Source organism: Brienomyrus brachyistius, chromosome 22 (genome assembly GCF_023856365.1).
Source record: "Brienomyrus brachyistius isolate T26 chromosome 22, BBRACH_0.4, whole genome shotgun sequence".
NCBI lineage: Eukaryota > Metazoa > Chordata > Actinopteri > Osteoglossiformes > Mormyridae > Brienomyrus > Brienomyrus brachyistius.
In genome coordinates this window covers 9934358-10005526 of record NC_064554.1, presented here as the reverse complement: position 1 = coordinate 10005526, position 71169 = coordinate 9934358, and the positions used below count along the sequence as shown (strand labels likewise).

The following is a 71169-nucleotide window of genomic DNA, read 5'->3' as shown; positions in this document are numbered from 1 at the left end:
AGTATTGTACAAGAAAAACATTTTACTTTTTGTTTGGTCCCCAGCAACACTTCTGCTTGGAATTTAATTTTAAAATGTAGGTATGCCAGTGGGTGTCCTGTGTAACGGTATGACTGCTTGTGGACGTCCTATAATGTTCCAGAATTATCTTGGCTTTTTATGCTTCCAGAAAGATCCCATTTGGATAACAAGTTATTGAAAATTGGTGGATGTAAAATAATCTGAGTTTGGCTCCCTGTCTATCGCCCGTTCAGCTCGCTGTTTCCGGCAGCATGGCGGCTCAGTGGGGAGTTCTGCCGACCCGCTCCTCCTCTGCTCCGGGCGTCTGCGTTTATTCCCTGTGCGTCATGCCTGTTTCCTCTGCATACTCTGCTTTCTGCCTGAACACATACTGGGGGCTAATCTGTGTCTCTCAAATGCCCCAGCGCTGATATCATCTGATGGTTCTATTGGGCAACTGCATATGTCTGTATATGCATCAGCTTGTATGTGTGTTTATTCACGATAAATGTATAGCCAGAAAATATGTAGGCATGTATAGAATGAGGTGGGAATCTGCGTGCAAATGGTGTTTGTGTGTCAGTGCTCTGGGATCCTACTGTGCCTACCAATCACCTTCAGGCCATGGGCAACCTTGCATAGGAGAAGTGGGTATAGAAAATGGATGGACAGATGGATGGGTGGATGGATGGATGGGTGGATGGATGGATGGATGGATGGATGGATGGATGGATGGATGGATGGATGCGTGGATGGATGTATGGATGGATGGGTGGATGGATGGATGGAATGAGGGTGGCATTCATATATTTTGAAAGGTCATGGCATTAGTTGTAGAAACTGGTTTACAAGGGTCATCACAATGGCAGCTTCGGATGGATTTTTTATTATAATTTTTTTTACTGTGCACATGGTATTTAAAAACGCAGCCTAAATACTTTATTTCTCAATCAAAACATTTTACCATGGACACAGACGGGTCTTGCCACGAGCAGGTTAATGATCCTTGTTGGTTTACATGAATCCCACATTTACTAAGCTGATGCTTTGGTCCAAAGGGGCATCAGAGAGGCAGGTGAAATACTACAAGCATACAGCTGTCATGGAGCCGAATTAGGAGCCGCTCAGCTGGCCCTGCCGTTTGCAGCACAGATTCCCATCCCAGCATCACCGTGCAGTCAGCAGCTCACCACAGGCAGGCCTGAGTACTCAGACACATTCTGTCCTGCAGGCAGAAGACCTACAGCTGAGTGTGTGAATTTCAGAAAGTACCCACTTACCAGAAACTTGTTCCATGTTTTGGTTGTGATAATAACTGTTTTGATCGGTTTTTCATTCTGTGAAAATTGTCAGATAGTTCACAGGGCCAAAGGGATTCCTTTCATGCAGCTATATTTAAGGCAGCAACAAAAGGTGAATATTTTCCAGGAAGGGCTGTGTGTTTGAGGGGTGCTGCCTTGATATTCAACTGATTCAGATGCAAATTTCGGGTCATTTTTCTATTCTGAAAAGGATGCTGTGAAAATTATAGGGAGCACTGGGGTATTTTCCTTCATCTTCTTTGTCGCATATTTTTTATATCGCTGTCTGTTATGTGTCCCAGCTTCTATTCTTAACTGGGACTTAATCAAGCTGGAAAGCTGACAATTATTTACAGCTGTTGTATGGGTAGGTATGGCTACTTCCGTTGAGACTGCAATTATCAGCATATGGCCTGCAGTGAGCCACCGGGACACAGAGGCAGCAGTAAGGCGACAGATAGGTGATGTTTATGGGTCGGGAGTGACTGGGCTGCAGGACGATCAAAGGCTCATCACTCTGTAGGAGATGGAAGGCCCAGGCTGGTCCACAGTGTGGATGTGCTCGCCTGACCAGCGCCGAATCTGAGAAAGCCCACTCTCTTCTGCAAGGGTTTAAGGAGCACGGAGTGGGTGCAGCTGTAACGATCCTGCTCGTCCAATGCCGTCTGTCTTCAGTGCTGAATGTGCGTTAGGCTGGACCATCTCTCCATCACTCTCTCTAGTGTAGAGCCTTGCAGTTCGCACAGAGACACTGGAATACATACGGCGGGGGGGGGGGGGGGGGGGGGGGGAGCCGCAAAGATCTGTCCCCGTATGAATGAATCAGAGATTGTATCAGGCCCCCTTTGAGAGTCTACACCCGTTTATCCTCCCTGCAATCCCTACAGGTGCCCAAAACATGCAGATGCCATGATTTGGGATTCTCTAGTACGGTGTTTCCCAACCCAGTCCTCGGGGGAACCACAGACAGTCCACGTGGACTGTCCGGGGTTCCCCCGAGGACTGGGTTGGGAAATACTGCTCTAGTACATTCATCACCTGCGCTTTACCAATAACGGAAATTAAATTAGGTACCAAATACACACTTTTGACATGCATTTTGTATTCTAAAGCTATTTCATGAAACAATGATGCTACAGATACAGATACTAACTAATTAAAAAATAAAAAAATAAAAATAAAAACTAATTAAAATAAAAAATTTAAAAAATCATATAACGTATTGTTTGTAATAGAATAGTGATACTTTATTGATTCCCCTGAGGAAATCCCCTTTATTGCTTTGCCCCATCTTGCTCTCCATGACGTTTGGGGGGGTGGGTGTCACAGTGAAGGGCAGCCACCTTGCAGCACCCGGGGACCGGGGGGGTTAGGGGCCTTGCTGAAGGACCCATGACGGTTGGCCTGCTGAGCCACATGCCACAGTGTCTCAAAACCAAATGAGAATTGATGAGGAAATGTCAGAAAATTGATGATGGATGTTACTAATTCAATCTTCTATCAAGGCTCTTTCAACATCGGCGCTAAAGACAGAACCTAGAATTTCCAACTGACATTAACTGCGGCATAATGCTTCATAATTGCTTAGCGTATGATTGCGTATGACGGACCAGCATTTTATGTTTCCTGAGGTAACTTCAAGGGTCACTGTGATGCTCTGCTGAATAAACACTTGGAAGACGGATGGACGTTAATTAACATTCAATAGTTCACCTAGGGTTGAATATTAAAGTGTGTCTGTGTTGTTTTTGCAGGTTTTTTTTCTTTAATGCTTCAACAGCCCTCAAGTTATCATGAACTACAGGCCTTCAGTGTCCCATCAATCTGAAGAATACCTTCCTTCCCCTGTAAAATAAAGGACGCCTTTTCAATCGGCCATGCTCGATGCACCCCAGGTGCTGTAATACATGCAAGTTTCGCTGCTTTATCAACTTTTTTTTTTTTGCAAAGTTGTCTTATTTGTGTGGGTTTAAAAACTTCCCCCAGAAATTTTACTTCTAGAACGGTGCTTAATTAACATTTGCACTGAGGTAAAATGCTAAATAATGCAGCATAAAACTGCTTACTGGACAGATACTGGTATGTGTGTCAAGATACAGGTACTATAAGTTTAAAATTGACTTCTGGGTAAGTGGCTGGCATATGGATGGAAGTTTCTTATCAAATGGTAATGATTCCTTGGTCCCTAGGTTTTGTAAGAACTAGTTTAGTTCTCACTACTACAAATAAAAAAGAAAATGAATAAAATAAAGGAGGCAGAAAAAGGTGCTCCGAGACACAAAACAACAAAAGACACAGTGAGGAAAACCACAAAAAAAAAGACCACAAGCAGAAGCTACACTATGAACCAGGCAAAGTAACATTGGCACAGCAGCATGGAAACACAAGCCCAATAACCACAAAACAGAGCAGCGCAGGCAATTAAATACATACGTCATACTGTAAGACAATTATCCAATCGCTGAGGGCACAGGACAATGAGCAACAATTCACAGGCACAGAAGTGGGAACTCTGAGAAACACTGAAACCAGGAGACCCAAATGACAAGCCAGGATAACTACACACAGATAATGAGAAGGAATTAAAAAATACAAACAAGACTAGAAATAAACTAGACCTAAAACTGGGGCATAGAAAATAAACACCAGGGAAGCAGAAAAATCAATAAATACAGAAAGATACAGCATCTGTGTTATATACTCAACCCACTGAGCCTTACAACAACCTTACACCAACTCACAAGGGTCTAGTACGAAGCCATAAGAGGGAACAAGCTGGCCAACACCACCTGCTGGCCAAGCAGCGAAGACGCATGAAGGGCAGGGACGACACAAACCGTTATCTTACAGAATATGGCAATCGAATCTCAGTAGTTATCAAAACCGAGATGCAGTAATATAACATAAGCAGGATTTTATCTCCGGAAAGCATTTCAGGCACGCCACACTGCAGCGTTATTCACACCGCTGTGACACCACAGGAAGGAGGCCTCCCAGCCACACATAGCCCCCTCACCCCTACCTTTTCCAATTCTTCTGCAATCTTTTCATATGATGAAAGTTATCATGGTGATATGATAGACTATTGAAAAACATGCTTCAGCAGTCATCCCCAGGAGCAATGAATGAATGCTGAATATTGTTCTCCTGTAATATATCAGTATGAGTCTATTAGTTTTTAATGGCATGTAACATGTGACCATGTGGCTTTCATGCATGTTGCACAGTCAGCAGTTGTAATAACGTACCCTGATGATGGCCACAGTTCCTGGCTACCAGCAATAAGAGACATTCTTATTTGTGCAATTTTGCAATGCAGTGATTGACTCTATTCTGGATATATGTTGAAAAAAATCTCGTCCCTTAATTTTTTGAATACTGGATTCGCCACATAAATTGCCGTTTCGGAAAGCTGCAAAGTCACAGCTATTGATGTTGTTCATGTTAGACACGTTAGAAGAGACAAGTGAGAAATTAGTGGCATTAAGCCAGCGGCCAAAGCTGCCCTTGTCAGCTAAACCACAGCAGCCTGCTTACAAAACGGCATCTCCTTCTTAGTTTAACGATAAATGGGAGACAAAAGCTGCCCCGTTGCCATGAAATTTGGAATGGAAGGAGAAAATCATGGGTAAAGTAGCGTTTACGGCATGATGAGGATAGGCTACATAGTTGATGTTGGTTATCGGTACATTATTCCCCCAACAACACAGATTTCTCTGCACGCCTTCGCCGGCCTTGTACCCTTCGTGGCAGCTGACATTTTGAATTTCCCAGTGATCCGATTTGCTCCCCCATTCTGTCTCCTTTTTTCTCCCACTGGTCACCTGGGCCTCACCTCACTCCAGCAATTCTTTACTATTAATAATACATGCGGCCGTAATATAGCGATACTAAACAGAGGCCAGACCCCTTGACAGCTTCTGAAGTAAGGTGTGAAAAGAAAAATGACTCCCTCCAGTGCTGCTTCCAGGAGACTATATAGCAGAAATAAATCGCGTGTTAACATTTCCAGAATTAAAATAAAATAAAATAAAAAAACTCATGACTCGATATTAAAAACAAAAGCAGTGGAGAATCCCGCACTGCAATGATAACTGAAATAAACTGTGAATATGAATGTGACATTTCCTTTTAAAAGCGTACGTGGATCCCCGTAAGTCGCACATGTAAATCTTTCAGTTTTTAAGGTTGATTTGTCACATTTCCTGCCACTTAGACCCAAGCCATGCAGCGAAGCCGAGGGCATGCAGCTCCTACAGAGTTCTGTGCCCCCCACTTCAGGAAAGGAGCCAGACACGCCCCTGACTATGCACGTTACACGCTCGGCCTTTCAGGGTGATGAGCTGGGGGGCACAAAGACCGATTGTTCGAGCCCCAGCTGCAACACACCTCCCACAGTGTCCTTCCCAGTGGTGCGGAGCCAGGGGCGTGGAAACACCCTCATCCACCTTGCCTGTCCTCCTCCGTGGTGCCTCACTCGTGCTGGTAAGCTGATGCTGAGCGGATGAGACGGAGCACTCTCAGGACACTAAATTAAACCTGAGTGTCTGCATGGTGACGGCACTCCATCAGTGCTGCCTGCAGCCTGAGATGATCTGATGTTACTTTTAAAAAGTTCACTTTTTAGAGAAGAGGTTCTTGAAACTTAAGCAGTCGTCGCATGTGCGGCTGAAACGGACACTGCTCCGGATTTTAAGGGAGATCACACAGGATGCCCCGTTGCCTCATGTTCGAGGGGATTGTGGTCTGAATCTTGTCTCCACCTATTCAAAGACATGGGGTAAGGCGGACTGGCATCCATAACGAGCCAGGACTGTGGGATGGCAGTTAATCCTATTGATAAGTCCTTCTTAGTAAATTTTGCCGGCCAAAAGACAGGAACAAGTTTCGTAGGGGAGGGCGCAAAATCATGGCTTTACTACGTGGCTATGTGCCTCATGTGCGCCTGTGATTGGCTGGTGTCCCGGCGTCTCAGCCCAATGCCCTCACAGCGTGGCACAGAATCCCAGCCCCCTGTGACCCCGACCAGGGTAAGGAAATCATCCAGTGCTCACTACAACTGTCTGACCTGAAACCATAACTGCGAGGTTTTGCAGTAAGATACACTGCAGTTCAGATCTCAGCCACCTGTCACCAGCAGTAAGGAGATGAGGAATGACCGACAAAGCTTTCGTGAAATGGGCCATCGGATCCAATACCAGGCGTCCAGCTACAGAATGGCTTGCTAGTAATTTGTAATTTACAATCAAAGTTATTTTTTAAAGTACTTACAATTTTGAAATGTTTAATCAAGGGGAAAAAAAACGTTTGTAATTTCAGTTTATCGATATTCTGAATTTTGAACTAAATGAACTATTATTAAATAGCTAATACGTCTAAGAACCTTTGTATTTATGTTTTGTTATTAAATATATACTAATAGCAGTATTATTGTTATTATTTTGTTCTATTAGTGGGGGTAGTTGGAAAAACAAGAAGACAATATAATACCCATATAACTCCTAATTACTACGAACTAATCATAATATCAAGTCACATTCAGTAAATTCTATAACTGGAGAAAATCAACATCTATGACACATTTTAACAATATATTTTTTCCATATCATGCTAAAGAATACAGTAAAGGCTAAAAGCCTGGGGTATACTGCAGTATGGGTGTCAGTAATAATCAAGTGTTAAACTTATCATAAAAGAACTTAACTAACCGTAAAAACCTTATCCTGAACAGGATAAGTGGTTGGAAGATGGATGGACTGATACGGAAAAGGCGAATTTAAAAAAAGGAGAGCTGGAACTCCAGGAAAAGATTTTTCATTTTTGCTTTTTATATTTATATATAACAGATAGGAGACATTTATTTGTATTTCTATTTTATTTCCAGCAGTCTATTTGTTTTCATTTTCAGACAAACATAAGACTTTTAAATTTCACCGAATGATTTAATGTATGAATGTCCATGCCTGCTGTACAGACCAATGACCTGTAGCTAATCATTGCTGAGCTGCATATTCCAGCATTTTTACATAATTGCAGTATAGGAATGAAAGTTCATTATATTTGTCTTGCCATGCTTGTGTGATCATTGGTAAAACTATTAGTATACTTAGCAACTGCAGACAAAAATCTTTTGAGCACCTGTATATCTGTGTGTGTGAGTGTGTGTGTGTGTGTGTGTCAGAGAGAGAGAGAGAGATTAAAGGTATATTAAAGGTAGATTACTATTTTTTACTGACTAATAGCCACACAAAACTGGTGCTGTCCTCTTTAGCATTTACGTAGCCTGCTTTGTCGGTGTTTGTCTAACAGCAGTGATTAACTGCTCAGCTGGCTCTCCAGGGCTGCGTGTGCACAAAATTTACAGATTAAAGATGCAAATGAGAGGCTTTTTGTGGGAAACACAGGGGCCCTTTTCTCTGTGCAACGGTGGAAAAGCAAGTCAACACCAATATTCACACTGTGTTAAATCAAGCTCTTAGTCCAGCTGGAGGGTGCTTCCTACCCTTTCACTGTAAAAACTGCATTGTATATGGTATAACCCAGAGCTGGCTAAGAAATGCAGTCCTTCTTTCATATTATTATCATGCATACTGATTTTTTCATAATAAGTGGTATTTTCATAGTGGTTCCTTTACTATTATTTGTGAAGTGATGTTTTTTTTTTTGTTTCCATTAGCCTCTTAGAAATCCATGAGGCAGGGAACAACCCAGGATGGGGGGCCAGCCCATTGCAGGGCACACTCATACACCATTCACCCACGCATGCACACCTACAGGCAATTTAGCAACTACAATTAGCCTCAGCATGTTTTTAGACTGTGGGGGGAAACTGGAGTACCCAGAGGAAACCCCACAACGACATGGGGAAAACATGCAAACTCCACACATGTGACCCAGGCGGAGACTCGAACCCGGGTCCCAGAGGTGTGAGGCAACAGTGCTAACCACTGCGCCACCATGCCGCCCCCCTCTTAGAAATTTCATGGAAAATATTAATGATGAGTACCCTACTTATAAGTGGTTTATGCTAAATAAATGTAACTTTATATAACATTAGGATTTTTTTCCTTGGTATTAATTCATAACAGGTTTTTCATGCTGGTCTGGATCCTGGGTAGGAGACAGGATACAGTATGTAATATGCTTTGTAACTTTAATATGTAATGTGGACTGTCCTCCCATCCTTTGTTAGCCCAGCCTTGTGCCCTGTTCTGCCTGGATTTGGATGCAGGTCTCATACCTCCTGTCCGGGAAGGATATGAGGTTCAAATTGTGCAATAAGGATAAGAGCATTGTATCCTATTTGGCTGTCCAGATGTGAATAAATGACCGAATGCAGACTAACAATGGGGGCAACAGCTGTTCATCAGCTACCACAGAAAGTAATCCCTCTTTATGTTTACTGTGGCATTTCATAAACACAAAAATTCCTTCTGAAGGTCACAAAACCTGCCACAGTTACTTCTTGCCCAGTGTCAGCTAGCATTGCACAGAATTGCATGATTCATTGTGTTCCAGCAAGCATAATCTGATGATTACTATAAGTGTGGCCTAGTCGTTGGCTTGACATACAAAACTGACAGGTAATACAAGGTTTTTTTCTCCTGCTCTCATTGTTTCCCTCAGCAGAATCAAGTATTGCAGTTAAAAACCCAATCTCATGCAGCTTGCCTCTCTGTCAGTGTATTCACCACTTTAAACTCAAAAGGTTTCTTCTGCAGATCATTGCTGTTTATGTATTGGTATGAAATGGTTTTATAATTGATCATTTTCATAGTTGTAACATAAAGCCAATGCTCAGACTATATATATGACCATTACAAAAAAAGCTATGTAATATTTGCAATGTCAGTGCATACCCACTATTTTCTGTTGGAAGTCATGCTTTATATTTGTAAAATATCCCCTGCAGCCCTGAGCAGGATACGCAGTTGGAATTTGGATGGATTTTTCCATTTTATGACAGTTAAAGAACTATACATTAACCCTCTAAATCTACTCTGTGCTATCATTTCCCGCCAATACATAGTAAATAGAAAGGAAGTAGAAATGTTTTGGCCACCAGACAGGCAGAACATGCGGAGAGATCCATGTGTGTATGACATCACTTCTGCCCTCTGCAGGATCCATGTGTGTGTATGACATCACTTCTGCTCGCTGCAGGATCCATGTGTATATGACATCACTTCTGCCCTCTGCAGGATCTGTGTGTGTATGACATCACATCTACCCACTGCAGGATCTGTGTGTGTTTGACATCACTTCTGCCCACTGCAGGATCTGTGTGTGTATGACATCACTTCTGCCCACTGCAGGATCTGTGTGTGTATGACATCACATCTACCCACTGCAGGATCTGTGTGTGTTTGACATCACTTCTGCCCACTGCAGGATCTGTGTGTGTATGACATCACTTCTGCCCACTGCAGGATCTGTGTGTGTATGACATCACTTCCGCCTGCTGCCCCCATGGTTTCTAATTAGCTGAATGAAGTCAGGTCATGTGAGCTCAATGCCTCACACTCTTTCCGCTCCCTATCCAGATATTTTCTCTATTAGTGTTATGAGATCTGCCATTTCCTCTCTCACCCATTCCAGCTATGTATTTAGATCACCCCCCCAATGTCCTCCCTAATTCTAGACAGCCCACCCCAGTGTGGATGAAGGAGTTTTCATTAATATTACAATAGAGGCAATCTTCTAGCCCAATTACATGAGTTATGCTCCCAGCATATTTCTGTGCATAGGCACTGTGAGGGAATACAAAGCATCCTGAACACGCCTGCCTCAGCTGCCCTATCTCTCACCATCTCGCCCACACCCTAAACAGGCCTGCCTCAGCTGCCCTATCTCCCACCGTCTCACCCGCACCCTAAACAGGCCTACCTCAGCTGCCCTATCTCCCATCGTCTCACCCGCACGCTAAACACGCCTGCCTCAGCTGCCCTATCTCCCACCGTCTCACCCGCACCCTGAACAGGCCTGCCTCAGCTGCCCTATCTCCCACCATCTCACTCGCATCCCTGCTATCTCTTACCCACCCCCTATCCCTGCTCCTTACAGCCTGTCAGCTGGGCCAGGATTTTAGCATCACACAACAACGCTTTTGTTTCATGATGCTGTCATTAATGAACCATGCTCAATGAATATTTTACTGCGTTACACAACCGTCCAAGCTCACCACATGGAGGGGAATGACACGAGATTTGGGGAAAAACCATCAAGACGGTCACATGGTGTTTCCTGATAGAGAATATGAGCTCTTCCTGCACTTACTGCTTAGCAGAAGTACATTATAAAATACTTAGCTGCACTCTTAAAACACTAAAATAGTTTGTTTCTCACTGTTAAAGCACTGACATATTTCAGCACATTAGCTAAATATCCATAGACATCAAAGATTCAGTGCTGAATCAGTGCAGAAATGCACACCAAACAGTGCGACAAATGTTACTTTTTCTCCGAAAAGATGAAGAATCCATTTTTTTGCATTCTGTCTGAGTCAAGAAAAAACCTCTTTGGTACAGACAGGGTCTATAGTGGGGAAGAGGGGAGCTTCACATCAACACTGCACACCTCAAGGCCGGTGCACTGCAGCCACTGGTCGTCATGGCATCCATGGAAAAAGCCAAAAACATCACAGATATATCTGTTCCGGATCACTGCATCTGCCAGGATCTGCTCTCTTACACAGTAGCTTCTCCTTAGTACCAGGTGTTTGGTTTATAAATTATCCCAGCAGCGGCACAACTGCGGTCTTCACATCTCTATCCGGGTAGGCATATTTTTTGCAGTGGCTATTGAGCCAGGAGGAGAAATGCGGAGCGACATTTGCTGTCAAATTCTTGAGAAACCGGCTTACACTTTAAAAATGGCCGCTGTTTAAATTATACATTCGGCCGACAGAGCATCCGTTGAGTCAAAAGAGCTTAAGGATGCTTCTCTTTTATTTTTTTTTGCCTGGGTTCCTATAAAACACATTCATACAGTGTTTAATAATTATGTTGAGTCTAATCATACACATTATCAGAACTGATTTATATCTTCAGTCATTACCAAGTAAATAGTGTCCTAACTGTTATTGGAGCTGAATGCAGAAAGTACCTTTAAAACATTGCATGCCAAAGGCACATTTTAGCAGGCTAATTGTGAACAATAACTGAGTGAGATTCTGCCTGAGTCCTTCTAGAATTTGTGTATTATTTCCTTACATGGCAACGTTCACTCCAGAAAAAGAAGCAGTGTGTTCAGAGATGCTTTGTTTGGTTTCTATGGGGTGGAGGGGCGGGGGGTGGGGGGAGTTATGATGTGGACAGAAGCCAGAGGTGCTTTTAGCGGACGTCTCTGAACGAATCACACACGGTCCAGCACGGTCACTATGGCGCAGCTCTGAGTTCGAAAACAAAAAATCTCGGCGATAATACAGCATCAGTCAAACAGATTGTTTGCCACAGTCTGATCCTGCCACAATGCAGAGAGTCTGACTGATGGGATGGCTGACAGGAGGGTCTCAGTGTGATGTGGCTCAGGGTGAACCTTCCACCACCTCCAGTCATGAGTTAACTCCCCAACAAAGCATGTCCAATTGAAAAAGGCAGAGAATGTGATTCATTTCCTAGGAGCTTTTTAATGCCGATGTAGCCATTACTGTGCATTTACATTTTTTCCAGTTGAGAAGACTGGGATCCGGTTATTATACAGACTAACTTAACTTCTGTGAGGAAGGCAGAGACCCGCTGACTTCACTCTGCTCTTTCTTATATGGAGTGTCAGTCTACTGTTGAGCAAAAGGCTTGTCGTACATCTTACGGTGAAATCAGATTATTCATGCTTATTTAAACCAACAGGAATGGCAGAGAGTGGACTTTTTCAAAGGGTAATGAAATATACCACAGTGCACACCGGATATGTGAGCCTCTAAAACCAGATAATAAAATTACGCCTCGTTTTTGAAAGGAAACATGTTATATCCTCCAATTCAATTGATCTTAAACTCTGCTGGCCATTCATTGCGAGAGCTTTTTATACTTCTGTGTGATGTTGGCTTTCATAAAACTGCCTTTTTATGCATTGATTTTATGCCTGATTATGCAAAAGAAAAACTGTATAGTATTGCAGTGACTTTCTAAATTCCCATTTCCCACTGACCTTCCCAGAGCCTTCAAACAAGAGCTGCTGGTTAAGGAGGAGAAGCCGGCACACTGACTCAGGCAGTCAGGCAGTTGTTTACATAGCCGTGATAACGGACAGCCAGCAGGCAGCCATTACAGGGATCCTGCAGCGAGGACTCAAAGCCGCGCATGTGCTAGTTAATAAGTCTACAGTAACAGCTGACAGCCTGCCAGGGTTTTAACTACGAACAGGTAAGCTGCGGAGCTAGTCTTTGGCAGGTCAGGCACCAGGGACACAACCAATTATAGCGAAGCTCTTGTCTTGAGCTTTCATGCTAGAGCGAGCTGACAGCACCCCTGTCCAATCAGCTCTCCATCTGAACATACAGACATCCTTTCCACAGCATAAACCACTGGCTCTGCAGCAATAGGGTGTCTACAGCTTACAGTCTATTACTCTGAATTATGGGTAAATCGCTTCTTCAATTGGTTCTTTGCACATTCACATAGACTAAATGTACCAGTGTCTTAGAGGTGAGTCCCCGTTACATTACATTTCAAACACTGGAAGGAAAAATAATCAATAAAAATTTTCCTGTTGGAATTTTGCAGACCGGAGAACACTAGTCTATAGACAGAACTAATCTTTATAATGGGAACCCTGTCTCCTATACTTCTTGGATAGTAATGCAGTGAATACCTTGTATGATCTCCCCATCTGCTATAAAAGCTTATCTAATACAGGGTTATAGTGGGTCAAGGACTAAGGTGAGGGAGGCGAGGAAATTACTGGCACCTATTCACCTAAACACATGATTTGGGACATTAACACTAGAGCACCTGGAGAAAAGCTATTACGGACATGGGGCATAGTGTAGGCAGGAAATGAGGGTGACGATCGACTTGGGGACAAAGGGGTTTATTAAAACAGAACACCAAGGGGGTAAACCACAAAATAAAAGGACCACGTGGGGTCAAAAGCAAATGGAAGAAACAAAAACCAACTATAAAAATATCAGAAGGTAACAACTACAGAAAAGAGCAACACAGGGAACAGAACAAAAGGACCCAAAAGGACCAAAAAGGACCAAAAAGGACCCAAAAAGGACCAAAAAGGACCAAAAAGGACCAAAAAGGACCAAAAAGGACCAAAAAGGACCAAAAAGGACCAAAAAGGACCAAAAAGGACCAAAAACAGAGAGTAACTCGAAGACAATGGCTGACTGAGGAGCAGGGCAAAAGCAGGCACCTAAATACACTGAAAGCAATGACTAACAAGGGGCAGGTGTGGCTATAGAGGACTGGGATAACGAGGAGCAGGTGAGGACAATCAATCAATTAATAAATTAGGGCACAAGACAACAGGTGGGATAAATTAGAAATACAGCAAGCAGGGAGCATAGACAAACACTGAGGGCTAACACTAGGAAGGGCTAGGGACACAAACACAAGCAGAACAGAATTAAACCTGACACAAGTTGGATAAACCAAAACAGGGAAGCAAAGGACTAATAAACACTAAGGAAACAGAAAACCAATAAACAAACAAAACTGGTGAGGCTGACCTCAAATCCACAACTGCAGGGTTACCGCCTCAGTGCAGCACAATCAGCCCGTTGAGCTATGAGGCAGCCTAGGAAGTAGGGAAACACACAAGGGTCTAGTACAAGGACAGGAGGGAACAGGATGGCCTGCAACACCTGCAGGTCAAGCAAGGAAGTGACATGAAGGGCAGGGACGAATGGCTGGTGATCCTGAGAAAAAAAACTACATAGCCAAAGGAAGAACAGGTCATCTCCACTTACACATGCATGAGGGGATCGAATCTACAGCCCATACAACCTAGTATCAGCTGAGATTTATTATCAGAGAAGTTTCCCCAAAACCACAGATACTGAGAATTCAGTTCTCACTCCATCACACATTGTTGCATTTAGACTGAAAATTTGAGAAAAGATTCTACTAGTTATAACACACAAAATCATACACGTTCTTAAATTTAAGCCACAAAATTCAAGATGAGATTTCATAGCACCTACCCTTGTTTAGCCTTCACAGGATCACAGTGTATATCAGGAAAGTCTTTAGAACAGCAACCTTAACACCTACAACAACTGGCGTAAGCTGTTGTAATTCTTTATAATAATCATGGTTACTTTTCTCATTTTACGAAAACCGTGTTTAAACATATGGGAATCTGCACTTCTTATGGCCGCTGGTTATAGTTAATGTCAACAGTGTGAGGTCTGAATTTGATGAAGTTTTTGGTACAGCTCATATATTCAATTCAATCCAGTTTATTGTTGTATAGCGCCTTTCACAATGGAGTTTCTCCGAGGCACTTTACATGGTTGTGTTGTGATACATTATGACATCATGAAGAGAGAATAATAGAAAAATAGCAGGAAGGGAGGGAGAGAGAGAGAGAAAGAAAGATCTGTGCACAAGGTAAAAGCCAAAGTCTATCAATGAATCTTTTCTTCATGCCGGCCTGGGCAGGGTGCAGGGTCTATGTTACAGTTTGTAAGCCACATCCACGATCTCACCCTTCCATGGGACTAAACCAGGACTCCAGCTCCGATGGAGCCCACCACAGTGCATAGTGGTAGGTGCCTCATCAAAAGGAGCACAGATGCATCGTGGGTATTAGGACCATAATGCAGCAGTTTAGAGGACATGACCGTCCTTTTAATTTATTCCTCTCCCCAGTTGTTATATAACCATATAACCACAATATTCAGTCCTACCAGCTCGGCGGCACATGGAGCTGTTTGCTCTCCAGCCCAGAGTTTTCTTTAGCTATTTACAGTAAAGAGACGGGTTTACAATTATTTAGGCAACGCTTTTGTCCAGAGTATTGTACTAGTGAGTAGGACTGCACCATAAAAAGAGGTGGTACTAGAGTTTTTTAAAAAAAGGAATTCGAAATCCAATAGGGATACTTCACCAGTTCACTGGCCTGTTATGTCCATGAAAAAAATCAGGGTGATCAAAAAGCCCCCCCCCGTGGCAGTAATATACATACTCATACATAATCTACAGTGATGCGCAGGTCCATTTCTCGAGCAACCAGAACTTGCCGATTAATTCAACCCGACCGTGACTCAAACCGCTAATATTAATAAAAAGAAATTTTTTCACTAACATGCTAAAATTTGATTGTAACTGGCCCGTTCACGAACGACCCAAATATCATTAAAAAAAAATTTTTTTTAAATAAAGCACAATAATGACATTTGTATTTCCCGTTCTTTAGAAAAAAATACCGAAAATACTCAAAGTCGAAATTTCTGACTTGGTATCGATATCGAAACAAAAATTTTGGTGTCATGACAACACTAGCGAGGCCAGCAGCGCATTACGAACATGTGGCTGCAGCAGAGGCAACTAGGAGTAAGTTCAGCCTGGCTGAGCTTCCAGTGAGTCCCCAGGTACAGGCGCAGGCAGCATCAGAGCACAAACCACACAGCAAACAAAGCAAGATCCTAATAAGACGACTATTTGAATCAGCAGCAAATGCAGCACTGAGAGCATTCGGGTGACACATTTTGGAAGGTGCACTTAACAGTGCGCAGGCATCTCGTGAAAATTGTAATTATAAAACCGATAAAGGGGTTAAATAATGTGAAGCACAAAATAAAGAAATGTGATAAAAAGTGTAAAATTATCCATCCATCCATCATCGTCCAGCTGCTTATCCGATACTGAATGACTTAAGCAGGATCAAACCAAGGGTCAAACCAGATAGAAAGAATTATCTGTGATTTCTGTCTATCGTCTTAAGTTCAGATGCAGAATAGATTCCTTGCATTAGGTTATTAAATACTGTTGCAGAATTGAAATAAAATTTTATATTAGATAATGTCATATCCAGCCACAGTAATTACTCTATAATTGCATATATAGCTAAAAGCTTAGGTAATGGCCCGTACTGATATTAAGGCGTATTAATTAATGAGATTTAAATGAAAGGAATTAGTGTTTGCGAAAGGCTGAAGTTTCCTTTTGTCTTCTCATGAGTGTGCGGCTTTGATAAGGTTATCCGGCATGTAGACCTCGGCAAAACAGAATCAAGTTTCTTGTCGAGTTTTGCCTGTCAGTGTGATTTAAGGTTTCATCCATGCTACATGGCCTCCTCTTGTTTGTAAATTTCTTATGTTATTATGCTCTAGTTTGACTCTGTAGATTCCGGAGATGGAACAATATTCAAATCTCACACAGTAGATCAGATTGTCTTATTTTTTTCTTGCCTCAGAAACCAAACGTCTCTTGTATTGAAAAGCCCTTCAGGGGAATGGTTAAGAGCATTTTCAAATTACCATGAGGATCTCCTCGAAAATCCCTCCTTCAGATTTTAAATTTGCATCTGGTTCAACGAGTAATTGCAGTGAGTCCAGGGAAGACACTTAGAAGGTGGCCTTACTCATCATAATGTAAAATGCGGAACACAAGTCCTTATCTCAGGGACGCATGGATCATGGGATTTGACAGCTAGTATACCCTGTACAAATCCTCAGGCTGCTCTTAAAGGAGTAATGTCTTATATCGATCAGACAGAATGAGCAAGAGATGTTGGCACTTGAAACAGAATCAACCAAAATCTCTTACAGAAAGAAATCATGTAATTGTTCATATTGTATCTATACAGAAACAAAATTAAATTGTAGTAACTAAATAATTAAACAAAATAAACTTAAATTACATTGACAATTACTATGACATTGCTCATGAAAAATTTTATTGCATGTCGAACAATATTTAATTTTCAGTCCATATATACATGGAAATACAGGAAAACTACAGGCAACATACCTGGAAACAACTGAAACTAAAATCATTATTCAATTGAACAAAACAATATATTATGCTATGACTTACATAAAGTCAGCACTTTACATAAAAACATCTTACCCAGTTTAGCTGTATGATTTCCAGCTGGATAGGTTTCTGTGGGGCATCCATGTATAGCAAGGTTCCTCCAGAGACGCAAACCAACATCCACCTGGCTACTCTGCAAACCTAACCATTACAGTGTTTCTTAACTATGCAAACCTAACCATTACAGTGCCTCTTAACTATGCAAACCTAACCATTACAGTGCTTCTTAACTATGCAACCTAACCATTACAGTGCCTCTTAACTCTGCAAACCTAACCATTACAGTGCCTCTTAACTATGCAACCTAACTATTACAGTGCCTCTTAACTATGCAAACCTAACCATTACAGTGCCTCTTAACTATGCAAACCTAACCATTACAGTGTTTCTTAACTATGCAAACCTAACCATTACAGTGCCTCTTAACTCTGCAAACCTAACCATTACAGTGCCTCTTAACTATGCAAACCTAACCATTACAGTGTTTCTTAACTATGCAACCTAACTATTACAGTGCCTCTTAACTATGCAAACCTAACCATTACAGTGCCTCTTAACTATGCAAACCTAACCATTACAGTGCCTCTTAACTCTGCAAACCTAACCATTACAGTGCCTCTTAACTATGCAAACCTAACCATTACAGTGTTTCTTAACTATGCAAACCTAACCAATACAGTGCCTCTTAACTATGCAAACCTAACCATTACAGTGCCTCTTAACTATGCAAACTTAACCATTACAGTGTTTCGTAACTATGCAAACCTAACCATTACAGTGCTTCTTAACTATGCAAACCTAACCATTACAGTGTTTCTTAACTATGCAAACCTAACCATTACAGTGCTTCTTAACTATGCAAACCTAACCATTACAGTGTTTCCTGACTATGTAAACCAAACCATTACATTGCTTCTTCACTATGCCTTGCTAAAGATAAACTTTCATCCTAAGCGTTAGAAGCCAAAGATTTTCCTTTTTAAAATCCACCTTCCAGGGTTGGATTCAACATGAAACGTTTGCTCAGTGAAACATAGATCAATGAGACGGTGCAGGCTGACGTAATTAAACGGACAATCCACAGCTGTTTCGTCTGCCCGTTAGCACGTTGCAGTGGTCTCCTCTGGTCTGTGGATCGCATATATAGCTGCTTTTGCTGTGGCATAGCATGGTCAGTACCCTTCAGCAATGGAAAGCATGCTTCACTTATCCAGAATTCCCTTGACTCAAGTCAGTGCGCTTTCAACAGAACTGAGAGGGTCCCATTACAGTGACAGGAGGTTGGCTTACAGCAGAAGGGAAATGAGGGAAGCATGGAAGAGTCAGCAGATACCCTTGAAAGAGAGTCAGCTCTTTGCCATCTAAAGACAAATTGATTTAACTTCAATCTAGACTGGACCCTCACAATGGCTGGACTCGCCATCTAACAGAACTCATTAACTCCACTCTGTTCATCTACACTGCAGGCATTACACTTTTCCTTTAATCATACCTATCATAAAATTACATTTCAGGGTTTGCTTGATACCAAAATTATTTTATATCAGTGATTATTTTAACAATTCCATATCAGGTATGAAAAATAATTAGTTTGCTTGTCATTGTTTGCTTCAAATTCATCTGCTCTGGTTCATACCAAAATCTATCATTGTTCACATTAATGTAATTGTTTTTTTTTTTTTTTTTTTGTTCTCTTCTGTATTTTGTCTTTAATTTCCTATTAATACTTTTCTGGGACAACAAACAATATTAACAATAAATTAATCCAATGGCAAAGCTGAGCCAGGTCTGTTAGAGCAGCAAATGGGACTCGGCTACTAAAACGACAATGATTTATTAAACATGACAAAAATTTCCTACATCTACAAAATGAAAGCATGGCAGTAGCCTACTACCCTAATGTTTGGTTATTCTCATGAACAACGCATGCACTGCGGCTTAGGATCGTGAGGGCACGCTACTTCATTTCAACCAATTTTTTATTCTTTTTAGTTGAATGAATTGTTTTTAATTGACCAGTCATTTAGTCTAATTGATTAATCTACCTGCGATGGGCTGGCCCCCCATCCTGGGTTGTTCCCTGCCTCGTGCCTGTTGCTTCCGGGATAGGCTCCGGACCCCCCGCAACCCAGCAGGATAAGCGGTTTGGAAAATGGATGGATGGATGTATAATAAATGTAAAAAATTTGGTTTTGTTACGCATTCGACCTTCTGAAAACTGCAATATTGCACTTGGCCAAAGTGCAGTCAAACACCAGACTTAAGTCATTGGGAGAAAATGCTGAAAGAAAGCATGCAGCTACGCACAGCTATGTTCACCTTGGACTCCCAGAGGTTTCAAATTTAATTCAATACTCATACTCATTCAGATTTGTGTAAAGATCTTTGGATGCATTGCATGGTCCGTTTCTTGTTGTGTGGCGCTGGTCCAAAATATTGCCTCCTCTTGTTAATACATGCTGCACTACTGTGTGGAAAAAGAGAAAACTGAAGAGGAGAATTGCTTAGATTTCCCTCATAACATGAAAAGCAGGAGGGAAGGTTGGAGTGAGGGGCTTAAATTTGCCCATGAAACAATGCAAGAGCCCTTAATCAAGCACTGGAATCAACAGGAAAACAGGGGAAAATAAAGTTACATTTTAAACTTTTCAAGTTGATTTTTATATTCCATCCACCTCCAGACCAGTTCTCCTGGCAGGTAAACCAGACTTCTCCTTCCAAGGCTACGGAGTATAAATCTCCTCATGGAAAATCTGCAGACATTCCCAAGCCATCTGAGATATACGATGTCTCCAGCTGGGTCTTCCTTGGGCTCCCAGTGGGATGTCCCCAGAATAGCTCCTCTGGGAGCCAAGATGGTGGGATCCTTATTAGATACCTGAACTACTTCAGCTGACAATCTGAAGAAGCATTGGCTCCATTTTCACATCAATCCAAATCAATAAACTCTTTGCCCTATCACAGAGAGTTAGCTTGGCAACTCAGTGGAGAAACAGCATTTTGGCTGTTCATACTTATTACCCAACAGGTCATGAACTTTGGTGAGAATAGACACATATATTGACCAGAAAACCATGAAGTTCATGTGATGATTTAGCTCGCACTTTCCTGCTTGTTCAGATCTGTTCATTGTTCGCAAAAGCACAGCCAACAAATCAATCTGGCTGTCAATCATGCTTTCTCTCTTACAATCACTTAAATTTCTTTACTAAGAGCAGAGTAAATACTGTACATACAAGACCATCACAGCTTGGGATTTGGAGTGCTGATTGTCATACCTGCCCCTTTACACTGAACTTCGTCCTTGAGGTCCTGCTTGGAAGACACCATCCAACATAATGTGCATACAGCAGGGATGTAAACTTACTTGGCTTGGAGAGTGCATGCCGAGCTCATGCAAAAGTCGCAGTGATAACCTGTAAACTAATGTTAAACATACTAGTTCATTTTGAGTGGTCATTAAAATTGCAAAGCTTGCTAAGTTTTGTTTCCTATAACAATATAAATGTTCCAGCGAAACTTATTCCCCCTGTTCTCAGCAGATTTTATCATCAAGATTTCTAAATTCTGAAACTGTATTGAAAAATAATGCTGCTTTTAAAAGAAAGCAAGAACTTCAAGTATTAATTTAATTGTACTTTGTGCATGTGACACTGCTTTCGTAGCTCAGAATGAATTTGTAAGCGGAATAAACTTAAACTGCCATTAAACTTTGAAGACGTGCACTGTAGTGCTCGATATATTTTTTCATCTTGCCTCTGAAAATATTGAGTTTTGAATATCTTCCAGTCACTCAAAATTAAAAAAAAATCAGATGCTACTTTAATGCTAACTGTACTATATAAAAACAGATAGTCCCATGACAAAAGAGGACCATACTGCACCCGAGATTTTGGGGGTACTGCATCTCGCGTGCGCGTAACGTTAATTCTTTGCATAGGAGCACAAACAAGGAGTGGAATCGATACCGAAAATGCATAGTAGCCATGATGTGTACGTAGACATCTTTTGAGCGTCAAGTCTAAATAGGCACAGAGACTACAGTCTGTAGAAGGTAACCTTTTCTGTATTTTTCATTTGGATAAAATTGTCTTCAAATACAGTTTAACAATAGTCTGTTTTTGAGGAAAATTAAGCTAAAGGCCTTCAGAGTGTTTAGCACACTGCAGATGCTTTAGCAGCCTGCCCAGGGCGATATTTCTCACTGCTATTTGTTGGAAGGTAATTCAAGGTGAAGGATGATGGTTGATAAATCCATTTTAAGGAAATCTCGCAATGTCCATGGACCCCTGGGAGCAGTGGCTGAGAGAAGAATGTTGTTGATACCACTGTCTCCGTCCCGTCCTCTCGAGCTGCTTTGCTTGAGAAGCACTTTCCCCCAGAGAACTGAGCACGTCAGATGGCCCTTTGTTCAGTTCTTACAGGCTTCATGTCCCTGAACACGTCCAGTGCTGAGGTTTTGAACCCAGCCCATTTTGACTTACCCCTTTATTGTTCCTGCATCACTTGTACACCTGCACAGGTTCAAATTATTTATTTATCATTTTTTTTATATGGGAAGGGGTGGGGCTATTGCCATGGGAGTTATATTGGGTGATATTTCTGGACAACAAAAAAAATCCTGCCCGAGGGAGCCAATACATTTCGATATTCTGTACTGAATAGCCTATAAATATATCACAGAATAACAGAGAAAATGTCAAATTGAGAACTATGAATACTCTTTGGACGTAAGGTTTCAGGGATGGAAGTGTCTACGAAGCAAGTGAAATAAATAATAAAATGTAGGCTTAGCCAATCTCTTTTGTCATGGACCACCGCCTCAACGCTTTCCGGAATCCCCTGAGCTGCCGCAGGATGTTATGTTACACTCTCTCATACACATCCAGTAGCTAGGCTGAGATTCATTTGTTCTTTGGTTAACTAACATGCAGACAACCGCAAATATGTTCTCTGGGGGGTGGGAGGGTACAAGAAAACCAAGCCTTTAATAATTATTACTGTTGTCGTTATATGTGTATGTATGTATGTGCATATTGGGTGTTCTCCCTACGTCAGGCTGCTTCCTTCCAGCTATTCAGTTTTTCCTGACAGACTATAGGCATACAGTTAGACTAACTACCTTTTCTAAATTGCCAATAGTGTGTGTTATGTGGATGGGTGTGTATGTGTGTGCGTGGGTTATGCATATATTATGTTGTGGGGACATTTGGTGTTCACATTGTGATTAAAAACCTGTTATTCTGACATTGTGGGGACCATTTTTTGGAAATTCAATTTTATAAAAATGTGTGTCTGCGATCGAAAAACTAAAAATGCCAAAAGTCTTGTGTTTTGTTTGGTTATGTGTAGTTAAGGCTAGGGCCGGGTAGGGGCTAAGGCTGTCATAGTTAGGATTATGGTAATGCCATAGAAATGAAGGGATAGTACCCATAAAGACATTAATACATGGACTGTGTGTGTGTGTGTTTATTGTTGCTATAATGGACCTTTGTGGTGTCAGTTGAGTGGGATGGACAGTTTTAGGGTGATGCCTGTTTCTTTCTGTTTTCTGCGTCGGCTATTTCAGTAAATATTTTCTGGGTGACACTTATCACAGGAAGCTTCCTGTTGATTCACTTTTCCCAGAGACTTTTTACTGGTTTTATTCTCATCCCAGTTGTGGTGGGCTGGAGGGTGTTACCTGAAAGTTTCACGTGACTGATTAGCTTATTTTGGCCTAATCTCTAGTAATTATCAACCTCAATGAACGCAAAGGATGGATGTTTTTCAGGTTTATGCATCTGCAGGACTTGTCTCTTGCAGCCACCTTGGGATCATTCACTTTGTAAGCGGTATGACGCAGTATTTTAACTTCTGGCAAAAATGTATACACAAATTTAAAAAATCAAGCACAATCACGTCTGCTACCGAATAATTTCAATAGCTAACATTTGATGAACTTCTTTAATGATAAAATTACAAACATTAGACTTCAAACATGTTCCAATGGCTCACAATTAACTTCAGTGCAAACGAATTGTGAACACACCCTTAATGATTTTGAATTAATTAATGAACAAGATAATTAAGATTAAATAATGTTAACTATCGCTCGCACACCGACGACAGCCAAATATACATTTCGGTTGCGCCTAACGACACCACACTTAGCTAATTTCTTTAACGAGGTTAAAACCTGGATGGCGGAAAACTTCTTCTCACTGAATGCTCAGAAAACAGAGATTCTGTTGATTGGAGGCAGGAATAGTATAATCGCCGCACTTCACTCCAGTGGGCTGAACTTTTCCCTCAGCAGCTCAGCCCGTAACCTAGGTGTCATCTTAGATACAAACCTCTCATTTAAATGACATGTAAATGCAGTATCGAAGGCCTGCTTCATACAGCTACGCCAAATCACCAAACTGCAACGGTTCATTAGTTCCCTCCATTGGCTTCCTGTTAGGTTTAGAGCTGACTTCAAAGTTCTCCTATTTACATATAAGGCACGTAATGGTCTAGCTCCTGCCTACCTGACAGAATTACTTCAAGCTTACAAGCTGCGTCGTCCACTCAGGTCACAGAACGCAGGTTTCTTGTCGTTCCACATATGAATAAAGTGAGACTGGGCGGTAAAGCATTCCGCTGCAGGACCCCTATATTGTGGAATGGTTTACCAGCCTATGTTCGGGATGCCAATTCGGTCTCGGTCTTTAAATCTCGACTGAAGACCCATTACTTCAGTTTAGCTTACTCATGACCTACCACACCATAACTATTGCTGCTGGTGCTGCTGTACATGTCAGTTTTTATCTACGATGCTTGTCCGTTTATGTGTCACAGCATGTTCTGACCATCCATACTCTCTGCCTTCCCTCATGTCCGGATGGTTCTGTATCTCCCTCTACTTCTGTTTCATGTATCACAACACAACCCAGTAAAGCACTTTGGGACAACTCTGTTGTGAAAGGCGCTATATAAAAATAAATTGAATTGACGTTGCAATGGGGCCCTCATACCCTAACTCAGGGGTCGGGAACCTTTTTGGCTGAGAGAGCCATGAACGCCATATATTTAAATATGTAATTCCGTGAGAGCCATACAATATGTTTAAAACTAAATACAAGTAAAAGACCAACATTTTTAATGTACAATAAGTCTCTGAATTATTTTTAATAACGCTGTTATGCTGTTGCTAACCAATGATGAATAAAGTACTTCTTACCATTAATGCGACTTATGGTGCTGAATGGTTCTGCTGGTGGCTTTGTAGTCTGGGTGATACGTCGTGAGGTTAAGCTTCATGCAGGCATTGAGACTTCCATCCGTTAAACGTGATCGTAAGTTGGTCTTAATGTTCTGTGATTGGCTCCAGCCACCTGCAACCATGAACATGAGCGGTAGGAAATGAATGGGTTGAAATACATGAGCATGTTTTATATTTTTAACGTTATTATTTTTTTTATTAAAGATTTGTCTGTGAGCCAGATGCAGCCATCAAAAGAGCCACATCTGGCTCGCGAGCCATAGGTTCCCGACCCCTGCCCTAACTGTAGCCACTAATTTAATGCATTGTAGACATAAATGCACAACTCTCTTACACATATTCATGCACACTTTACACTAACATGGGACGGGGAAGCGATGGGGGCTGAGGTGTCTCCCCTAACTCTCTCTGGCCCTGTGCGGGTGGGGGGCCCACCGTGACATTATACATATATCATGGGGGGACGCAGGCGGCCCTGGCCGGTGTGGGCGGCCTCCTCTCGTGGGCCGTGGGCCGGGTGGTCCTTGGCCCTGCTGCACCATGGTGGGGCCCTGGCGGGCGGTCCGGGGAATCTTGGGACACTCTGGGCCCTTCTAGGTGAATTGTGGGGCTAGGTTTTGGCAGGGCGGGGGGTCTGCCACTCTGCAAGCTTATGGGTGGGGTAGGGGGGCACTTCGTATGGGACCCGCTTGCCTTGGTGGGGGGCTCGCTGCCCATCCCCCCTCTGCAGACCTCCTTGTAGGGGGGTTGGCACCCCCTTAGTCCCTCATGGGCTCCCTCTTGGGTTGGGCGGGTGGTTCTCTCAGGGGCGTATGGCCGTGGGCCCGTATGCCGTGGGGGCGGCAGGGTGGCCTCGACTGCCTGGTTCCCCCTGCCTTCGCCACGGGCCCAAGGATGGGGGGCATGGTCACGCCCTCCGATGGCATCAACTACCAGCACATCCAATGACAAATCAGCTCACGCCTACACTTGCACATACAAAAATGGGCGCATACAAGGTAGAGTGATCATTGTCATTATTACTTTTTAGAGTCACCGATATAGGAATTGAAATATATGTGTACATGTGTATGATCACGTGTGTATGCTACATATATAATGCCTATTTGTAACATTATTATTATTATTATTGTTGTCATCATTAGCATACTATTACTGTTATCTGATCCACCTTTTAATGAGTGTTATGTGTGTTATGGTTGATTGCATTCTGCAGACTTCTCCATCCCACCTTTATTATTATTCTTATTAATATTTATATTTACCTTTTCTGTCTGTCATTGTTATCATTGTTGTTTCTGTGTCCTCCTCCCCCTTTGTTTTTTCTCTTTGGATTATCACAGTACTTGGCCGGGTGAGTTTGGAGTGGCCACACTGGAACTGAATATCTTTACACTGTAACTTTAATTAAAAATAAAGTTGTCCTCCGAAAAAAAAGAAGTTGAAACGGGGAAGACAATCTCAGCCCCTGATTGGGGCAAGTTATGCTGGTGTATGTCTCAGTCGCGTAGGCCTTTGTTCCTATAATAGGAAGGTTGCGGGTTCATATCCCATCCTTACTGTCATACTCACACATCCATTGGGCCCTTGGGCAAGGCCCCCCCTCCTCACTGTCATACACATCCATTGGGCCGTCTGGCAAGGCCCCCCTCCTCACTGTCATACACATCCATTGGGCCCTCTGGCAAGGCCCCCCATCCTCACTGTCAAACTCACACATCCATCGGACCCTTGGGCACGGCCCCTAACCTCACAAAATGTTCCAAGGGCACCGGATAAATGGCTGAACCCTGCGCTTGGAACCCAAGCTTCACTCTTAACTATATACGTGTGTTTGGAGAGCAAGATGAGAAAGTGAACATCATGTCTTTTTGTTTCAACAATGAGCTGTTAGCATCCTCACATAGCAGTTTTGCGTGATGGATTTCCAGTGAGTTTCTGCCTCACAATAATGCGCGTGATATATGTGAGCAAACAGCCCTATCTATTTTATCTATCAATCTGTTTATCTTTTAAAGTGCTTTTTCGCTTATTTTGATATTGAAATTTTACTCTCTGAATATTTCATATCTTTTATTTATGGGCTTTGTTTACCTATTAGTGGGATGAATCGTAACCCCAGGACCCTTTGGGTTTCTCGCTAGGATTATTTGAACGATCTTATGTCTAGTAGACATAGTCACACCTTGTTTCGTTTCTGTTGTACCACTCACTGTTAGCACTTGGGGTCAGAGAACAGCCCTGTCTGTTCTTCCATCCTTTTGCTGATAGGAAGCCAGCAAGTTGCCCTCGGCTCTTGAGCTCCACAAGCTACCACGTCTTTCGCACTAACCTGGCAGCGTCTTTCTCAAACTCGGAAGCAGAAGCTCCCCATGTGACTCGGCCATCATTAAGGAGAATGTATCTGAATGGGTTGCTCCCACATTGAGCTGCAAGCTTCCTGAAAAGATGACATTTGAGGAGCTCTCTGGCATTTATTTTCTTGCTGACACAATTCTCGTGTTTTTCAGCATAACAGTAAAAGAAAAGCCTGCTGATTTTAGGAAAAGTATATTCTGGCGGAGTAGGTTTAGAATCAGCAGGCAGTACACACTCAGATTTCCTTTATTTATAATTCTGGGCCATTAATTTTTAAATTTTCAATACAATTACTACTACCATTTAAATACAGGGGTGATACTTATTTGTGGATGAATTTAAGATAGAGATTGCATGTGTGTTCGTACAGTGTTTTCCAAATAGCATCTCACTTGATTCAATGAGATAGATCAAATTAAGCTTTTTTTTTTTACACTTTATAATTGTTACTGCACTCAGTCTACGTCTGTTGTTCTGTGACACTTGGAGAACTATGGTCTCTGTCAAGTAAAAAATAAATAAATGGAAATAACGTAAAGACTAAATTATACAACATTTAGTCAAACCCCACCCTGGAGGATAAATGTCTTCGATTAAATTATTTAATTTCAATTTAACACCCGAGACGCTTTATTTAATTTGCTTCGTCACCATCCAGCCTAATTTATTGCCTGAGTGCTTTGGATGTTTAATACACAGGGCTGCTTTTATAACCCTATTCATCACATGTTTGGTTTCCTTGGTTACCAAGAAAGCACTACCTTCCTGCTTCTATTATCTAAGACTCTTTGGGGCACAGAATTCATCTCCTTCTCTGCACAGAGGAATGTACATCTGCCAGGCAGCCAAGCAGCTTTAAATGACATATATCTATGCTTGTAACTGCCCTCCATATGAGGGCAAACTTTTGACTTATCACTACAGACATTGCCTGGCATTTTAATCTTGAATTACTATTTATTTGATTTTTTTTTCCTATCTGTCTTCCTCTCCCAGTCCCTCCTGGAGAATTATGAACAAGCATCTCTTCTTCAGTACCATTAAGTCTTGCATTCCTGTACCAGTGTCCATAGTCGCATATATCTCAGGGAAATCATATAGATACCCTAACCCCTAACCCTAACTCCTAACCCTAACCTCTCCACTTCAGTTTCTACTGCTATAAGTGGGGGTCATGACGTCATCATGATCTTGCCATGTGAAATATTTAGAAGTATGACATCCAAAGGATCAGAATCAAAATTATCTTTACTCACCACATACAGCCTGAGTACAAGAATTAGTTTTGGTGTAATTGGTCACATTGAAGTAAAATCAACTGAATTACAAAAGAACATTGAGTAATAACATGGAGCAATAACCAACCAGCAACAATGAGTATATACCAGTAAGCAAAATGAGACATGTGGGGTGCTAATTTAAACAGTTTTTGTAATATTTCTATCTTCGGAATTTTTGGAGAAAGTAGAATTTTCCATCCACAAAAATGAAATACCATACAAGGCCATGGTAAATTACTTTAATTTTATGTGCTTATGACTCATGCTCAGTCACGAACAATTATCAGTAACTGGAGGACACATACTCTCTAGTAAGAAAGTTCACAAGCTTTTTGGAGAAGGCCGACAAATTTGAAAGCTCAACACTTGTAGACGGTATTTTACAATTTTGCATATGCTGTCGTATAGCCTGCAGTGAAGGATGAACAAACTGAGTGGTAAACTACTGTAAATGAGCAAAACGAGACTGTTGACATTATTATTCCATGTTACTTAAGTTCACAGAAAGATAAAACTGTTGTTTCCTCTGTGAGACTGTCAACTTGGCTGAGAAACAGAACTAAAAGACTTATGGATTGCAGTGCCAGAGTTCCCTGTTTTATTATGACGGGCGTAGGGAGTGTGAATGGTATGACAGGAGAGGGGGAACATTATAAGAGCGAAGCCGATAAAGACGCTCCTCGCTTTGCAAAGGTCCAACTTACGACATTTGGACTTTACAATTGAGTGATAATGATGCGCAGTAAGTAGTCAGCTTTGTATTTTGATTCGTTCCCAGGCTAGTGACATGCCGTACAATACTTTCAACTAAGGTAGGCGATGGCAGCATCCACTCTATCCTTTTTTTTCCAGTTACATTGTGAGTGTAAACATCTCATGCATTGTTTAACAATGTATCGCAAACGGTTTCTTTTGTGCGTGTATGTGTGTTTTACCTGTGTGCATTTACTTTTCAATAATTCAACTATTGTTATGTATTCAGCAGCATTAATTATGTATTTTTTCAGTGACAGCAGTTATTTATTTACTTATCATATTCATATTCGATTTACGATATTTGACACTCACATTGGAACATAAGATAGCCGCACCGCAAGTCGAGGAGAACCTGTGGCTGTTTGATGATGCTCGCGAATGCAACCGGGACCGGACGGCTTCCACTCCGGGCTTATTGTGGGCAGACAAAAGAAAAAGGAAAACAGGCCCTTATATGTGCAAGGCTTAAGTCGGGAAAGGAATGAAAAGGCTGCACAAACCCTTTTTCTCACCTGTCTCACCCTCCAAAGATGGACAGACGTTGAACCCCCCCCACCCCTACGTTGTTTACAGTGCTAATTGCTTTTCAGCAATGTAACAAGATTATGATCCAAAAGAGTCCGTGTATTAACATACACACTGCTGAAATTCACAGCTACTCTGCCATTTTAGTGCCTCTAGCTGCCAATACCAAGGTTTGCCGCTTCAAGGGCAGTATAAATATTTCTAATGCTTTTTTTTCCTTTGGCAATTACATCTACAGAGAAAAAGAAGATATTTACTGAGATCTGTATTTCCTGTTCTATTTCCACAATATAAACTTTGATCATAACACAAAGTAAAAGGCCACAATACGAAGATGGGACACTTTGTTGACTGACATATTTCTTGTGTGACATATTATATTGTAACCTTTCACAAAGGGCAGAGTTGGACCTAAAAACAGATCCACGCAGGCTCACAGACAAGCCTCCGGGTATCTCAGGACATACTGGATCTAAAAACAGATCCATGCAGGTCACAGACAAGCCTCTGGGTATCTCAGGACATACTGGACCTAAAAACAGATCCATGCAGGGTCACAGACAAGCCTCCAGATATCTCAGGACATACTGGATCTAAAAACAGATCCACGCAGGGTCACAGACAAGCCTCCGGATATCTCAGGACATACTGGATCTAAAAACAGATCCACGCAGGGTCACAGACAAGCCTCCGGATATCTCAGGACATACTGGATCTAAAAACAGATCCACGCAGGGTCACAGACAAGCCTCCGGATATCACAGGACATACTGGATCTAAAAACAGATCCATGCAGGGTCACAGACAAGCCTCCGGATATCTCAGGACATACTGGATCTAAAAACAGATCCACGCAGGGTCACAGACAAGCCTCCGGATATCTCAGGACATACTGGATCTAAAAACAGATCCACGCAGGGTCACAGACAAGCCTCCGGATATCTCAGGACATACTGGATCTAAAAACAGATCCACGCAGGGTCACAGACAAGCCTCCGGATATCTCAGGACATACTGGATCTAAAAACAGATCCACGCAGGGTCACAGACAAGCCTCCGGATATCTCAGGACATACTGGATCTAAAAACAGATCCACGCAGGGTCACAGACAAGCCTCCGGATATCTCAGGACATACTGGATCTAAAAACAGATCCACGCAGGGTCACAGACAAGCCTCCGGATATCACAGGACATACTGGATCTAAAAACAGATCCACGCAGGGTCACAGACAAGCCTCCGGATATCTCAGGACATACTGGATCTAAAAACAGATCCACGCAGGGTCACAGACAAGCCTCCGGATATCTCAGGACATACTGGATCTAAAAACAGATCCACGCAGGGTCACAGACAAGCCTCCGGATATCTCAGGACATACTGGATCTAAAAACAGATCCACGCAGGGTCACAGACAAGCCTCCGGATATCTCAGGACATACTGGATCTAAAAACAGATCCACGCAGGGTCACAGACAAGCCTCCGGATATCTCAGGACATACTGGATCTAAAAACAGATCCACGCAGGGTCACAGACAAGCCTCCGGATATCTCAGGACATACTGGATCTAAAAACAGATCCATGCAGGGTCACAGACAAGCCTCCAGGTATCTCAGGACATACTGGACCTAAAAACAGATCCATGCAGGGTCACAGACAAGCCTCCAGGTATCTCAGGACATCTTGAAATGAGAATACTGTTAAGTTTTTCCTCTCCGGAACTTAACTACCAATAAGAAATGGCAATTAAAAGTCAGTCATTTGTATGATTGATGTTTATTATATTTTGCTTACTTCTTGTGAGCTGGTAGGAGACACAGCAGCAGCAAAAACAGCATCTGATCGCCAGAACTGTGCCTACAGCCTCTTCAATTAATGAAATCCAGCTGGTCCTGATCAGATGACTAGGGGTTAAAACTTGGTCAGGTGGGTGGAAACAATGGACCTTCCGAGTACTTAATTATTGCTCCTCTTGCAAATTTATATAGACTGCACTTCAAGGAGATGCTTTCAGCAACATGAAAATACACGGGCTTTAAAAAAATGTTTATGGTTTTTCTTATTGAGTAGTTTTTTTTCCCTAGTTAAAAGGGCCGAACCACCATTTGTTCAAATTTCACAAAGAAAATCTTGCTGTCCATTATCTCTGACCTGCATTTGAAGAAGACCTGCACTCCGCAACCTCTATATCCCTTGTGCCCCTTATGAAAAATTAATAGGTGTGAGCAGCATTTTGTTTGTATATGTCTATTAAATTAGTTATATAATAGTCTATATTAAATGAGTTTTATAACAGTATTAAGTTTTTTTTTCCTTCAGAACTGTAATGCATTTTTCTGTTATCTATGTATAACACTGATCTAACAGTTAAGAGGATAGTGCTGTTTGCCATATCACATGTGAATATGTGTATCTAAAAGTCTGCTATATGTGTGTGAATCATAGAAATGCCACAGCAGCTTACAATAGCGATACACTGTTTATCTATAACAACACGCTTAGACCAGCACAGCAACCTGGAAGCAGGACAAATAACAACACAACATTTCTAATGTTCCAAATTCCAAGTGTTTTCAACCCTCATTTAACAAAAATGACAGGTAAACCTACAAGAAGGGATCTGTTTCACGTATACCTAAGAAAGATAACAAAGTATTAAAATAGATTTAAGATTTAATAAATTACTTTTATCTTCCCGAAATTAATTAATATAAATAGCATCAGCATATTCACTTATTAAAGGAAAACACAGATTCTATTCTATTGAGTTGAAAATGCTATTATTCATCTCCCAATCAATTCAGTCTGAAATTTCACTCCTGTATAGTAGTAATGACACTGTTGGAGACTGAGAAGAGTTCTTCAGACAGTTATTGGCGAGAAAGAGCCCAACATGTGAGATAAGATGCCAAATTCTTTCCTAAGTATTGGCTTCAAGGAATCAAAGCACATTTTTTTTACAAGTAATATCTCAACCTGGTTATATGTTAGAATGAAACTACAAAATGATCTGGGAAATGCATGTGTGTTCTGGAATTGTGGAGAGAAAAAGCAACGTACGGCTAATGTTAGATTATTATCAGACTGACACTGGAAGGAGATTCTTTTTAATTCCAGTGGTTTTGCCCAATTCCTTTTTATCCTCATTACCTCAGTAAAATAGGCATTCTTTCACTACAGGGGACAAATTTCACCTTTAAAAATATGAATTGCTGATTGTTGCTGATATAACATTGTTGGTTTTAGTTTTTTTTTTAGTACTGAACTGGGAGTCACAGTGTCTCTGCATAAGCGTTTTTTTCCACAAAATAATAATGGTTAAGGTCACACTTTATGTGATTACTGCTAGAAACTGTTCTGTCTCACTAATGCTGTTCCCAAACTACATATGCTGTTCCTTAAATGTAGATTAATGTTTTAAACATTTTCTGTATTTTTTCGGTACTTATGGTTGACTACCATGAATATCTGTTATAAGCCTGAATTATTCTTCATTATTTATTACAAATAAAACAATAAAATGTGTACAAATCATGAAATAAATTCTACCAAGATTTAAATAAAGTTTAGTGTAAGTGTCACGTCTAATAATATGAGGAATGACCCAGAACGCAGGCTGTACAGGGATTATCCCAGGCAGGGATGTTTTATTTGCTTAACACAGTAGACAATAGATGCCAACGGGCAACAATGGGGATACTGGACTGAACGACGCTTATAAAAAGGGCAGATGAGGAGAAAACACTGTGAATGGTGTACAGGAGGGCAGGAACAAGAGGTAAGACTGACGTAGGTGTGGTTCATTTGGAGCCACAGCCCAAGGGAAAGCAGGGGATCAGACAGGCGGAGCAGGCTGGACGTGACAGTAAACATGGACCATCAAGGTAGAAAAACGGGCCTCAGTTTGAAGTTACTGGTGGAATTTTTGAAACACTTTTATGTGAATTTTTCAGATCTGCTTAGTAATTATCAGCAGTGGAATGAGAAAAGAGGAAAAGGGCTTCATTAGAAACAGCTTCATCCTCACTTCTAAAAAGTTCCAGTCGGTGAAGGGAAACGAAAAGTCATATTATGCAAATCAGTGGATTTTAAAGATTAATGTGGAATAATAAAAAAAAAAACCATGCAGATATTTTATGGAAACGAGGGGAGCTTCTCTGTCAAGTTAGTTTAAGTGCACGGGTCAAGTTCTCGGGTTCTCTGAAGAGCGAATGGACCCTCTATACAACCATCATTTCTGCCTATGCATGAATGCCCTTTGTCAAGTATAGGGAATACCCCAATAAATTTAAATATAATCCAGGAATTTGGTGGAGAAACTGACAGCGCTGGTCTGACTGTATAATGCTGAGCCACATCAAAGGGTCAAACCTCTCAATGACATAGATCCATTGGTAAGTCGGTGCTGGAATCTCTCATGATGCAGCTCCAGGTGGTCCTAGGCGAGGCAGCACGTGGGGTCTGTGGGTGCACTGTTTCTCCTGATGTTGTATTCCTCCAGGCACTCCAGTTTGCTCCTGCCGGTGGGTGAACTGGCTGGTGCGGAGCAGCACGGGGCTCAGTGGTTTAGGCTACTGTGCCAGTGTTCAGAAGGTCATCAGATCAAATACTGTGGTCGATACAGTGATGTCACCATTGGGACCTTGAGCTTTAACCCCTATTGCACTAGGTGCTGGCTGACACTGCTTTCTTAATTGCATATTGTTTTGGATAAAAGTGTCTGCAGAATAAGTGTGTGAGCTGGTTGTGGACTGGTGTCCTGTTCAGGGTGTCCTCTACCTTGTGTCCTGTGGTGGACTGGTATCCTGTCCAGGGTGTCCTTTACCTTGTGTCCTGTGATGGACTGGTATCCTGTCCAGGGTGTCCTTTACCTTGTGTCCTGTGATGGACTGGTATCCTGTCCAGGGTGTCCTCTACCTTGTGTCCTGTGGTGGACTGGTATCCTGTCCAGGGTGTCCTTTACCTTGTGTCCTATGATGGACTGGTATCCTGTCCAGGGTGTCCTTTACCTTGTGTCCTGTGATGGACTGGTATCCTGTCCAGGGTGTCCTCTACCTTGTGTCCTGTGGTGGACTGGTATCCTGTCCAGGGTGTCCTCTACCTTGTGTCCTGTGGTGGACTGGTATCCTGTCCAGGGTGTCCTTTACCTTGTGTCCTATGATGGACTGGTATCCTGTCCAGGGTGTCCTTTACCTTGTGTCCTGTGATGGACTGGTATCCTGTCCAGGGTGTCCTCTACCTTGTGTCCTGTGGTGGACTGGTATCCTGTCCAGGGTGTCCTCTACCTTGTGTCCTGTGGTGGACTGGTATCCTGTCCAGGGTGTCCTCTACCTTGTGTCCTGTGGTGGACTGGTATCCTGTCCACGGTGTCCTCTACCTTGTGTCCTGTGGTAGAGTGATGTCCTGTCTAGGGTGTCCCCAGCAGTGTGTCCTGTGATGGATTGGTGTCCTGTCCTGGGTACCCCTGCCTTGTGTCCTGTGGTGGACTGGTGTCCTGTGCATGGTGTCCCCTGCCATGTGTCCTGGGGTGGACTGGTGTCCTGTGCATGGTGTCCCCTGCCATGTGTCCTGGGGTGGACTGGTGTCCTGTCCAAGGTGTCCCCTGCCTTGTGCCCTGTGCTTCCAGCAATAGGCTCACCTGGTCTCTTTGTCAATGTGACCAACAAAAGAGGATTTCTTAGACTGGAAGGATGCTCGATGCAGAACTGGATATACAGAACTCATTTTACAGTTAGGGGGATATTTTCACAGTTAATTCATAGTTACTAGCTGCTAGTAAACACCATTGACAGTTGCTAGACCAGGTGTTGCAGAAAGTGATTGTCTCTGATTTGTTCTCTGACTGTTTATCTGCTAAATACGTAATATAGGAACAAACCTCATACCATGGAAACACCATGTTCCCACAAGCACAGCTGGTACGTGGTCTTTTTAGTTGTTCGGCTGGTGCTTTGTGTTTCTTTTAGCCTTTTAGAAATCCATCCATCCACACATCTCCCAGCCACTCAGGGTTGCTGAGCTTTTACAAATATTAATGAAACTCACTGGGCAGCAGCATTCAGTAACTTCCAGTACTCGATGTCCAGCTCCTTCTTCTGCTGATCCTCCTTCTATCTTCCCCCCCTTTATGATCCTGCAATCAGTAATAACATTTAAACATGTCTAGTTTCATCCATCCAGACATTTTCTATAGCCATTAACCCATTGCACTGGGTAAACCTGAAACCTGTGAGAGGAAATAATCAGTACAAGGCATGGAACTAGTAGGAAATGTGGATTGTTTGTCTAGGGAATGCATGGTCCAGTATCTCCAGAAAGGAACCTATACCTAAATGTTTTCAATTAATCAATTTCCTGGGTGAGATCAAGGAATGTCCTTTTCATCCATATTTATCCATATGAAGCAACAAGATCCAAAGAAAAAAGTCTCAGATAATTACAAAAGTCTTTTAAATCTGATGGCAAGCCATGAACATTACTGCTGCAACACTGCCCTCTGGTGGCCTTTTGAAAGAGAACCATCAGGCCCATAAATAATAGTATTTAAAATGCCAACGCCCAGCCTTGAGTCTGTGTCTTACAAAGCTGTCACAGTTCGCAGCAGTTTAAAAGTGGTTTTTGCTGTGGTTTCCCAGTATATACCAGCTTCTACATACAGCCATGATTATGCCAATCATCCACTCTCCTTCACCCGCATGAGGTCACATGTGGCAGGAATGGCTGAATCGCGATTAGTCCTTTCTCATCATCTGTCTAATTTTATTTCCATAACAAGCCATTCAGTATCTTGAATCCATTCTATCACTTGTCTAAAATTGTTAATTACAAGGACAGACTGCATATCATCCAGTCTGCAGAGAAGGTGATTGGCTGCAACCTGCCATCCCTATAGTACCTATGCGCCTCCAGAAAGGAGCAAGAAAGATTATGGCTAAACCCTCACATCCTGGACAGGGACTGTTCAAAAAACGACCCCCCCGGCAAGAGACTCAGGACTACCAAGACCATTGGCCTGCACTACGAAGCGGGGTTACTGGCTTATCGGGGTAACTTGTCAGATTTAAGGTACCACAGTTGAAATGGACTTCATATTCGTTCACTTACATTTTGCCCAGACTACCTTAAATCCGACAAGTTACCCCGATAAGCCAGTTACCCCGTTTCGTAGTACAGGCCCCAGAACTACACGCCACAAAAACAGCTTCTTCCCTTCAGCAGTTGAACTAATCAACAAGCCCCCAGACCCCCGCTGACACAGTCCCTGCCACTCTCAACTGCACCCACCTTTTTACATCTTTTTTTCACCTACGGGTCATAATATATTTTCATATTTTTATATTCTATATTCAGTACCTTTGTTCCCCTACCGTTATTTCTACTTATCTGTTTTGCCTAATTTATGTTCTTTGTTTTTATATATTGTCTGATAATGTAAGAACCAACACTGCCAAAACAAATTCCCAATACATACAGTTGTGTGTGGCTAATGACGTGAATTCTAACAGTTGTGAAACAGTGGACTGACAGTGTCTTTAATTGAGAGAGAGAGAGATTACTGCCTGGACATTAGAAAGCCACAGCAAACATGGAGATGGGGTTACATGCAAGAGGTCATGGACATGCATGAAATCCATCTTCGCTGTTATACTCTGTAAAAAGACAAGTCCACGTACAAGCCTTATATAGTTGTTATATATACACACTGTGCATATCTCTCCATCTTCCAGCTCATCCTGATCCTGGTTATGGGAAATCTCAGGCACCCCCAAGCACAGGGCTGGATTGAATACAGTTTGTATCTGTTTCTACATATTTATATTGCGATTTAGCATCAAAGGAAATGTGACATCTTTGCTGATTTGACTTTCCTGAACCTCGTTCTGCCTCTGGGTGCTGATCCAGTACTATAGCCGCAGCATCTTTAGTAAGGAAAACCATAACGTGCAGGTAGTCAGAAAGCTGCACGTCTCGGCTCTGCCTCCTGGGGGCCAGGGGTCCGCCTGGACCGGCCACACACATCCAACACTCCCATCTGGCCTTGTTAGTGCGGCGAGCAGCGGGATCCTGTGCTTCCTCAAACCCCGGAGTGCAAGGAGCTGACAGCACGGTTCGCCCCACGAATTCACAATGGGCAGCTGGTCTTCTCTCCTTACAAGTTGGGGAAGGCATCTCAGCGCTGGGAGATGGAGGGAGGGAGAGAGAGGGAATGAGGGAGACAGAGGTAGAGAGGGAAGGAGAGAGAGAGAGGCAGAGACTTTAACGTTTTAATCCACTCTCTGGTCTTAATTACGCTTTAGTGATTAATGTTCTGGGTATATAGTTTTTTTTCCGGCTTGCAAAAAAATGTGTCCAGCCTAGTTTGTGTCCTCAAACCGCATCATCTGTTGCACTACTGATCTGATCCTCATCTGGCTGACCTGACTTGACTCCCGGAGAACAAAAGAGATGCCAAAACTTTCTCCAAGCAGATCAGGATGCAGAGGAGCAGCTGCAGTGTGAGCCAAAGCTCAGCTGGATGAACCTGCGCGTCCCCAGCGTGGTGTGGCTCCTCTTCACACAGTCTGGGCCCAGCGCAATTCCCATTCATCCCAGGCTGGAGTGAGAGCAGCTTCCCAGAAGCAGAACCTGAGGACACGCTGTGAAACTAACATCTCCTCAGACACGTTTGCAGCAGGATGTTCCTCACAGTGAGCTGCTTGCTGCTGTGTCAGGTGACACATGCAGATCTGGCACTTTAGCTCCATCTGAGCCCTTTTCCAACTCTTGCCTCTGCATCCCTTTTCAGATGAACAATTATGTGACATAAATCACTCTAATAAGTTTGGTGCGATTTCCCTGCTCCACTCCTTGTTTGCCCCTCGCTTGCTGTATTAATACTGCACTCTTTTTAAATCAACCATCCCTGACTGGCTGGGATATTTACCTCCTCACTCTTGATTGGCTTATATGAACAGAATTGCTAAAATAATTGGTCGGCTTATATATGCTCCATCCAATCACGTCACAATGCTTTTTCTTACATTGGTACAGTGAAGATTAAATGTCATGTAAAAATTAATTCTGGATGGTTTCGTATTTATATGAAAAACATAGATAATGTCCTAATGTGTAATTTTCTTTGGCTGCAGTTACTTATCATTCTATTTTTTAATATTCTAAAAAATGAATCCATTAAATTATATTAAGCACATGAATCACAGTATAAGTCATATATCATACTGCTCTCTTGTGAAAACAGACCAAATGCAGGCCGTTTTCACCATCGTTTGATTCCATCAGCTATAGGGGCACAGTTACCACCACACACCTTTTTATCATGCAGGGAGTTTCTGCCTAAAAACAAACTCATGTCTCTTAGACAAATGTTAATGTTGTACAGTATCATTAAAATTTATGATGCTTCATTGCAGTCCCTTCCTGTGAGGCCAAAAAACATTTCACTTTATGTCATCTGACCCTTATATGCGCTGAGATTTCACAGCTTCCATTAAAGGTCTCATCAGTGTTTTATGAGCAAGGCCCTAACCTTTAATGACTCTGTGCCCTGTCTACACTGGCTGATTTGGTGTGGCACACTGAAGCCATCTTTTATGTTGACAGCCTGGGATGAATTACAAGGTCATGCCTTCTGGGCTTGGTCCCACCCCAGCCAATCAGGATAGAGGTAGGAAGGATGAAGCCTGAAAAACAAACTTTGATTGGTGGCAGCATTCACATTGTCACATAATCATCACATTGTCCCCCAATCTACTCACGGGTCAGCTGGACAGGCACATGCCAAACCAGCCAGGGCAGTCCTCCAGTCCTGAAGAACATGACATATGAACAAGCAGCACTGAGTGTGCACTCAGCCATTGACCTGCACTCAGACTTTTGTCCTGAAAGGCCTTGAAAAATTTCGCAGAGGTGTACAGCTGGAAAATTTACTGGGTAGTTCAGGTTGACATCCCATCCAATGGTGCAGCCCTGCCTTGTGTCTGGTGCTGCGGAGAAGGCTCCAAATCCTCACCCCCACCCCCCATCAGGCTTACCAGGAGTCAAGCCATTGGAAGACTGATGTGATTCAGTTTCCAGCAGGACCTTCTTGGGATTTTAACTTGCATCCTTCAAGTTAGTATTCTGTATCCATCCTCCATGTAATTTTTGCTGGGATGTCCTTCTCCTTCACGTAGTCTCATTGGTCAGGTGGGGCCCAGGCTTTGAGATCCTCACCAATCGGATGGGAGACTGCGTGGTGGTATTGTGCTCTCAGTACATGGGTTCCTTTATCCCGTAACAATGCATTAATTTCATGTGTCAGCGGGCCGGCACTGACAGGCTGAGTGCAGCTAAACTGTGCTTAATTGGATTCCAATCCTGGGCATCAGGCCGGTGAGGCTTCCCCTGGCCTCTCTGCTCTTTCTTACAGTCTCCCAGAGCGTGACGGAGTAGATTACACCCCCGCCGCCTGCAAACCGCATGTTTACAGTTACGCTCCATGGTGTTGGAGCTGCCGCTTCCCCCCACCCCCGTACAGCTTCTGTCTGACGCACATGCTATGTGCTCCCTCTGGGGTAGGGAATCAGGATACCTGGATCATAGGTATTACATGGGTAACCAGCAGCACATAAATCGTCAGTATTTGGCTTGTCTGAATTACCAGGAATTCCAGCAGTATTCCAATTATATGTGTTACCTGGCTTGTCCAGAATACCTGGGCTACCAGTAGTATCTGTGTGACCGGTGTTACATTGTTTCTCTGAATTGCCAGGATTACCAGCAGTATCCGAGTTATCTGTGTTACCCGGCCTATCCAGATTACCTGGGTTACTAGCAGCATCCAAGTTAACTGTGTTACCTGGGTTCTGAATATCTGAGCAATACCTTGGTGTTTTAGGATTACATGGCTTTCAGTCATACCTACATTATTCACAACTGCCTGTGTTGGCAGATTGGTATTCTTATCATATACCCTTATCCTTATCATATATCCGTATCCTTATCATATACCCTTATCCTTATCATATATCCGTATCCTTATCATATACCCTTATCCTTATCATATATCTGTATTCTTATCATATACCCTTATCCTTATCATATATCCATATCCTTATGATATACCCTTATCCTTATCATATACCCTTATCCTTATCGTATACCCTTATCCTTATCATATACCTTTATCCTTATCATATACCCGTATCCTTATCATATATCCGTATCCCTATCATATACCCGTATCCTTATCATATACCCTTATCCTTATCATATATCTGTATCCTTATCATATATCCTTATCCTTATCATATATCCTTATCCTTATTCTTATCATATATCCGTATCCTTATATATCCGTATCCTTATATATCCGTATCCTTATATATCCTTATCCTTGTCCTTATCATAGGTTATTTCCATGACCCTGGTCACCAGCATAACCTGGATAACCACCTTATCTTGTACTTGAACTTCTTTCATGTGGACCTCAAAGTTATCTGGGAATTAAACTGACAACCATCCGGTGTGACATCTTTTTTCCTTCTAAGCCCTTCTCAGACAAGCAATATGACATTAATATTAGTATCACATTTGTACACTATATGTGCTAAATTATTGGTTAATTAAAATTTTTTACCAAAACACATACATTAAAATGGTTTGCCCCCCCCACAGTTGCATTACATGGAAAACATGAGTAAATGTATTTTGATTTATGGACAGTAAATCACACAAAATGCCCATCATTAGTCTTTCATTGTCACATTCAAGTCAAACAGACACCCTTGAGAAATGAAACACTGCAACTTCACTTCTTTCAAATCATGCTACTTGTGATGATGAAACGTTAAATGTTTACATTAAAGTTGACGCTTGTCCTCTGAAATTGCCTTCGTAGAGGGCTTGGTGTCTTTGTTGACAGTGCCACAAGAGGGAGTAGGAGTTCTGTGGGATCCCTTTCACTTCCTTATGCTATGTATGAAGAGGTGGCTTCCTTTGTTCAATGTGAGCTTTGATAGTGTTGCACTAAGTTAGTCTGCGGTTTCTTATTAAGGTTTCTCTCTCAGTGTATAACCTGGTACAAAAGTACCATAAATGATATACAACTTTGCATCTACTTGCATTTGGGACCAGGACCATCAGGTGCAAGTCAACGCTTTAGCATCTCTTGATATTGTATAGCTTGGAACCTATTCCAAGAATCATAGAGCAGGGATATCTGGATACGATGCCACTCATTCACAGGGCACACAGTCACTATGGGCACCATGATTTATTGATTTGTTTGCTTGTTTATTTAGGGTCTGTAGGAAGAAACCGTGGTGTCCATTGGAAACCCAAACATTGATAATATGCAATTGTGGTAGAAAAATTTTGAATATAACACTTAGAATAAAAGTCGGACCTCTCAGTTTGATGAGGTAAAGGAAATCTCTTATTTCAGCAACTCAGCAAAGCGCTCTCATCACACTCTGGCATTTGTCCTTTGATTAATGATTAACATATTGACGTATTGTCATTGAATCACTGCCAATACATGGTTAACATATGATTAGTATGATTAACAATTACTTATACATTTGCACTACCGCATAGCTTGCTATATATTGTTTGCCACAACTATTCTATAAAGCTATAACTGGCTGTGCACCAGTTGGGGCAGCTTCGAATCTCTCCCTGCAAGTGGTTTCTCCCCCCCCTTTGTTCCGCTGTATGCCTCTCCAAGGCCCGAGCTTTCCTCAGGGTCTGCGGAACTTACTGCAGGCAGCTATCTCGAAGCGAGGTCACGCAGTATTCAAAACAATCTCTTCTTGCCTAAGGCCTAAAGACACACACAGACCCAATATGCCAACCTCCCGGGCCTACCGATGTCCAATTTTAATTCCACATTCCCCCCTTTTGAACATGCGAGATCCGCATAGTTCACAAACAATCAGAGTCCGCAGTGTAGTAAAACGCCGGACCATTGCGCAGCGGGTCGAATCGGGCCGGTGGCGGCTGGATGGAACAGGAGTCACCAACGGTGTCGGCGTTGCCGGTCGCATGGACGACAACCCGGGGCTGAGAGTCGTAGAGCCAGGCGGGAAGAAGAGGATCATCCGCGTAGGGAAGAGGGGGAGCCCATAGGAGCATAACAGAATTTGCCTGGGAAGACAGAATACTAGAACAACACCTAAACAGCAAAAAGATTAGCAGCAACACTACTAGCAGTAACACTACACTAAAAACTAAGGGTCTGAACACCCCAGATAAACCCGGAATCAGTGAGGAGAACCAGTAGTCCCAGCTGTACTCAAACAGGACGTGCTCTTTGTGTACCTCAGACATCTGCTTGTGCACCACGTCCTCTAGATCCTGCACAGCCTGAGATGAATCAGGGATGTACTTGCAACATTCTCTTCCCACAATAGCACAAACTCCACCTTTCTCAGCCAACAGGAGATCCAGTGCCATGCGGTTTTGCAGAGCTACCTGCCTAACCGCTGACAAATCACCCGAGACGGCCTTCACGGTGTCAAGCGTTTGATTGGCCACCTTTTCAACTGCAGTCTGCAGGGCAGCCACCTCTGTCTGAAGGTCTGCCAACCCAAGGGATGGAATAAACACCTCAAACCATTGCTCAGTCTGACTAAGAGACTGTCTGCTGCGTGTATATGCACGCACGGCTAACGACATCTGCGCCTTGGGCACTACATGAATAGGAGGAACAAGATAAGCTAGATAACAATACCAATCAGCCTTCGGTTTCGAAAGAAACAAAACAGTGTAACCCTTAAGAGAGTCTTTGTGACCACAGATAAACGCCGAACGTGGTGGTGCCACTAGCAGGACATCACCAAGGACAGAGAAGTTAACATAAGCCTTACAGTGAACAGGTGGGGAGGAAGGGGTTCGAGACTGGGCTGAATTAGACAGATGGAAACACACAGTCCCATTTACCGGGATGACAGCCAAGCCATCCTCAGGCGGGGTCACTCCCTTCACCATCACGGTCGAGTCCGATGGACAGGACACTGCAGAATAAGAACAGTTATCAGGGCTTTGGCGGCATCGCAGAGCAGGTACAGTCAGTTCTTGCACCCGTGCACCGTAGCGCTCGGGGTCCCCAGCCTCCCCTGCCTTACCAACAGCCCATGTGATAATCACCTGGGCTGAGCAAACCCAGCCCTCTCCTGTTTTATTCATGCCTACCAGCAAATGGACTGTAGTGAAGCCCCAGTGATTAGACTGGTCTGCCTGAGTCAGATAGAGGATTGGATCGTTCTCAGCATACTCCTGTTGTAACCGGTCATGCGTGGCCACAAAGGCCGCCTCCACTGCCCGCGACTTAACAATACCAGAAACGCGACATGCAGGTGGTGGTGGAGTTGAGGACGATGACCGTAGCTCGCGAGTCAGCAGCCCAGCCACAACAGACACAGGGCCGGAGCAGGTGTCGTTCAAGACCGCCATGTCATGATAGGTGTACGGAATCCCGTAGAAGGGCCATGCCGCAGAAGTGTGGGGCATATAATGGCAAACCCAGCAGTCTGAAACATTCAGCGCAGCAGTCACAGCATCGGCATTGGTATTCATCACCTCCCTTTTCCCTCGGTTCAAAACTTGTCGTGGGTTGGGCTCTGTTGGAGTACAGCGGGTGACACAACCGGAATAAGCAGTTCTCCACCACAATATGGCATCAATCCCAAATGTAACTGTGACAATAAAAATGGCTATCAGGGCAAGGCAACACAGTTGTGGCCCTTTCTGGGGCCAGTCTCGAAAGAACCACCAGGGTCGGACACGCGTCTGCAGTGGACTTGATGGATCCAGGCGTCGATTCCCTCCACTTTCACTGCGTGAGGGGTCACCATCAAGACCTGGTGGGGTCCCCTCCATCTCGGCGTGTTCCATCTTTTCCTCCTCAGGTCGCGAACCAACACCCAGCTCCCTGGCTCGAGAGGTGTCACAGCTCGTGGCAGCTCTCCCTCTGGATTCCTCCAATTGGCACGAACCTGGTCCCAGGCTGCACCTATCGCCTGCCGCAAACCTGTAAGATAAGTCAGCAAATCCCCATCCACGGTCTCCAGTGTGACATATCGCGAGGGAGACAAAACACGCATCGGCCTTCCCGTCAACACTTCGAAAGGAGCCAACCCTGTTTGGCGGTGTGTCCTGGCTCGCATGAATAACAAAGCCAGGGGCAGGGCATCCACCCAGGGCAGGCCCGTCGTCTCTGAAATTTTCGCCAATTTCAGTTTAAGTGTCTGATTTGCTCTCTCCACTATCCCCCCACTCGAGGGGTGATAGGCACAATAATGCTTCAAATCAATTTGCATCCAATGGGACAATTTAGCCAGGATCTCTGCGATGAACGCAGGACCGTTGTCTGTGGTGATTTTAGATGGAATGCCCCATCGTGGAATCACCTCCTTTAACAGACATTTAGCCACACTCAGAGCATCAGGGCGACGGCAAGGAAATGCCTCCACCCATCTGGAAAACAAATCTACAATCACCAAGCAATACTTATATCCCTTGCAAGGAGTTAGCTCAATGAAATCCATCTGCAGGTGATCGAATGGGCTTTGGGGACTCGGGGTCACTGCAGGGCCGGTTGGGATGCCCTTTCCCACATTGAATTTCATGCACACCATACACTTCCCGCAGAATTGGGCAGCAGCTGTGGCAAACCCAGGGGCATGCCACACCCGAGTCACAGCTGCCACCATCCCATCACGGGACACATGATCCAGGCCATGAACGGCTTTGGCCATCCCTGGATACGCAGATCTAGGGTGATAAGGTTGGTTAGTCCCAGAATGTCGCCACACGCCTTCTCTATCACTCCATGCCCCGCTCCGTTTCCATCCGCGGAGCTCAGCCTCCGTTGCACCTGTTTGAATCAAAACAAGGTCATTTTCAGCACCTGGTTTATCAACATTCTTTGCCAGTAAAACCTTATTCCCAAACCCAGTGGAGTTCTTGACTAAACTTTTAGCCCACTGGTCTGCGAGGTCATTTCCCTGACTGATTTCATCAGTCCGCTTAGTGTGGGCCTGGCACTTCACTATTGCCACCTGTTCAGGTGGCATGAGAGCGTCCAGTAATTGTTCCACTAACTCATGATGCTGAATGGGTTTTCCAGTGCTGGTGCGAAAACCTCTCTGCTTCCACAATGCACCATGATCATGACACATCCCGAAGGCGTATCTTGAGTCTGTGTAGATAGTGACTTTTTGTCCCTCAGCCAATTTGCAGGCCTGTCGCAGTGCAAACAGCTCAGCCGCTTGTGCGGACCAATGTCTGGGCAGAGGCCCTCCGTCCACAAGTAATCCGTCTTGCATCACCACGGCATAGGAGGTCGCTGGAGATCCGTCCTCCAGCCTCAAAGAACTCCCATCGACAAACAGAACGTCACCTCCTTCCAGTGGGATGTCGGTCAGATCCGGCCTAGGCCTGCACACACAGTCGATGACCTGCAAACAATCATGCGGTTCTCCGTCCACCTCCGTGGGAAGGAGGGTCGCCGGATTCAAAGCAGAGCATCTTTCCACAGTCACATTTGCCAGTGTTAACAAAACATTCTGATAATGCACCGATCGCGCAGGCGTCAAATGAGATGTCCTGACCTGTGTCAGGATTGCGTGCACTGCATGGGGAACTCGAAGTTTCAGTGGATGTAACTGGACTAGATCTGCGCTTGCCATCACTGCCTCTGCGGCCGCAGCTACCGCTCGAAGACAAAGGGGTAATGCTCGAGCCACCGAGTCCAAACGCTTTGAGTAGTATGCAACTCTGCTTGTTCCAGATGAAGGGATCCTGCCAGAGAAGCGGGTACGGCATAGCATAGATAGAGCCTCACATCTAGAGCTAGAGGTAAGAATCAAACCCTCAAACACGTGAACATCCAAACCCCAAAGTCGTTGCTTCATACTACAGAACCAAGAAAAGGGGTACTTTCTTATTCAAAGACTGGTGCTAATTATTTTGCCCATACATAAAGGGCAGTAGTTTTTATGCAACTTTTAAAAAGAAGCATCCCCAAAGTTCTGGCTACGCTGCACACGTCATCCCAGCAAACCACAATGACTGCTTAAAAACTGCCTGTGTGCCTGATAACTTTCTGTTTATTGAAAAGTGTTTGCGAAATTTCTGCAAGACCTCAATGTCCAAGTTCTGCTTTTCATAATTTTCCTAATGGAAGGTTTGCACCCGATTATCAAATACAAATTGTACTACAGATTGTAGTACACAATTGTACTGTGGCATAACAAAGGTGGTAGGGTCAGCAAATTTAGCACAAATGTTCTATGAACCATTTGCAGAAATTGTGGAATTACAGTATAGCAGCATAATAACAATAAACTTCCTGCGACCTTTGTGGGAGAGCAGTTCAAAACACATTAAAACAGAACAATATTTAAAGCAATGACATGATGATAGAGGAACTTAATATGAAGTTAAATCCAAATGTCAACTTACTAATTCCTCTCTCATGACGTGGAATGTGCTACAGTGTGCCGAGCACAAATATCCTGCTTTTTCCCCACAGGATTTTCTGCTTTAAAGATTTATTTTCTTATACATCAAGAAGCTACCAAATCATGTATGTCTGTCCCTTCCTGCATAAATATTTTGTGCATTGCCGTGTGCAACTAGGGATGTTTACCCAGCTTACCCAGATAGACGCGTGAAATAGACGCAGCCTGGGGCTGGAAAGGCCCAGGACTGACTTTGCGTTGCTGGGGGAAACACGGTTATCTTACAGTCGCAACCTCACAGCAAGGCAGCGTAGTGATCTGGGGAGAAGCAGAGTGAGGGGCCTGTGGACGCCATTTTGTTGATTTGGCAAACGTAACCTATTTGATGGTAAATGCATCGTTTAGCATACGAGACCCCACCCCGTGACTCTCTCCCCATCCGCTGCTTCCATATTATCTCACTCAGCCTCATCTCAGATGCTCCTAAACACATCAGTTAGCGGCACTTGGTACCTTTTGTGCTAACAGCTGTCACATTGTCTCCCAACATCAAGCCTAATAGCCGCGGGAGGCAGGGAGCTGGCTAAACAGATGTCAGTTCACATTTCAGGCCCTCTACCTGTAACTGACTTTGCCGCCAATCAGGCCAGGAGCTGTTTTGGCTCGCTGGCAGTTATTTGTGTGTGTGTGTGTGTGTGTGTGTGTGTGTGAGTACTAGTACTGTCAGATAGACATTTCTGACTTACTAACAGCAAAAAAAAAACACAGTGGCATCAACTGTCTCTTTTTGAAACGAAAGTTGAAGTTTGAGGCTGATTTAATGGATGATTCAGAATGGTGTGATTCGTTCTTGGTGACCTCATTGAGACTGTCTGGGCTTGTGTGAGGTCATACAATTCAACAGGCTTTTTCCAGGGAAAAGCTGTTTAGTGTTTATGTTAGTCATTACAAACCTGAAAGGCAGCCCCTAGTGATGATGGACAGGTTTCCTCCAGACCCAGACACTGCTCTAATGGTTTTCTAATTAAGCTGGCCATGGTATTACACACTGCAAGTGCACATTTCTCAAAGCAAGACAAGTGTCACAAACTCTGAAAGTGTCTGCTTGAATTGACCTTCTGAGGGCACAGAACGCAACTCATCTAGCTGTTTGCTAATTAAGTGCATTTGTATGCTCTCCCATCTCTTTCTGCAAAGTAAAATTCATGATTGACATAAATGTTTTTGCCTTTGTTCGGACAGCTCAAAGAGCAGAATGACATTACTCTGGGATGGACGGGTGTAAACAGAGATTTTATTTTATGGGGATGGAGACAGCAGAAGGAAATGAAGTCATGAGACGGAAGAGACGAGACATGGGGGAAACCAAAGAGGACCCTGAAATGGACAATAGCAAAATAAGGAATCAGGCCTAAGACCTCTGCATAGCTACATTCAGATCCTTACTGAGGACAGAACCTAAGACCTCTGCATAGCTACATTCAGATCCTTACTGAGGACAGAACCTAAGACCTCTGCATAGCCACATTCAGATCCTTACTGAGGACAGAACCTAAGACCTCTGCATAGCCACATTCAGATCCTTACTGAGGACAGAACCTAAGACCTCTGCTTAGCCACATTCAGATCCTTACTGAGGACAGAACCTAAGACCTCTGCATAGCCACATTCAGATCCTTACTGAGGACAGAACCTAAGACCTCTGCTTAAACAACGTTCCACTACAACTTGTCCAGCACATACATGCCCAGCCCTGCATGTACTCCCACTGTATAGCTTACATATGCATGTATGTACAGTATGTTGACATTCATCTGACTCTTTGCACAATCACCTGTCAATACACTACTAACTACACACTGTTTGTGGTTATGAGTATTGATTATTGTCTAAAGTTTTGTCTCTTAATACATCTTCTGGTAGCAAAGTTTTAGGCAACCAAGTAGTTTCCCCCTGGGTACAATTTTGACCGGCAAAGCAGAACTTTCCATTCTTAATATAAGCTATGGCACATTTAATGTCAACATGCCCGGGGGGTTAGGGTAGCCAGCTGACCTTGGACCCCCAGAGGTTTTTTTTCCCCTACATGGTAGTTTGTGGTTCCTCTCCACTGTTGTCAGTTGGCTTTCTTTCTAGCATTTCTCTTTCCTTTTCCTTGTTCTGCACTGTCTTAATGGGGTAATAAGGTATAACAGCACACACATGTGAAGCACCTTGGGGTGACTCTTGTGGAAAGCACTACATAAAAAATGTAATTGAATTAATGTGTTAGTGCTTTCTTTTTAATTTTACTTTTTGTATTTTTTCTTTGTTGTCCACCCTTAATAATTTACGCCCGGTTTGCCCAATTCAGATCTGGTTTGAAACACAGCTTGCAATTTTCCCTACTCAGACACACCTACTACAGCTCATATTTAACTTATTAAGATGCGTCTGAGCAGGAAAACTGTCGCAAACTTTGAACTGAGCAGACCCAATTTAAACAAATAGCAAACGTTAGGCTGTATCGTACTGTGTGGGGTAAAACGATATTCAAAACGCAGGCACAATTCTCTCGATGACTGCATAAATGTACTCAATACATGATTTGAGGCTTTGGATCCAATAGCATGTTTTTATCAAGTTATTTCTTTGCAACAACCCTAATAAATAATATGCATTATAAAAATGCTCCAGACTTTTATTTTGACAGGCGCGGTTCTGTCGATAAGCGGAACTTGTATGTTGACTCTCCGGAAGTTATGTGTGCAAAGCGAGGATGTTACGGCTGTAAGTGGCGTGGCTGCCTGAAATGTGGTGTTTAGTCCTGTAAGCGTAGTGTCACTGGTAATCGGATACTTTCTTACATGTCCTCTGATTGCACTTTAATGTTGTAGTTTACTACATTTGGATAAACTGACTTGTTTGAGGAAGCAATATAGTCGTGACCAATCTATAATAAAACAGTAAAACATTATTTGCGATTGAGAAATAATATTAGAATCGTCATTCATAAATACACCACGGGGTCAATCAAAAGTTGGAGTACACCTGCTTGAAACCTTAACGATGTTTTAGACTGAACACACTTTTCTTTTAACGAGTGACAGTATTTAAAAATGTAATCAGCGAAGATGATGAGAGCAGTTCTGCGACTATTTCCCACTCTCATGCATGTAAGAGGCAGTGTCGTGATCTTTACTAAATCCATAACATAGCATACGTAAAGGCTTGTCATTCCAACGGGATTAAGACTAGTTGGACAGTCCGTTCATTACGAAGGTAATCTGTAGTTAAACAATTAAAAACCTGGTTTCAACAAATGTACTCAAACGTTTGAATGATACTGTAAATATGTAAAAGAAATAAGTCGATAAACTAAACTTGCTAGTTTGAATAGGACCTACATCAGGAGTCGGGAACCTTTTTATATAGAAGTGCCATTATTTATTAGCAACTATTTTTCGTTTCGTTTTCTTTGAGAGCCAGAGGCAAACTCTTCTGTCTCTACTGGAAGGAACGGTAGTCTTAATGTATTTTAGTCTTTTGGACGTGTTTTTCCCGAGCCTTATGAGCTGCCTTCCAACTGACGAAAAGGAGGGAAATGTGTGATTTTGTTAGTTCGCCTCACATCGACCCGTCGACAACGAGCCGCCTGAGATTAAGACCGTCAATTTCTTTATTACAATTCGTAAATAATTGCTGCCATATCAGTTTTACGATTAATTGACACAACATTATTACTTTTAGCTGCTTATTTATTTTGTTTAAAAAATTCTCAGCTCCAATTCATCCTCAAGCCACAGGTTCCCAACCCTACCCACATATATCTCCATAGATCACTTCCTGCAAACATTAGGGTTTCTCAGTATCTTTTTTTAAGTAACATTATTGAATGACAGTATGTAAAATGTATGAATGTAGAATAATGGCACTTGATGTGCTTTTTAGCTACTCACCGGTGCCACTTATCGCTTGGTGTGTGCCGACACTGAGACTGAGACTTTGTCTCCTCACATCTTGCAGGCCCTACGGATCATGGCCAGTGTGTGGAAGGAGATCCGAGCAGCTCTGCCTCCAACCGAGGCAGACTTTCCTCTGCACTTCAGTGAGAAGGTGGAGCGCAGTGTGGTGAAGGTGCTGGAGCAGGCCAGGCTGCAGCTCTACGGCACCGGGAGCACCTATCTCCTTCAGCACACCGCCCAGACCATCTTGGACTTCTCTTGGGAGAGGCTCAACATCGGGACCTGGAGGGATGTGGACAAGGAGTGGCGGAGGGTGTACGCCTACGGCTGCCTGTTCAAGGTGGCGGCACTGTGCTGTGCGGAGCCCGGCGAGGCGGAGGTCTGCGAGGCCATCAGGACGTGCGACATGGGTCTGCTGATGGGGGCCTCCATCATGGAGGACGTGCTTCAGACGATGGTGGTGATCTTGCAGCGCAGGCTGAGGCGGGGGTGTTCAGAGCAGGCAAACGCTGCCGAGGGGCCCAGTGCAAAGGTGCGTCCTGATTGGCACATTTTCTTATGGACGTCCTTAATGTTTGGACATGCGCAGGTCAGTCATTTGCTGCTTTTTTCAATGCACTCGGCCACCTAGTTACAGTAGGTGCCTCTCCACAGCAGGTGCACCTATAGCTGGTAAAGGTTAGTTACTCATTTTTTCCCCCAGAAGCAGTTAGGTTGGTGAGTTATGTGTTTTGACAAGCCTTTCTGTATGCCACTGTTGTACTGAGTGTTGTTTTTTTCACTTGTAGACTTCACTCTAGCTTTGATGAGTTTGGTTTTTGTCTGATCTCTCATTACAAAGTGCTCCTTAGTCACAAAACTGCCTCCAAATGAATCTTCTTATGATCATCACACCATTCTATGAACCCTGCAGTGTGTAAGTCCCCTGGATGCCTGTTTGAGATGCTGGAACCTCCTGCTCCTTTGGCACTAAACTATCATACCAAATTAATAGTCACAAGTCTTGGCTGTTCTAAGGCTTAGCCACTCAATAAGTGAACCTCTCCCCCCTCAGGGCCTGTATATGTTCAGTTGCAGCCGAATGATAATAATAATTGATACTTTTATTGTTCCCTTTGGGAAATTGTCTCTTATTACGCCTCCCTGAACTTGCTCTCTGTAGAGTAAGTTGTCCGCAAAGGGCTGCCACCCGTAGTGGCGCCCAAGGAGGGGGGGGTTAAGGGCCTTGCTCAAGGATGTGCAGACGTGCTGAGGCTGGGTTTGAACCAGTGACCTTCTGAACACAGGCTTAGCCCACTGAGCGACACGCTGCCCCCATGATTCAGGAGGAGTGGGCTTTCTGCATTGATGAGCAGGTGCACCTACTAAAGTGGATGATGATTGTGTCACAAGGCTTCTTTTGAAGATCTTCTCTTGAAGATCTAATGGAAATGAGTCTGTACATTCACATTTAGTTTTTCCAGTCCTGTGCATCAGCGGAACTCTTCACATATGAGCCATATTCTTTAGAAATAGTTTTGCAGTGTTTCTATTCTCTAATGTCATTGTAATTTCAGAAAAGTGTGTGTTCAAGTAGTGATTCTTACAAAGGTCTTTCGAATGCCTTTTACATGTTTTAATGGACATGCATTTATCCATCATCTCATGATTTTTCATATCTTGCCTACAGATGTGATAGTTTCCTTGAAAGATTGTGGGAGGGCATTCTACCGCTTAGAAATGACCTTGTTACTGGATTCATTTCAGACATGCATATGGTAGATTGCAGATCTTTCATATGTCTATAACAGAGACTGAAGGAGAGCTGCGTTCTTGTACCTGCAATCAGTCCGGCTAAGGAAGTCCCCAGGACAAAGTGTCTGCCTTTAGATCGCTTCCGGGTGGATTACCTGACTCAGCAGAAGCCAGTGATCTTAGAGGGCGCCATAGACCACTGGCCTGCATTTAATGACCACAAATGGAGGTAAGGCTTTACCGTAGAGTTAGACAGGAGTGTTTGTCATGGCAGATTGTGACGTGGGACATAGACTACTGACCTATTTATGTGGAGGGACATAGAATGGGCCGCACAGGAATAACACAATGACTAGCCAATAGGAAGGGCTTGGACCTGTTGAGCTACTTTGGGCTTGTTGGTGTGTCTTCCCCTGACTCCACCCCTAGATGGCCCCGCCTTTCCCTACGCTTTATAAGATGGGTGCCCAGTAGGTGTAGTAATGTATGGACTCTCTTTCTGTATCATGAAGACAGAAATCAGAACAAGTCTTACGAGTCATGCATCAGCATGGCCATCAAATTATCATTTATTAATTTTTACTATTCTTTCCAAAGAGTAGAGTACAGGGATGGAAAAGTGATCGGACGACAACAGCAGTAACAGAATGATGCTATAAAAATAATATTTAGAATAAATATCTACTTGTTGAGCTTCAGGGCATATCCAGATATCCAGACAGGGCAGTGCAGAGCCGATGTGAGAGAAAGGGCGGGTTAGCTGTGAATTCGAGTCACTCCCCTCCCCTGAAATTCCCACAAGTGAGACTGCGATATTTGGAAAAAAAAATAACAAAATTGTTACATTCCAGAACGTAAAGAGGAAGGTGTGTGTGGTATTGTGGTGGTTGGATGTTGTCAGTTATGTTTGTTTCAGGTTGCGATGGGGAAACCGGAACTTGGATCGGCCAATCCGGTGGGATAGTTTTCACAAGGTGGGCGGGGTTTCCTGTGTATCGGCAACCCGGCCAATACATTTGGCGGCAACCGGCTTTCGCATGCTATCGTCCTTGTATCTTCTGCTTATAGAACCTGTATTTTTCCTAACCCAGTAATATCCCTCTGCCATTACCGCTCCGTCTGGACACGTGTGAATGCCTAATGACATCTTAAGGTTCTGGAGGAAAGTTTAGATCTCTGCACACCTACACCCACTCGTAAGAAGCCTTTGTTAAACACCTGAAATAAATAAATACCTGAAATAAACTATAGGCAAATTGAACTTTATAATATACCAGCAGTGTGTGAAATTAGTTGGTGGTGTTGCCGTGAGACACAATGCAGTGCCAACAAATACAATGTGACAGTTGCATAAGCGCACAATATATCGCGCAGCCCTAATCAACTATTTTGGTAGTCAAAACTTTCTATAGTGAGCCTTTCCTGCAGTAGGCAGTATAACAATCAGCTTGTAGACATAATTGGCAGATAATTGGGTATATAAGTTTTCTAACCACTTACCTAGCACTTGTGGTAGTAATAGGTAATATAGTAAAATAACAGTATAAGAGAAACGTTTTTGTGTTACTGCATAATCCTTTAAATGTTTCAGCTGATACTAGGGTCTTAAATGTAGCATTAGAACTGAAAATTTGAAAGGAAAACCTTTGGACTTCACAGAAGCCCACAATACCTTTGGACTTCACAGAACCCTACAACACCTTTGGACTTCACAGAAGCCCACAATACTTTGGACTTCACAGAAGCCCACAATACCTTTGGACTTCACAGAACCCTACAACACCTTTGGACTTCACAGAAGCCCACAATACCTTTGGACTTCACAAAACCCTACAACACCTTTGGACTTCACAGAAGCCCACAATACTTTTGGACTTCACAGAAGCCCACAATACCTTTGGACTTCACAGAAGCCCACAATACCTTTGGACTTCACAGAACCCTACAACACCTTTGGACTTCACAGAAGCCCACAATACCTTTGGACTTCACAGAAGCCCACAATACTTTTGGACTTCACAGAAGCCCACAATACTTTTGGACTTCACAGAAGCCCACAATACCTTTGGACTTCACAGAACCCTACAACGCCTTTGGACTTCACAGAAGCCCACAATACCTCACCATTCTAAATATATTCTAAATAAATAACTAGATCACTGTACTTACTGTACTGCACATATTGTATTTATTCCAACATTCCTTGAACTGAAATGCACACTTGTTCTTTCTGTACATTTATCAACCACGCGAGCACGCTGTATATGTAAACCAGACTGTATGCAATCATTGTAATCTATACATGTACTGTATGTACCAATTCCCTGTTTGTGTGGCCATACTTAGCCAGTACCCCTGACTTTGAGTCTGAATCTGTCTCTCAGCATAGAGTACCTGCGCAAGGTAGCAGGCTGTCGGACTGTCCCGGTTGAAGTGGGCTCCCGTTACACAGATGAGGACTGGTCACAGAAGCTCATCACCGTAAGCGCCTTCATAGACCGCTACATACTTGGAAAGGTAGGCTCAACTTAAATCCAGATAGAAATTTTGTGCCCACACCCTTGCAAGACCGACCTGAGAGAAGCATCTTTCTCATTCTCAGGAGGAAGGAGATGGTGTCGGGTACCTGGCCCAGCATCAGCTCTTCGATCAGGTTTGACTCTCCCAACTGAGTAATTGCATAATGACACTATGAAGTTCCTCCCCATTTTTTGGGACGACTCATTTTAATGAAGACATTCGTCATTCTGTAACTGGAATCCAGCTCGAGATTATCAGTCACAAACAAACATTATTCCTCGGGCTATCTAAGATCTGTTGTCTCCAGGGTCTTCTACAACTTTCCATTAGGGGTAATATCAGGCTTCCATCATTCTACAAATTCACTCTGATATAAACGCCCAGCTGAAAGCTCATCCAGAATTTTTTTTTTAAAACAGTCGACGTTTAAAATACACAGTCATCCACTTCATAGCCACAATTTCCCGTGAGGGCGGCAGAGGCTTTGAGCAGCAGCAGTACCACGCCTGCAGAGCTGACAGAAGCTCTCAGGACTGCCTGCTTCTTGCATGTATACTGGGCTTGTGCCGTTTCCATTTTGGCCAAACTCTGAAGCACTTAATTTCCCTTGGAAAAACTCTTAGTCTAGCTTAAACACACAAACATATATAAGACGAATCCACAACTCAACTGTAACTTTACAATAATATCTCTGCAGTGCTGGACAAGCATCGTCTTATGACGAATATGCTGGTCTATCGCAGAGCACGTATGCAAACAGTCAAAGACTATGGGTAACTCAGAGTCAAATAAGTTCTTGTCTGTGAACTGTGGGAGGAAACCCATCCAAACAAAGCCAGAACATACCACACACACAGGGCCAGAGGTCAAAGACTAATGGCTGTAAGTCATTTTAAGATCCCGGAATTGAAGGCTGATATCAGTATCCCTGACTACTGCTGCCTGGGGGAGGGAGATGAGGATGACATCACAATCAACGCCTGGTTTGGCCCGGCGGGGACCATCTCCCCTCTACACCACGATCCCCAGCACAACCTTCTGGCTCAGGTTGGACTAACGTCTGGATACAACGGAAGCAATACAGCGCATTAGCCGGATCTCACTGGCTACCTCTTTCCACCCCCTATGACAGGTGGTGGGAAGCAAGTACATCCGGCTCTACTCTCCAGAGGACAGCAGGAAGCTGTACGCCCATCAGTCTCAGCTACTGCACAACACCAGCCAGGTACGTGGGACTCTGGACCGCATCACCATTTATCACTCTCCCGTGTCAGTGTGACCGCGTTCCATATCACATCTCATATTACTCTCCCGCATTACTGTCTCGTATCACCATCCTTTATCACTGTCCAAAATGACATGTCCCACAATGTGCTTCATATAACCGCTTCCAACATCATGCCTTTTATCACCACATCCCATATCACCATGTCCCAAATCATGCCTCAAATGACCGTGTCCCATATCACTGCATCCCACAACACAACTGTTTCCTACACCACATCCCATATCACTATGTCCCACATCAGTCATGTTTTCCTAGCTCATCAAACCATTCCATTTTTTATAAGATCATTATCAAGATGATAGTTACGTTACTGGTCCCTGTGGGGTTGAATTTTGCGTTGGACCCCTAATAAAGAACAGTAAGTAAAATAGACAAATATTTTAAGGACTATCTGTAATATGCAGAAATTAGAACATGCAGTGCATACCAGTAACCTCCATCATTATTCCATACAACAGTTGCTGTTTCTTCATTTCCTGTTGTCATTGTACTAAGTTAGTGCTTTTCTCTCTCATTTGTAACTGCACCTCATGCAGCTCATGTGAAAGAATTCCCCCCTGGGATCAATAAATCATGTTATCTTTGTTAACGGGCTACCCAATGGTCTCCCCATGCCCAGGTGGACGTGGAGAGCCCGGATAATGGCCGCTTCCCGCTGTTTGGAGAGGTCCCCTACCAAGAGTGCCTGCTGCAGCCAGGGGACATGCTCTTCATCCCTGCTCGTCACTGGCACTACGTGCGTTCCCTCCAGCTCAGCTTCTCTGTCAGCTTTTGGTGGTCCTGACATCAAGTGCAATCCAAGCTTCTGGGTAAACGTCTGAAGCTGTGAATTCCAGGAACACTTTTAGAAGTCAGTTTCTTTGCACAATATGTATTTTTTTCTTAAAATTTCCAGCTCCAGCTGGAGTACATACATAATGTCTGCTTGTTTATTTGGTTGAACTTTTATCACTTCTAGCAACATTTTTCGTCAGATTAGCACACCACTGTTTGTGGCCCAAACCATCAGCAGCAGGCCATTGCAGAACATCAGAAGTTGAACAGTTCATCTGATGGCTTTATGGGGAAGTGGGAAAGTTGCTCACAGATCTAGCGAACAGCAACATGCATCTACAAGAAGCCTCCCATGCTTCAGAAAAGGAGTGTTTGTGGTAACTGTAGAATAACCCAGGAAAGCCTCATGCAAAGTGCTGGAAATTTAACAAGTGTGTAACCCAATATAAATATTCCATACTCAGATTAGCAATTCGACACATTTAAATAATCCACTGAACTACAAGAAATGTTTATGCAAACAGCCTTTTATTAAAACCAAGCTTTAAAAAAAGTACAGTTAAATTTCGAAAATACAAAACCGTGCAAAGGGAACGTCGAGAAAGTCTTCTTCATATATTTGCTTGTCTAGACAGACACCCTGTGGAACACTTCCAATCTTTATCTGGAATCAGTGAGGAACTAATATTTACAAATGAAAAATGGACAGGTTCAGACATGATAACCATGAGCTAATGATAAAATAACAAAGTTGGTGTTAGATTTGCAGGAGATGAACGTGAAGCGCTATCTTCTTCGACGAGAATGCGAAGTTGAAGGAGTTGGAGTAGTGTTCTCCATCTCCGAAGGTACCTGAGATGTATTCCTGATCTCTGAATCACAAGCACACCTCAAAGTCAATCCTCAGAAGTAACTACAGTTATTTCTAGTAATGATGCAGAATTTTGTCCAAATAAACATTTTACAATACTTAAGCCTAATTTTTAACTAGCACTAGCAGCACTCATGCAAAAACAGTAGACTCTTATCTAACATATGTAAAGAAAATCTTGGAAAGGGACAGTCATCAAAATTGCACAGCTTACTAAATTATGTTGCCAGTGATACAGTGAAAATGTTTTCGTGAAACTTATTGGTGGTCTCAGCCCAGTGGAATATCAGGGTGCCTGCCATGTGCTGATTGCATGTGCATAACGTGATGTCGACATTAACATATGCATGATATGTACAAACCAGCTCACTGTAAATATCGATATTGTCATCAGCCCTTAATTTCTTTATCAGTCAGACACTAATACCAACATGCTTAGCCCTTCTAAAGAGTCACATTAACCACAAATTCAGCATTACACAGTATTATGTGGCCTTTTTGCCTCTGCATGATCATTTATTTTTCTAGAAGTAACCACTGAAAAATTAATAAAGGACCGATCTAGTGTGTAAAATCTCATGACTACAACTAAGGGACATGCTGAATGTTAGACTGGCACTAAATTCATGCTTTCTTTCTTTAATTGTGACCCTTGATCGAATCATCTCTGCTTTCCCGAACAACGTGCACTAGGTCAGGGCCCTAGGCAGCGGAACGGTGTGCTTACCTGGGATCTCATGGGGCCAGAACTCATTACAAACTGGGCACTGAGGATCACTGCGGCCTTTGAAGTATTTCGCAACACAGGGAATGTGCATCTTGATCGCACAGGACGTGTTGTCACACATCTGACTCTGGAGGGCATGAAGGGACACAGCACAATACCGTCAGATGCCCCTCCTGACTGTGAATGTGCTGGCAGACATGCAGCGGCAGTCCTTACCTCTCACTCTGTTCTCACAAGCACTGTGCCTAAGGTTCCCACCGAACACTGCCAGCTCATCCTAATTCTCATTTTTCCCAATAATTTTCCAACACATGACTTCTAGTCAGTCGAATCGTTTTGAAATGGTTTTAAACAGTATTTCTACATGCGGGATAATCAGAATAGGTCTACCCTATAGTATAAGGAAACATTTAGTATAAGCCTATTAACCAGGAAAATATCAGTAGGCTAAACATCACATAGTGATGGATTTCAGCAGCAACACATGAGGGAATGGGGACTGTCCAATTAATATTCAGTAGCGATGTCTCTGAAATGTTGTGCCAGACAGCAAATGATCTCGGAGATTTTGACAATCTATTTTAAAGCATCGCAGGGACATCGTGCCGACGCATGTGACAGTACGAGACAATACAACTGTCAGATTCTATTTATCATTCATCTCCCCTCCATAGGGTCAGATGACATTTTCCATAATAGAATATTAGGGGCAAAGGCTGCATTTGTCCATTCACATTGTCATGCAAGATAAGAGTAACAAGTAACAAACCCATTTAAATTTTAGTACTTCTAATTGCTATTTTCATTTGAAAAGGTAATTACATCACTTACAACCGTGTTATAGTAAGAAATTACTACCAATACGGTACATGAGTGACAAGAATTTTCATTTAATTGGATTATCTACATGAGGGGGGGGGTGGTTCTGCCGTATAAAACACCTGGATATAAAATTCAAGTTAAAACAATCAGCTGTTTACCTGAAAAACTACATTGTGACATATGGCACATGTCTTCACCATGTCTTGGTAGATCTTCTGAATGTACTGCTCCATCTCCATAATACAGCGGGTACTCAGGGTGTATTCGCCATGTTTCTAGGGCCGTAAGTGAAACACACACTTATTCCCTAAAACACACAGATGCTTAAAATGAGCAGCGCATCACGGCAGATGAGGAGTGCTGATCTCACTGAGGTTAGTACCTCATTCAGCCACTAATCCTTAAAATGAGCAGCGCGTCACGGCAGATGAGGACTACTGCTCTCACTGAGGTTAGTACCTCATTCAGCCACTAATCCTTAAAATGAGCAGAGCATCACGGCAGATGAGGACTACTGCTCTCACTGAGGTTAGTACCTCATTCAGTCACTAATCCTTAAAATGAGCAGCGCATCATGGCAGATGAGGACTGCTGCTCTCACTGAGGTTAGTACCTCATTCAGCCACTAATCCTTAAAATGAGCAGCGCATCACGGCAGATGAGGAGTGCTGCTCTCACTGAGGTTAGTACCTCATTCAGCCACTAATCCTTAAAATGAGCAGCACGTCACGGCAGATGAGGACTACTGCTCTCACTGAGGTTAGTACCTCATTCAGCCACTAATCCTTAAAATGAGCAGAGCATCACGGCAGATGAGGACTACTGCTCTCACTGAGGTTAGTACCTCATTCAGTCACTAATCCTTAAAATGAGCAGCGCATCACGGCAGATGAGGACTACTGCTCTCATTGCGGTTAGTACCTCATTCAGCCACTAATCCTTAAAATGAGCAGAGCATCACGGCAGATGAGGACTACTGCTCTCATTGCGGTTAGTACCTCATTCAGCCACTTATCCCGCACCAGCCTAGTGAGGAGCAACTCAGTCTCCTTCTTCTTCATCTTCCTGGTGTTCAGGCTGTCGGCACAGTTTAGGATGTCAGTAGAGGAGGCCCTTCCACTCTCAGAGTCCACAATCAGGTCCATCTGTATGTGGGAGGCGGCGTCCACAAACAGTACAAGGCAATTATATTAAATTGTTTGCTGGAGTTCTCATCCAAAAGGGAACTACAAGGTTAATGCAGCAAAGGTGAACAATTATATTACAGATGGAAGAAATGGGTTGTGATCATGTGTACAGGGTTACATGTAAGAGAGTGTGGAGATCCGAGGCTGAGCTGTCTGAAGGGCAGAGCTGCCTGCTCTTCAGCCGACATCGAGGGAGGCCCTGACTATTTTATTGCTTTAATTTATTTGTTATTTTATTATTTAATTTATTCATCCGAAATAAGGTACAAATGAGACAGCTGGGGAAGAAGATTCCTGGAGCAAATGGGGTCTTGCTTAAAATGGTGATGTCACCCTGCCAATCGTAGGATTTGAACCAATGGCCTTCCAATCACATGTACAATGTCCTAACCCACAGAGCCAAGACCCCCCCCCCCAGCAAACAACAGACAAACATGACCCAGCGGATAACAAGCGGGAAAAATAACCAGAATCTGCACTCACCGTTTTTCTAAAGAGCTCAAGCTCATTGTCGGCATAATCAGAAGACATCCTGGTTATATCTGTCTCAGCCATATTCACCTAAGGAGAAAGACACCATTGCTGTCAGAGTAGATGGGGCTCAGACACTATGCAGTACAGCTTTATTTACTGTTAAATGCCATCGGTAAGTGTCACTGAGGCTTTGGTAATGTTAGCCAAGCCTCTGAAGCGTATTTGAACCGAATTAAATACTACTAATAAACAATAACTATCAAATTCAAATAAGGAAGCGAAACCCAATCTGACACACCAAGAGCTATATAGCAAACAGACTAGCATTTCTATCACAAATTCCCAACCGAGCCTTGGACAGAGATTTGTGAACAAATATAAAATACGATGGAAGGACATAAAACATGCTGAAGGCTCACATTTAGAAGTACATTTCTGAACAAAACGTGAATCGCAATTCTTTTGCTTATAACTGAGATCATGATTCTCTGCAACAAATTTTCTTATTAAATTTAAATGTTTATTGCATTCATATGAACGGCTCTTAAGAAATCATTCTGACAGGCAAATGCCCACCCACCGCAACTAACCAAGGCATAATACTGAACACCATCTTCTTCTGATACAGACTTCCGGATCTGCATGAACAGTGGTTCTAGATGAGAGTTGATGAGATCGATAAATTTGTCCAGTCCATCGCGTGCATAATGTGCTGCATTAGCAAAGAGTTAAGAGAGCACTGGTTCAGATCAAATATCATAAAAAAAAACACCCACACAATATTAAAAATCAAGGAAACTGATACTAATTTATACATTAATAATAAGATGCACATCTAAGAATATATCATATAACTACAACAAAATAGGTGAAACTGTATATTTGAACACACAAAAAATATTGCTTTATATCATATACTGTATGAGCACAGCTTTTAGATCCTAGCGGAGAGAGAATTAAGTAGCACATTAACCTGATTAGTGTATGCACAAAAAGAGTACACTAGTTTAAAAAGTGAGTTCTCATTCATTACAATCATGCCCCCTACTAAGCTTAGCCCCTTTTCATAAATCACCAGCGACGCTCCATCATTACACTATGACAGGGCTGCCAACTCACGCATCTGGCGTGACGCTTTCAGACACTCACGCAAGAAATCATTATTATTCCATTGTAAACCTAAAATTAGCTACATCAAAAGCGTTGGAGTAGTTTACAAACCCTACAGACTATTTACAGGGTAATAAAACTGCTACATACAAGTAAATGCGTGTGCATGTGTGTGCACACTTGAATGGAAAATCTCACTCCAGCCAGCTGACCCAGGCTGGAAACCCTGGTATATTACACACGCAGATGGCCCGAGACTGAAAGAGTGCGATGTGTTTTTTCTTACTATTGTGCACCTCGCAGCAATTTCGATGCAGTGCGACGGCTTTGGACCGGTCAATGATCCCATTACACATCAGGGACTGCAGGAACCTGCGATGACTGTCTGACGAAGGTCCAGCCATGACGCAGGCACACTTTCACGCCTCTAAAGAACTGCAACCGAAAAAACAGTATGAGACATTAAGGACGACTAGGTAAACTTACACTCAACATACAACATCCGAAGGTACACTACTGGAAATAACGGCCTACATGAAAGAGATGCATTTAGTATTTTAGCATCTACTGTGCTAAAAATGGCTTTTTAAAACAAATTTACCAACCGATGTAAATACCGCTATAGCGGTAGTTTCCAGTATATTAGCAAATCTCTAAAAATAAATCTTACCAAAACCAGTCCACGACTTTTGAAATTTTAAGAATTCAAAAACAGTAATGAATTCTCAGACTTACTGCTCGGTCTTCCTTGTGTAACTATAGTAAACGGTGGGACTAAACCTTCCATGTGCGCTACTGCCCCCTACAGATTTGGCTGACTACCTCTTCGCTACATATATTCAAACTGCGTCCCGGCAGTGCCGTGTAATATGTTCTCCAGTTATATGTTAGGAAATGGACAGATCCATGACCATCTGGTTGGTTACACAACACTAGCCTCTGTTCACAGGGGTTGATGAAAAAGTTATGTATTTGATACAATCAAACCTTAACAGGCGTTCCAGTAATACAAATAATACTCAGAATTATTTACAAACATAATTCTAAACCACAGTTTGTTGTGTAACTGTAAGGAAGTATGTCAGTGCATTCATTGTAACTTGAACATACTAACAAGAAAACAGAAATATTAATGTTTTGCATAATTAAGTGCAGTCTAATTCGGATAAATTCAACAATAAATGTTTGCCTTCCCTTTTTTCCGCTTATGTTCATAATTTTGAACATTGGCCTATTTGCGCAAAACCATCTAAGTAAATGAGTTTGAGTCGAAATTATGTAATCACAATTCAATATGTTTATGTTAAAAACTATTTCCATTTAAACCACGTTGACGCAGCCCACTATGACTGACAATAAGCACAAAACGCCTTTCGATCAGGACCGATCTATCCCCAACTTTGCATGGCTTTATACAGCTTCATTTTAAAGGTCCTTGCATTTTAGCTAAGAAAAAAAAATATCTATAATATCTATTCATCTACTATTCAGTTATTTAAATGCTTATAAACACAGCTGTCAAAGTAGCATGGCAAGATATAATTATTTATAGATATCGCTGCTGCTCTGGGTTACCTTGAAACAATATATGATACAGTATACGCCCAAGGGACAAAGGGTATTGACAAACGTGCAGTAGGAATGAAGTTTACGAATTGTATTTTATTATTTATTTGTTTTTGATTGCAGGTTATACAGACCCAAACTGAGCTGATAGACTGTTTCTTTTCATTCCCATGTAAATTAAGCGTCACATCTTTGTTAAAGATTTAAATCGGTGCTTATATTAAGGAAAAAAGTACACAAACTTCGTGCTAACACTAACCATGCATAGTGCGTCCCCTCGTAGTGGTAATTGGCAATTGCCCTGCTTCACAGCTTTTGTGTTCCTCCGTCGAAATCCATGCGGATTCTGTATATGCATCCTGCTCTCCCTTCTCCTAGCTGTGCCTGCAGGGCATGGATGTGTCATGAGCACGATTTCTGAACATGAGCTGGTCTTACTGAATCATAAGCACAATACTAATAGGAAAATACGTCATAGTAACTCCGAAATAATGTTGTAAAAGTCTTTAAAAAGCACCCTTGATTGAGGTCGGTTTGATTGTAATTAACGTATTACAGCTTTAATAACGGCAAGACACTATGGGTGTATTAAAACTATTTTTGTTAGTAGTTACTGCTGGAATTGTAGCGTACTACCAGGTCCTCTGGCTTTTCTTTACATTTATTTTATTATCCCTGATCTTGTAACCTCCATGTGTGCTTCATGGGCGTCAACCTTGTGAATCAGAGATTCCCGTAATGGCCCAGGATCCTCCCACCATCTCAGCGCAATGCTCGCTGAACTTCAGTGGAACTTCAAGATGTTGCGTGTAAAGCGCTCCGTGAACAAGCTGCGGAAATCATAAATTATGTATATTTCGTCGCGACGCATTTGAAATGTAGGTGATTGTTTTATGTAGGCTCAACAAAACCACTTAAGTTTAGTAAAATAAAAAAAGTGTTCTTATCCTGTCTGGATTTAAAGCAATGAAATATAAATATAGAATAATTATTATTTGCGGTATGCTTCGAACCTGTCTGACGATATTGTGTTCTTAGATATGTTAACTTTTCTCATTTTCCGAAGTAATTTTTAAAGATGTGAAATATATCTTAGAAACCATAGTTATTTTTTACAGGAAACATTTTTTTCTGGGAAATGGAGTTTCGTAATTCCAGCGTTTTCGTCCTTGAACAGATATGCAATCGAGAGTGGTTATGTTAAGGATCTAACTACGCCACATTTTGTTTGTCTACCGCATTTTACTTGGGTTCAAAGACAGATATCAATATGTCCGGGACGAGTTTATTAGTTGTGTTATTCTTCGTGGGATTTATTTCCACATTTTCTTCTGGTAAGTTAATAAACTGCTCATTATTATTATTATTATTATTATTATTATTATTACTACTATCATTATTATTTGTTGTTGTTTATTTTCTTTCATCTGCATAGATTACCATGTGTTTTTGCTATGCATAAGTGTTTTTAAATGTATTAGTGTTTTTTACCCTCCTTTCTCAATGCAGTATCGCAGTAGTTTTATTTTCGGTTTACGTATTTAAGTCGTGCACCATTTCAAGTGTAGTTGTCTTGAAGACTGCCTGAAACAATCGGAACACTTTGTGGTTACTAATATAGGGGGGAAAACAAGTCATGTTTAGTTTTGTTTCATATGATTTTGTGATTGTGACGGTGAAGGGTTCCCGTTTGAAATGGCCTTTTATTTTATATGCTTGGACCCTGTCGCTCACATAATTATTAAGAGGCGAAATAAGCTGTCATTCACCAGCCACGCATAAAAATATGGATTAAAATTCATAAAAAAATATAGGTCATATTTTATTCTCTAGTTATTTGTGATGTTTTCCTTCTGCTGTGTTCCAGTTATAGTCAGTTCATTCTCATGACAACAACAAGCACAATAATAATAATAATATTAATAATAAATATCTGAGCTAGGGAAATGACGTTTTGACCGATTTTCATTTTGTTCTTGCAACAGAATCTCCTCTTTCATGCAAAAATGACTTTATAACAACAATGAATTGCATACTGGATTCCCCCAGAAGCTCAAACTGTAGCATATATACCGCTGAATTTCAAAGTTCGACATCATCTGGGTGAGTTTTACAAGACAAATTTGGCTTGTTTTCAGAGATTTTCAAAATGTTTTCAACATTTTGCAGAGTAAGAACATGGTGCCACTGTGACGGCATGCTTCCAGGCATATGAGTTTAATTCCCACCCTTGTCCCTCTGTGGAAACCCCCCTGGACTAGGATGGCCCCTGACCTGTGTACTGTATCTCCTTTAGTAGCCTCCAGGCTCACTGTTAGGCTGTACTGGATAAGAGGCTGGAAAAAACACCCACTCATCTTTAAGCGCCATCACTGGCATGGTGCCAGTCCATCGCAGGGCATGTATTGACATTCATACTCCACAGACAAATTAGAGAAACCTCTCGGTCTAACTGCACGTTTTTGGACTGTGCAAGGAAAGTTCATGTCAAGGCTAACATGCAAACTCCACACAGAGCAGCTTTGAAATTGAAACAGGTCTCAGGCAACAACGCGACACACTGCAACGGCTAGACCGGCCTGTCTAGACAAACCTGTAACTTTTTTAATTATTCATCTCAAATTGCAGCCTCTGTAGTTTTCCACTTTAAGTTTAAGAAACATTTTATATTTGAGTGTGTGTGCTTTGTTAGTATCTCTCACTCTGTTTCACATGCACCTAAAATTTGATCAAATCCATGTGTGTATTTTTTTTGTTCATATAGGAAAACTTACAAGTGTCCTTTCACGAGCGACATGGCTGGGTTATGTAGCTGCACGGTACAAATGCTACAGTTTATCTCCTTGGAAGTATACAGCTTGGATTTACTTGAAGGAAATACGTCAATTTATTCAACGGACATCACTCCATCATCTCACAGTGAGTTTGATCTGAAACCTGAGTGCTGTCATGCGATGAAAATTAAATTAAGCCAATTTTTGTTGCTGTTGTTGTCTTTGTGTTTCCTACATTTTTAAAAATGCTGTAAACATGACATAGCTGCCTGTTTTGCAGAATATTTCACCGATGTGGTATTTGATTGCGATATGTGATATTCCACCTAATGCTGTTTGTCATTATTAAATGTAAGGAATTGTAATGAACCGTAAAGTTAGAAAGGATGGTGTTACACGGTCAAGTCAACCATTTTAATGACTTACGACCATAAAATGTTTCACCCTGTCTTCTGCAGTCAAGCCAAATGCTCCTGAAATAATTTCAATTATCCGGCAAGAAAATGGGAATTATGATGTCATGTGGAAGTCAGGTTATACAAAGGAGTCATTTTTATCGGACTTCATACATGAGGTTTGCTACAAAAAGAAAGGAGAGGAAGACAAGGTAGGGCTGCTGAAGCCTTCTGCTTCCCAATGCTGACCCACAAATGCCACAGCTGAAGATACTCTTATTATTATTGATATTTTTTTAGAATATTCCACATTATTGTAATTCCACTGCAAAAAAATACACTGCTGTAAGTTGTTTCATAAGAGTACCACACTTGCGTGGATCTTAGATCCACAGTGATTCGTAATAGTCTTTTGCCCTTTATTACAAAAAAGTAGCATTTATGGACACTTGCATTAGCCCATGTAGCCATACCTGATTCTGCTGAGCGCTAAAACAGTTCGGCTAAATAAACAAATGTTAACTGACGCCCTTTTGCCGTAGAAAATGACCAATACCTCCCAGACAAATTTTGAGATACTAGGCAGCACGCTCGAGCAAGGCGCCGTTTATGTGGTGAAGGTGAGAATGTTTTCGCCTCTTTACGAAACTGAATTCAGCGACTGGAGTCAAGAGAAAGAGTGGACTGCACGTAAGTCAAGTGGAAACCAGGATCGGTGTATAGATTAATCACTTTATTGTGTTGTCTTTTCCTGTCTCTATTACTGCTTTAAAAATGTAGGATATTCTTTATGCCTGCTGCAGAATTAAGTATGTGTAAAACATGAGTGTTTTGTGAAATGTTCAGTAGCAGAAGCTAGCTATCTTTCTCACTGCTGTTGTAAAATGTGTGCAGCCTCCATAGCTTTGCCGGTCGAAAGGATTCTGGAAATCACCATCCCTATTCTGTGTGTGTCTCTCATCCTCATCCTCTCTTTTCTGTACTGGTGCCTGCTGAGGTAAGAATATGATGATCACGCCCTCCATCCCTTTGGTCATGCTATGTTGTTCTGCTTTGCATCTGAGAGAATGGCCGTTTCTGTGTACATGAGGTACGAATGATGTCTTTAGCAGCTAACCTCATGGTCATGGGTCAGGGCATGGGCTCTGAGGGTTGTGCCTGTGATTGGAAGGTTGCTGGCTCAAATCCCACAGTCAGCGTGTGTGTGTGTGTGTGTTTCGCATTGTGGAGTTATACGGGGTGCTTCGAAAATGAAGGAGTTCCTATGCATCTGTACATGTGCCCAGATAAAGTCTTATTGATACTTAAAGCTTTTCTTCTTTTCAATCCACAGGATAAAGGACAAGTGGTGGGATAAAATTCCTAACCCTTACAAAGCACACATTAAAAGCATGAATGTAGGGAAGCCAATGGTAAATTACCCTCTAAGCGCCTTGCCAAGAAAACAAGCATTGAGAAACTCAGTGATATCTTAACTGTGTCTGGTCTCAACAATATGAATGAATTGTCCCATACATTTCTGATGAGTTTTTTGACTTCTCACTACATTGTTCCTCCCAGATGCTTAAGCCTGAGACTGTGGACTTCAACCAGAAGTTTGACATCGCTGAAAAGCCAAGGTGAGACCCTTCCGAGTCCACATACAAATCTCTGGATGAGTTCTGCTGCAGATTCAGATATGCAAGACATATTTTATTATGCTGGCTTCCTTCACAAATCTAATTGAGCTTCTTATATTTCCACACCAGGAAAGCTCATCTGATTGTTGCTGGTGATAAGGAAGAAGACTTATATCCCAAGAATCTTCTGAACTCTGAAGGATCCTCACAATCAGACTATGCCCGTACCTACTCCATCCCCCAGGGGACCACTATTCCCGGAAACGTAATGCAAAATATTCTTGAGGAGGCTTTTAAGATTTTCGTCCCTAAAGCTTCTACGCCAGTTGTGTCTGACCTAGGAACCCATGGCTGCTACAAAAACGTAGATGTCACTCCAAGTAAGGAGAGTGATATCCGCTTGCCTAGAAACCTGTCTCCAAGCAGCCCTGAGGGTTCGGCGAGCTCCTGTGACTCACGATACAAAAACATCTCTTACTCTTGGGTTTCTTCACTTCGAGGGAGTAACAATCATGAGCTAGTGATGAATGAAAAGCCCTCACATCCCATCAAATCCCCAGTTGCTTGCACATTCATCGAGGACTATCACTCTAATGATAGTGAGGTTTTGAAGGTTCCGCCGGCGAATCTGTCAGGCTTTCTCTCACCCACTATTACCGGTGTCTTACCTCCACTCTTGCTCACAGACTCAGAGTATCAAGCCTGTGACAGCAGTGCTGTAACTACACCCCAAGATGCAGAAACTCCTTCCACCTGTTCGTCTAAGTTGGATGTTGAATTGGAGTTGCTGACTCCGCCTCCTCACTTGTGCAGAGCGGATGATGACTATCAGAGCTTTAATAATGCCATCAGTAATGGCAAAGGGGTAGGAACCGGTTCGTCTCCTGAGCCGCTCAGTGTGGATCAGATCACTGAAGATCTGTTAATCTGCAGCATAAACCCAGCATACGCTGGCCAGCCCACTAAGAGATGCAGTCTCGCTCCCTGTGAAGAGGGCTATAGTCCCCTCCAAGGCCTGTCCTCAGACTCCAGTAGACAACCTTTTGAAATCGATGGTACCGAGAATGGGCCAAAGGGGCACACATGGGCACTATCCCAATACCCCGAAAAGCATATCGTTACTACTCCCTCTGGCTTGCAGACAATGGAAAGTTGGCATGATCTACCTGTCCTGGAAATTGACAATTCTTATCACAGGGTATAAAGATCTATGAGGGCAAATTATGAACACTTCTGCGGATTTGTCCTAATGGGTCCCAGGACTGACTGGGGGTCCGGAGCCTATGAGTGTAAGGCAGGGAATAACCCAGGATGGGGCGCCAAGTCATTGTAGGGCATACACACACATTCACATCTCCCGACAATTTGGCGACTAAATTCACCTTAGTATCGTTTTGGGTGTTACGGGAAATGGGAGACCCTGGAGGAAACCCCACAACAGCACGGGGGGAACCTGCACGTTCCACACACATAGAGCTCCAACTGGTTACAGTTCTTGTATATATCTAAACAAGATGACAACCAGAATTCTGCACTGCATATTCATGTGATTTGAAATGCTTGTTTATGAAATTTTCAGTAATAGTTAATATCAATGGTCAGTAAAAAAAAGTGTAACAGGGTGTCATTGCAAACTTTATGATTATCAGACCTTTCTCCCAATAGCTGGCATGTGCTTGAGATGAAGTAGCATTTTATTGGTACGGTTAGTACTCAATGGAGAATATTCAATGAGTGCCTTATATTGCAGTCACCTTTTCGCTGGAAATTACTGAGTATGGGTGTAGAGTGATAAAAAGTGCTTTTTTATTGATTTAAGCAAAAACTTGCTTTCCTTTGCTTGTGTTTGATTTTCATACATGTGTACAGATGTCATTTTTATGGTCTAATAAACGTTGAACTTTCCTACTTCGGTTCATTCCTGTTCATGCAAGTAAATTTGTATCCGCATTCCACCATGATCACAATTCTGAGAAAGCATTTTTCAAGGAATTCATCTACATATTTCCTAGTATGTAGGCTACATACATGTTTGATTAGTCTTGGAGGTGTTTAATTTAATTCTCTCTTCAAATATTTGTGTTTTAAGACCTTGTGGTTTGAGGATGGAATTTAAAAATCAGTAGGAAATAATTATTATGCTTTAAGTTTTCCACTATGTTACCACATTGTATGTCTTTCTGGCAATGTTTTGCAGTGTTTTGCAGTGGTATCTTTCTCATGATCTCTAGCATCTTATTACGCTAATTCATAATTCTCATCCACGTTCTATGCTAGTTATCGAGTACCGGGTCACAAAGTGCCAGGTACATATTCCAGGCAGTTCAGGACACAAGGCGGTGTAAATCCTGGAAGGGATGTCTCCTCGATATTAAACACATTTTACTTCATAGCCATCTTTCTCTTTTTCCAAACAGATTTTTTTCAGCGCAATGAAATACTCACTGGACAGACAAGTGTATC

General features: G+C 42.7%; 5 protein-coding genes across 16 annotated transcripts; 2 read left to right on the top strand and 3 right to left on the bottom strand.

Moving 5' to 3' along the window:
- Positions 1-41709: 41709 nt before the first annotated feature.
- Positions 41710-44013, bottom strand: LOC125718503 (uncharacterized). 2 transcript variants are annotated; one of them, XM_048992399.1, is made up of 2 exons: positions 42757-44013; positions 41710-42582 (listed from the first exon to the last, which is right to left on the bottom strand). In XM_048992399.1, the coding sequence occupies exons 1-2, from the start codon at positions 44011-44013 to the stop codon at positions 42361-42363; spliced, it is 1479 nt and encodes a 492-aa protein (XP_048848356.1). In that variant the 3' UTR covers positions 41710-42360. The 2 variants fall into 2 exon arrangements, with proteins under 2 accessions (XP_048848356.1, XP_048848357.1); XM_048992400.1 differs by having other exon boundaries at positions 43378-44013.
- Positions 41710-46868, bottom strand: LOC125718501 (uncharacterized). The gene is made up of 2 exons (XM_048992394.1): positions 43630-46868; positions 41710-43451 (listed from the first exon to the last, which is right to left on the bottom strand). Exon 1 carries the CDS (start codon positions 46350-46352, stop codon positions 44154-44156), a length of 2199 nt encoding a protein of 732 aa, XP_048848351.1. The 5' UTR covers positions 46353-46868; the 3' UTR covers positions 41710-43451; positions 43630-44153.
- A 2633-nt stretch (positions 46869-49501) lies between these two features.
- Positions 49502-58611, top strand: kdm8 (lysine (K)-specific demethylase 8). 6 transcript variants are annotated; one of them, XM_048992401.1, is made up of 8 exons: positions 49585-49670; positions 50907-51377; positions 52636-52808; positions 54964-55096; positions 55182-55232; positions 55997-56146; positions 56232-56324; positions 57007-58611. In XM_048992401.1, the coding sequence occupies exons 1-8, from the start codon at positions 49623-49625 to the stop codon at positions 57169-57171; spliced, it is 1284 nt and encodes a 427-aa protein (XP_048848358.1). In that variant the 5' UTR covers positions 49585-49622; the 3' UTR covers positions 57172-58611. The 6 variants fall into 6 exon arrangements, with proteins under 6 accessions (XP_048848359.1, XP_048848363.1, XP_048848358.1 ...); XM_048992403.1 differs by having other exon boundaries at positions 49629-49727; XM_048992404.1 differs by having other exon boundaries at positions 49630-49709.
- Positions 57673-64317, bottom strand: nsmce1 (NSE1 homolog, SMC5-SMC6 complex component). Of its 4 annotated transcripts, none has more exons than XM_048992411.1 (8): positions 64178-64317; positions 62639-62787; positions 61833-61954; positions 61252-61329; positions 60580-60726; positions 59740-59856; positions 58760-58886; positions 57673-58033 (listed from the first exon to the last, which is right to left on the bottom strand). In XM_048992411.1, exons 2-8 carry the CDS (start codon positions 62754-62756, stop codon positions 57948-57950), a joined length of 795 nt encoding a protein of 264 aa, XP_048848368.1. In that variant the 5' UTR covers positions 62757-62787; positions 64178-64317; the 3' UTR covers positions 57673-57947. The 4 variants fall into 4 exon arrangements, with proteins under 4 accessions (XP_048848368.1, XP_048848370.1, XP_048848367.1 ...); XM_048992413.1 differs by lacking the exon at positions 64178-64317 and adding an exon at positions 63088-63173 and having other exon boundaries at positions 60604-60726; XM_048992410.1 differs by lacking the exon at positions 64178-64317 and adding an exon at positions 63088-63172.
- A 328-nt stretch (positions 64318-64645) lies between these two features.
- Positions 64646-70614, top strand: LOC125718502 (uncharacterized). 3 transcript variants are annotated; one of them, XM_048992397.1, is made up of 10 exons: positions 64646-64796; positions 65096-65252; positions 65904-66021; positions 66683-66837; positions 67151-67299; positions 67630-67777; positions 67982-68084; positions 68421-68499; positions 68648-68706; positions 68836-70614. In XM_048992397.1, the coding sequence occupies exons 2-10, from the start codon at positions 65189-65191 to the stop codon at positions 69908-69910; spliced, it is 1950 nt and encodes a 649-aa protein (XP_048848354.1). In that variant the 5' UTR covers positions 64646-64796; positions 65096-65188; the 3' UTR covers positions 69911-70614. The 3 variants fall into 3 exon arrangements, with proteins under 3 accessions (XP_048848354.1, XP_048848353.1, XP_048848355.1); XM_048992396.1 differs by having other exon boundaries at positions 64660-64796; positions 65037-65252; XM_048992398.1 differs by having other exon boundaries at positions 64676-64796; positions 65181-65252.
- The last annotated feature ends 555 nt before the right edge of the window (positions 70615-71169 follow it).

Coding starts and splice junctions, on each gene's coding strand:
- LOC125718503 (XM_048992399.1), bottom strand. CDS start 44,013: ATGAATACCAATGCCGATGCTGTGACTGCTGCGCTGAATGTTTCAGAC. Junction 42,583..42,756: donor TGCACAAGCAGATGTCTGAG/GTACACAAAGAG, acceptor CTGTCTTCCCAG/GCAAATTCTGTTATGCTCCT.
- LOC125718501 (XM_048992394.1), bottom strand. CDS start 46,352: ATGAAGCAACGACTTTGGGGTTTGGATGTTCACGTGTTTGAGGGTTTG.
- kdm8 (XM_048992401.1), top strand. CDS start 49,623: ATGTTGACTCTCCGGAAGTTATGTGTGCAAAGCGAGGATGTTACGGCT. Junction 55,097..55,181: donor ACCGCTACATACTTGGAAAG/GTAGGCTCAACT, acceptor TCTCATTCTCAG/GAGGAAGGAGATGGTGTCGG. Junction 56,147..56,231: donor AGCACAACCTTCTGGCTCAG/GTTGGACTAACG, acceptor CCCCTATGACAG/GTGGTGGGAAGCAAGTACAT.
- nsmce1 (XM_048992411.1), bottom strand. CDS start 62,756: ATGGCTGGACCTTCGTCAGACAGTCATCGCAGGTTCCTGCAGTCCCTG. Junction 61,955..62,638: donor TTGCTGCGAGGTGCACAATA/GTAAGAAAAAAC, acceptor TTGCTAATGCAG/CACATTATGCACGCGATGGA. Junction 58,887..59,739: donor GTCACAATGTAGTTTTTCAG/GTAAACAGCTGA, acceptor CATGCCCTCCAG/AGTCAGATGTGTGACAACAC.
- LOC125718502 (XM_048992397.1), top strand. CDS start 65,189: ATGTCCGGGACGAGTTTATTAGTTGTGTTATTCTTCGTGGGATTTATT. Junction 66,838..67,150: donor CATCACTCCATCATCTCACA/GTGAGTTTGATC, acceptor TGTCTTCTGCAG/TCAAGCCAAATGCTCCTGAA. Junction 68,085..68,420: donor CTGTACTGGTGCCTGCTGAG/GTAAGAATATGA, acceptor TTCAATCCACAG/GATAAAGGACAAGTGGTGGG.